We start from the raw sequence: 72089 nt of genomic DNA, 5'->3' as shown, positions 1-72089 counted from the left end.
TTTTTCTCCTTACAAAAAAAAAATTAATAATACATTAATGAAGAAATTAATTTTAAGGACAGTAATATATTAATACATTTTTTTAATATTTTCACACAACATACGTTATTTTTTCATTTAATTTAAAATACATCAATACACTAACAAATAAACAAGGAATCGGTAAAAAAGTGACACGTGTTATGTGTCAAAATATTGTAAGAAATATATGTCAAATATTTTTTTTCTAATTTTATATGACTAACAATCCCTCCCTTGTTTACTAAAATCGTGCCTAGGGTTCAAGAGTAAAGATGTTTGATAAAGGTGATATACCCAAGGTAAGAGATAATATATTATTATGTTCTGGTTCTGTGGATATATTAGGGTAAATATATTTTTTTAAAAGCTCATTGATTTTGGTGTTTTGTGATATGTTTATCAGTGGAAGCCTTCAAAAATAGAGCTGGTTAGTGAAGAAATGGTGGATCAATACTTTGGCAATGTGAATGATGAAGAATGGGAATGTCTAAGATTTCCTGATAGATCCAATTCCCAGATTCAAAGCAGATTGTAGATTAAGGTTGAGGCTAATCTTAATAAGTGGTTAATTTAACAATAATTAATCAAGTGAAAAAAAAATTGTCTTTTACAATATTAGTCTTTTATCCTTAATATAAGATTACAGAAATATTCCCTGCATTTCTTTATGTTTGTCACTATTGTAAGAAAAAAAAATTATGTTCCTATTCATTCATCCTTTTTATAATTACAAGAAATTAATTATTTTTAAACAGTTATATATACCCTTAATTACTTTATTATCCTTTTTATTTTCAAACGTTATATGTATATATATTCTCAATATTATTTATAATCATTAAAAAATACTTAGTCATTTCAAGAAATAATAATTTCTAGGGTTTGAGATTCTTAACCATCTGAATTCCCCACTCGCTCCTATTTTTGAACGTTATTTAAGTTACTCATAGTAGGGTTAAGACGTATTATTACTATCTTTCTTTGTATGTCCGACACAACCCTAATGACAATTTGTTAAATCATAGTAGTTTTTGCAATCTAAATATAAATTCAAAGTGGTTCGATATTTACAAGTTTTTACTATATTTGTAAAGTATTTTTCCTCTAAACATTTCCAAAAATAATAAATGGGATAGTTATCATAAAATTGTGATTACGTATAACTATTTATTTTTTCTATAATTACATGACATTCATAAAAAAAATATTTGATTATATTTTAAAGTATTTATACAATTAATACGTGTCCGTCTAATATTAAATATTTAATAATTGATTTTATTTTATTTTCTAAAAATTATTTGTAAGATAATATGAAATAGAGATGCAAGATAAATATTAATATCTATTTTTATTTAGAAGATGAGAACATCTACCGTCCAACTCTCTCTGTCCATTTTTGTTCATATTTATATTATAATTAACGAAAACCTAAATCAACTCGTATGTCTACGAATAATGATTTCAATTTAATTAAATAGTGTTGTATTCCAACCTTAGCGATAAATGTTTATACTTACTAATTAATTCATGTTGTTACAAAATTTAGCTTTAACGTTACCACTAACATAATAGATAATTATGAAGTTTAAACATAAATTTCCTTCAAACTTTAGTCAAAATACAATTATAAGTAGAAAGTGTGTTAATGAATTGCTTCAAGTGAAATTATATAAAAAAATAGTCTTTAGCTTCTTAGTTTTTTTTTTTATTAACAAAGTGATACAATATATAAATGGTATCTACTAAGAGACACCTAAACATGTATATTTTATTATATTATAAATTTGAAATCTCATGACCTCAAAGAAGGAAAACGAAAAATAAGGGTACAATGTAGATGCAATCTTCTTATTGTTAGGTTAATTATTCGAGATTTATTTTTCTGTTGGGTTTTGTTCTTAAAAAAAACGTATCAGTGAAAAAAGAAAAAAAGTATTTAAACTGTTTTTCACATTAACTTTTAAATGATACACAGCTATTAAGTGTGATAAATACAATTATCGAATCATTACAAAAGAATAACGTATCTTCCTTTATTATCATCTCACATCTTTCTTTCAACATTTATAGTATTTGAGTAAGGGAGTTGTATTCCAGAAAAGGAAAAGAAATTAAATTATTTTATTATTGTATGATAAGATATCTGAATCGATGCAACCCAAGCGATCATCAAGGATAAAATAACGAGCTGTCATATGACTGTTCTCGAACCATCGTTCACCCGCCAGAGCGAGCGATCGTTATATCCCATTTACCGATTGTCTTTTAACGATAGTTTGTTAAACCCAGTCAAAGATAAAAGTCATGTTCGGTCAATTTTAGTCAAAACGGTTAGAAACAAGTGGCCATAAATCACGGAACCAACTAACCCAATATCCAGTACGACCAAACGGTTATATTTTCCAAGCAGTTAAGTTCTCTAACCAACCGGATTTTCAAGTAAACGGTTTACTGCTAGGTTAAATATGAAAAACCAGAAGGAAAAAAGGTACGAAAGAGTTCTACGATTCCCTTTTCTAACTTGAGTGTCGGAGTGCATTCGCAGGTACCCACCCCATTCTCCCTAGAGCATTCTGAATAGGAAGAAGACGTGAAAATAACGTCATTCTAGGAAGAAAGGATGTGACTCACCAAGTTCATATCTTGGTCTCAATTATTATACCGAAACAATTGCTAAGTAATATTGGATGATTCAATGTATAAAAAAAATTAAATACACTAAATTAATTGTCCACCTAACTTCTCTGTACAATCCATTTCCTTTGATAAGAAATGAAAAGCACTATACACGTGAAGCGTGTGAGAACTTGAAGAATTAGCATACAACACGTAACGTATCTCTTCTGAAACTCACGTTGAATATTTGCATTAAACTATTCACAGTATGATTCACATGCATATATGTGATTAACGAGAACATATTCTTATTAATTATATTATATATATATATATAGAAAGTAGTGCCTGTGTTAAGGCATGCATCTCTTTCCTTATAAACCTTTTTCATCACAGAACTATCAGCAACACATAATGCCTCTCAGTTTCAACTTCGACAAAGAACCACACCAGGTTTTCTATATTCTGCTAATCTTTTCTTTATAAGCCTTATATTTATCTTTAGAACCACTAAAATAATTTCATAAGTATATATAAATATTGCTTTATAAAATCCATTTTGTAAAGTTGTGAATTTGAGTTTATTTTAATAATATTATTATTTGTTGAATATAAATGACTAATCTTATATTCAAAAATATAAATGTAAGTTTGAAATTCCATATTCACCAAAAAAAAATCGAGTTAGTTTAAATTTTTAATAAAATAATATGTTTTTTTATTTATTTTTTTACCTTGAAGATAATACTATTAGTTAAGAAGTAATATTAACTAGTCCTTTTATTTTTCGTATATACTATTAGTTAAGAGATAATTTTGTTTGACAGTTATGTTTTAATTATGTAATGAAAAGCAGTTAAAACTTGCAACTTTTATTTAGCTTTATTTTGCAAAAGATGTCTTTAACAGGTTAAAAATGGATTTGGAAAGTAATGGAAAAAGGGAAAACCTTAGGTATAATTTTATTGAAATTCAAACTTGAGTTAAAATTTTCATATTAAATAGAAGTACAAAAGTTAAATAACATATATTTTATTTAATATATCAATTTTTATTATGTTATTATAAATATTAGGGTTAAATAATGAGTGGTCGATCGACCACCAGACTGAGTGATCGATCACCAGACCGAGTAACCGACCGAGTGGCTGACCAACCACCAAACATTTACTGTCACTTCACACGATAATTAGGGAAGGTGACATCACACGTTGTTTGTTGTTTGCCACCCCATAGAAAACTTAAGGTTGTTGGTTTTTAAGGACTAAAATTACAAGTTCTCAAACTAAGAGAATGAAAATGAACAAACCTTTAGAAGAAGGACGAAACCCAAAATAGCTTGATAGTTAAACCCTAAACTTTTCAAATGAGTCAACCTAGCATTGTTCCAATGAGAAAAAGAAATTTTAACGTATAGAATTTTAAGATTTTACGTTAAAAATGTTAAGAAATTTTATAGAATCTTCCTGAATCTCGGAGAACAAATTCTATAATTACGGTATGTTGTCTTTATGTTTGACTATATATTCCACCTTTTTTTAAGGTACTTTTCGCTGGAAATTCTTGTGTAAAGACGGTGACTCTGAACAGAACCCAGAAGCTCAATACCTTAAGTTTTGATATGGTAAATTTCTATGCAATAAATAGTATATTTAATAAACTTTCGTTTTGTTCTTTAATATGAAACAAAATTCCTTCCACTCTGGTCTGAAAATTGTATTAAATTGATAATATTTTCTTTCACTGGACGCAGATTCGTCAAATAAAAAGGTATTTACAAATGTATGAAAAAAACCCTTCCGTGAAACTTGTAATATTAAAGGTAACTATTTTACTTTTATACCAGTGGTTTTTTCTTTCTATTTTACGTTTAAATTACATGACTATATATGTGTATAATTATTTTCACCTAATTGACCAATTAATCAATAAAATAAAATTTCTGCTTCATGTAGGCTAATGGAAAAGCCTTTTGTGTTGGTGGTGATATTGTGTCAGCAACCGTTTGTTCACTTGCAGGTACAATTTTTTATGGTCAAAACTACTTTAATTTTTGCAATGAGATTTTGATACTAATAATAAAATTATATTGATTACTTTATATTCATCATTTAAAAAATTGGTAAGAAATTTATATGGCATGGATGAGTTGATCTTGTACATGAAAGCAGGACACTGGACTTGTAGTTTGTTCTTTTACAAGAAACTGCTTACTTTGGAGTATTTAATAGCAACCTATGCAAAGCCCACGGTGAGTTCATTCAAATTATAAATATTAATTATTTATTATCTAAAACTAGAAATTTCATTTGAGTATTTAAAATTATTATATATTTTAATCTTTTACTTTCATAATTTTAATGTTTAAAATAATTATGAATTAGTAATGTGGAAAGCTAAAATTAAAGTTGTCAAAACGGGTAACCCGATTTGATCTGGCTCGGTCCACCACAGGTTGCTCACTTAGTGAGTTAACCTAATCCAGCTCACTTATTAGTTGAAACAATTCGAACCCCGACCTGACCCACCATGAGTTGGTAAGTTAAACGGGTTGACTCACTTAATTATAAATAATTTCACTCTAAATGATGTTAAATGGACAATTCAAAATAAAAAATATTATACAATTCAAACATAATCTAAAAACAAACACAAAAGGCGAACAAATCAGTTTTGAATATTAATAATTTTTGTATCATTTGTCTATTTATAATATTAGAGTCTTGAATAGATAAATCTATAATATTTTTTTTGAAACATTTTTTTTATTCACATCTACAATATAATAAAAAAAAAATACTCACTAATAATATTAAAACACAAAATAATTAATAATTAAATTAAATTATGTGGGTTGGGGAGCCAACCCGGCTCACCACGGGTTTAACCGGGTGAGCCGGGTTTTAAGTGTGCCGGGTTCTAAGTGAGTCGGGTTCAAAACTAACCCACATAAAAAAATTACATTGTTTTCAAACCCAACCCGGCTCATATCCGTGGTGGACTAGGTTAGCTCGTGAATTATAACTCATTTTGACAAGACTAGCTAAAATGTTCACTGAATAAAATGATAATATTATAATGTCAGACACTTATAATATGAATTTAAGTCTCACATTAAGAAAAATGACAATGTTGAATATTTTATAAAAATAAAATTTACAAATTTAATATTTTAAAGTTTTTAGTTGAAAATAATTAATATTCTAAACTCAATACATTAGGTTTATGGTTTTCAGTATTAGATTTCTACATTAATCTCTTTCGAAATACTTGCGAATGGTATCTTGTTCACTCGACACTGATTTTTTTTTTCTAAAAAAGAGTTTAGAGAAAATACAGTTTAAAAAGTATATAATTAATATAAAACTGAAATGAAGAGTAAGAAAGATTATGAGTTTAATTTCTTTTACTAATAATTTAAAGATATAAGATTAATTTAATAAATTTAGGAGAAAAAAAAAATATTATAGATTCAACCCTTTTCATTAATAACTAACATTTTCGATAAAAAAAAATACAAATCTACACATTTGATTGAATATGTATTAACGATTTTTGAAATCAGGTCTCTCTCATCAATGGAATAGTCATGGGAGCTGGAGCAGGTCTATCCATGAATACGAAGTTTAGGGTTGTCACTGAAAAAGCTGTATGGCTTCACTTCTTAAAATTATATTTGGTTTTTGAAATAATATTTTTTACATATTATTAAATTTCTCAGTATTTATATATATATATATATATATATATATATATATATATATATATATATATATATATATATATATATATATATATATCCAGAAAATTGACCTTACATATGTATATTCGAATAAAAGGTGTAACCTAAATCATTATATGTTTGTAGATATTTGCGATGCCAGAAGCATCCATTGGACATGTTCCAGATGTTGGTGCATCTTACTTTCTTTCTAGACTACCAGGCTATTTTGGTAATTAAATATGTTGTTCTTTAATTTTTCCTTCCAAATAAAAAAAAATTAACATGGAATTAATTATATTAATTTTGGTTGGATTTTTAGGTGAGTTCATTGGGCTGACTGGTGCAAGGCTAGATGGAGCAGAAATGGTAGCATGTGGCTTAGCTACTCATTTTGTCCATTCAGTGGTAAAACTATATTTAATAATTAATACCTTTTTATTTTACCTATACAAGCAATAAATTCTCATGCAATTAAATAATTATTGTTCCCTAAAATCGAATTCCTTGTGAATAAATTTGTAATTTTATTTTATTATTTTCTGTGTAACAGAAGCTAAATACACTAGAAAGTGTTCTACAAAATGTTACTTCGGATGTAACAATGGCGAAACTTATAGAAACATGCACAGATAAAGCAGTTCTGAAGGAAGATAGTTCATTTAAAAGGTAAATTATGATAATTAAATTATAATTAATCGTCTTCTTAAGATTAAATTCGTGCACATATAATATAATTGACAAATAATCAATGCTGAATTGTCACCGAAAAATAGATTGGAGACTATAAACAATTGTTTCTCAAAAGAGACTGTGGAAGAAATCATTACGTGTTTGGTAAGTAAAAATATTAAGATGTGAAATTTTGTTTATTTTTATTTTTTTTTCTAATTTGTGGCTTTTTATAATATCATTTGAATCAAGGAAAAGGAATTAGAAAATGGAGCAGAAGAGTGGATAAAAAATGCATTAAGTTCAATGAGTTCGTCTTGTCCTTTAAGCCTCAAAATATTTCTTAAATCGGTAAGTATATGATTAGAAGAAAAAATGAAATTAATTTGCTTAATTATGATATCTTTATGAAAATAACTATTAATTATGTATGATTAATCGATTAAATACCTTTTATTATTTTCTTTGTCTAATTAGATCAGATTGGGCCGTGTTCAAAACTTTAAACAATGCCTTTACCGGGATTACATAATCGGTGCTCACCTGCTAAGAAGAACTGTTAGCAATAATTTCTATGAGGTAATTATTTTTTAGCATCTCCATTTACTGATTTAACAACTTTTTATTTTTTATTTTCAGTGTATAAAGTAGGGTTTATATTTAAAATTATTAGAATTTTTTTTTCTGGATTTTATTTAACTCAAACACAATTTAGGGTTCAAGAGCAAAGCTGTTTAGCAAAGACAACAAACCAAAGGTAAGAGTATTCTTTTTTAATTATATACATTTATTTTTTATTATTATGTGTGTTAATGAATAATTTTACCTTCCTGTTTTATTAATTAGTGGGAACCATCGAAGTTAGAATTGGTTAGCGATGAAATGGTTGATCAGTGTTTGAGAAATATCGACGACGAGGATTTGGAGTGTTTGGAACTTCCTGATCATAGAATTGAAAGCAGATTGTAGACACAAGATTTTAGCTCCTTTTAGAATTTCAATAAATAATTACAGAAGCATTAAACTTTTTAATTCTATACTTGTACCCACCTTCATATGTATTTTTGTGTTATCCTAAATATGGATTAAATAATTATTTTTAAAAACTATAATAATCAAAATATGACATGTATAAATATTGTAAGGATTTCTGTAAATTTGGTGGACATTCAACGAGTTAAGGAGAAAATAAAAAGTTATTGATAAAATTAAGGGTTTACGTATTTAACATTCTCAAAATTAATAGTAAGATATTTTCACATAACAAGAAATAAAAATATTAAAAAACATAAATAGCCATGTCATAGCAATTGTTTATTTAGATAAATAATGAAAATTACATTAAAAATAATGGCAATTAGCATGAGCATTTATTTACTCCAACTACTTAAACTTCCGTTCATCAATGTTTCTTGTAGATTATATGAATTTGGACTTCGAATGCTATTTTCAAATTATGCTCATCTCTTGGTCAACATATAGAAAGTAACATTAGATAATATATTTTCATAGACTTATTAGACTTATAAGTCAAATCAATTCACTTTCTTTATTCGTCTCATTTTTATAGTCTTTGGTTTTCTTAACTAAAAATATAAGAAAAATTGGTAAGAAAATCCAAATTATCTTAATCTCTTTATATCATATTATTTTCTCTTTCTTTAACTACATTTGTTATTAAATGTCATGAGCACACTATCTTCAAGAGAAGCATGATATTTAGATTAAATGCCATCATTTTATTAGTTTTCCATCCCAGAACTAAAGTTCTTATATAAACACGGTTTTAATTGATTGATAACAAATGAGGTGTTATTGGGACGTGAAAAACTCTTGTTTAATTATTGAAATAGATAAAATATCAATATTTACACTATCATAACACACATTTTTATTATTATTTTATCTTTTCTCCTTGATGATTACCTTTTTTTTCTCATTTTCTTTCTTTTTTTTTTCTTGAATTTCATTTTCTATTAGTTCCTTTTCTTTATTTATTTTCTCTCAACTCCCACTAGTAAAAAAATATATTTTAACTCGCGCATTAGATATTGATTTAGTTGTAACCGAAGCAAAAAATGACACGGTGGCATTTTTGTAATTATCTCAAACATATATGTCTCAGTTAAAAAAGAACCGAAAATGCCTAAAACTGACACGGTGACATTTCTCTAATTATCAGAAACGTATATGTCTCGGTTTAAAAAGAACCGATGCCTAAAACTGACGTAATGACATTTTTTGTAATTATCGCAAAGGTGTATTACCTCGGTTGTTTAAAGAACCGAGGCATAAAATAGCTGAAATTTTTTATTTTATTTTTTTGAGAGGGTTTAGGCATCGGTTCTTTATAGAACCGAGGTCGTAGACTCTTATTGTCTCGGTTAAAAAAAAACCAAGGTAATAACATTTGTTTAGGGTTAAATTTCGCGAACAGGTATGGTGTTACGTCGCTCCTCTTGTTCGTGGTGTTGTGCCGCTCCTCTTGTTCTTCCATTTTCTTTCATGTTGCCAAGAGGGAGGCTTCGTTCCTCTTCTTTGTTCCTTCCTCCTCTTGTTCCGATCCAACCTAGCCTAGGGTTCTTCGTCTCGCGCGGACAACCAACCTAGAGGGATCATCAATGGCATGACGGAGACGCGATGGGGGCGTAGCCAGGGCGCAAGGGCGCGGTGGCCACTCTTCTTCTTCTTCTCTCCGTTCTGATTCGTAGCGAAGGAGGAAGTCTCCTTCCCTCCCCTTTTTCTGATTTCGAATGGGTTATTTTCTGTTTGATTGATTCTCTGCAGGAGTGACGGTGTTTGATTGATTCTCTACAAGTGGTGGTGGGAGCGCGTCGTCCTTGTTCTTGTAGTGATTTGGAGGTTGCATTTCGGTGGGCATTGATGGACTGCGGCCATGGACTAATGCCTGACCTAGCGAATCGCGAAAAAAAAACACAAAAAAAATGAAAAGAAAAAACCACTCTACTGCTTCGATTGGATTTGAACCGAAGCAAAAACACACACATTTTTGTCTCGATTCAGAACCGAGGCAAAAAGCCTACCCTTTTTATCTCGCCTGTATATGCCTCGGTTGCGGAACCGCTACGTATAAGCAAAAATAACCGTTGTCGTTTCTCTTTATTGTACTAGTGTCCATATATTTAATTTCCTTTTTTTTCTCACTTTCTCTTTAATTTTGTTTTCTATCTACTTCTCTTTTATTTCTTTTTTTCTCTCATCTTCTTTCAATATTTTTCTTTTTCTCCATCTCTCTCACTCGTCATAAGCACAATAACGCCTGTACTTTTCAATATGAAGCTTAAGAATACTAAAAAAATTAACCAAAACATCTTAAAATGCATATGAAATATTTAAATAAAAATAAATATAAAAATTATATTACAAGCACACTAGTACAAGAAAGAAAGATGGCGATTATTTTCGACAATCAATAGCAATTTTCTAATCGATACATATTAAGATGAGGTAAAAAAGAAATATTTTTTCCTTGATTATAAATCAAAGCAAAAAGGTGCAGATTCTATTTCGATTAAAAAAATTGAAACACTAAATCGAAAAAATAAATTAGGTCTATGGCAACAATCGTGAGAAGAATCACTGTCATAGACTCTTTTTTTTCTCGATTCCACAAACAACCGAAGTAATAGACTATAATAGTGATTGTGAGAAGAACCACTATCATAGACCCTTTTTTGCTTCAGTTATAAAAATAACCAAGGCTAAAAGTCCTTTTTTTTAAATATTTCTATATTGACTCTCAAACAGAAAGCATTTGAACCAAACCTATCTTTCCCAGTGTGGTTGAGGGTAGCATGGTCCAAAAACAAATGAGTAAATGTAGAGTGTGTTTTGTTCATCTCATGTTTACATGTTATTATTAAACACCACATAGCTCCCAAAACCTGCATTTACCATAACATTTTAAAATATAAACAAAAGTATTAAGTTTTATCTTTGTAAAGGAAAAATATGAAACAACTTAGGAATGAATTAAATGAGCACAATCAAAGACAGAGTTTGGCTTATATGAGCCACCATAGAATTATGAACTAGACTACCATCTGCAATTGCATATAAGAACCAAAGCATATTACACAAGTTAATATGTCAAATTTGCACTATTGTACAAAGACAAAATCGCAAAAAAAAAAACAATGAAAATTACGCTCACCATGATGGCAGAGACAAACGAAGCGACGATGACAACGACAATGAGGTGCAAAGCAGTGATGCCGATCGAGAGTGAGGGTGACCTTCAAAATTAGAGATGGAGTGAGTCGATGAGTGGACGACGATACTCATTCACGAAGAAAGAAAGAATAGAAATGTGAAATGGTAACGATTATTCATAATAAGTGAGGCCATATGTCATTCTCATAAAACAAAAAACAAGTGACAATTTTAAAATTTTGATTAACCTTTAAATCTTAATTATTTAGGAAATCGATGTTGAAAAAGTAGATATGACAACAATTATTCAAATAATTGAGATTGTATGTTTTTCATTTGACAATTTTAAAATTTTGATTATTCTTTTATCTAAGTTATTTAGAACATTGTTATAAAAATTAGATACGACTTGTTCAAATAACCAAAATTATGTGTTATTCAGATAAAAGAAATAAAAAATTAAAAAATTGAAAATTTTGTGACTCATGATTAATAATACCTCGAAAATTGTCCGCAGACGAGGATAAAAGATAACAATGAATTGTTTGTCTTCACAAAGGAGGTTCATGAAAGTCTCTTAATTTGCATTGAATAGGAACAAACTGTGTCTGTTTGGTAGTACGATAAGACAGAGGACGAAGTGAACGTGCAATGGGACCAATATGGGGATGGATGCGGTGACACAACTTTATTTAATTTTGATGTGTTAAATGATTAATTTTAATTTTTAAAAATAAAAAATCAGTAAGAAATTAAATAAAATAAAGTAAAAAAAAAAGTGACTGAATTTGTCCACACCAATATAAATATAAAGGTGTTCTTAAAAAAATTTGAAACTGCATTTCGATAAATGTAGATAGAATTCTAACGCCCAGAAAACACATTTTAAATTGCATGAAAGATTTCACAGCTACACATTTTTCTCGATGACTTAATGAATGTGAGAGAGTTTTGAGTGATGTCAGTTTCTTTGCTCATAAATTTTTAGATGTGCATTAAAATAATAGAAATTCGCATAAGCAATTATTTAGTCCAACTACTTAAACTTCCGTTCATCAATTTTCTTCTAGATTATGTGAATTTGGACTTCAAATGCTATTTTCAAATTATGCTCATCTCTTGGTCAACGTATAGAAAATGCCTTTAGATAATGTATTTTCGTAGACTTATTAGTCAAATCAATTCACTTTCTTTATTCTTCTCATTTTTATAGTCTTTGGTTTTCTTAACTAAAAATATAAGAAAAATTGGTAAGAAAATCCGAAATTATCTTAATCTCTTTATATCATATTATTTTCTCTTTTTATAACGATATTTGTCATGTCATGAGCACACTATCTTCAAGAAAAGCCTGAAACTTAGATTAAATGTCATCATTTTATTAGTTTTCCATCTCAGAAATAAAGTTCTTATAAACAGGTTAATTATTAAATGATTTGATATTGGGACATATCCTTAAAAACTCTTATTTAATTATTGAAATAGATAAAACATCAATATTTATACTATTATAACACACTTTTTTTTTATCTTTTCTCTTTGATAATCACATTTTTTTTCTAATTTTCTTTTTTTTCTAATTTTCTTTTTTTTTCTAATTTTCTTTTTTTTTCTAATTTTCTTTTTTTTTCTATAATTTCATTTTTCTATATTTTTTTTCTCTCTCAACTTCATATCTTTATTTTCCTTTTTTTCTTTCTCATTTTCTCTTTAATTTTTTTCCTATCATCTACTTCTCTTTTATTTCTTTTTTTCTCTCAACTTCTTTGAATTCTTTCTCCTTAATATTCTTCTTTCTTTTCTCCATCTCTCTCACTCATCATAATTAGAAGCATTATAACGCCTGTATTTTTCAATATGAAGCTTGAGAATATAAAAAAATTATCCAAAACATCTAAAAATGTATATGAAATATTTAAATAAAAAGAAATACAAAAATTATACTACAAGTGCAACAAGGTTGTTTTCAACATCGATAGCAATTTTATAACCAATACATATTAAAATGGATTAAAATGAATAAAAATAGAAGATTTTTTACTTGGTTATAAATTGAAGTAAAAAAGTTCAGATTATGCTTCGGCTAAAAAAATCAAAATACTAAATCGTTAGAAAAAAAATTAGGTCTATGACAACAATTGTAAGAAGAATCACTATCATAAACTTTTTTTGTTTCTATTCCACAAACAATTGAGATAATAGATTATATCTGATTTAATATAATTATTTAATTTTAAGGGTCTATGACAACGATTATGAGAAAAATTATTGTCATAAACCCTTTTTTGCTTCGGTTATAAAAATAATTGAGGCTAAAAGTTTATTTTAAAAAAAATATCTTTTAAAATATTTTTATATTGACTCTCGAACAAAAGACTTTTGAAATAAGCTTATCTTTTCCGGTGGTCGAGAATAGCATGATCCAGAAACAAAGGAGTAAAAATATTCAAATTTTATTTAAAAATAAAAAATTTAAAATTATTTTATTTTTATATTAATATATTATTTCTATTTGTATTTTTTCTTCGACTCGATTTTAGTACATTTAAATTATTTTACAACATAATATAATGACCCCAATTGATTGAAAATAATTCTACATAATTATTTTATATATTGTTATAAATTTGTGAGTCAAACACAATTTGGGTTATTTTGGACTTAAATTTAAATTGTATATTATATCCATCTAATTAACTATTGGTTAGAAGATTAATCTAAGGTTAGTATTCACATCTCACTTGGCTATAACGTTCTCTTCTGACCATTGCTTTTCAGCTACGCATCCCTTTTCAAGCTCTTATCATCTTCTCAGTTATAACGTCTGTAATGTCTCCTTAGTTTTACATGTTATATATATTCCTTTCGAACGACTTGTTGGTCCTTTATACTAAGGATACCATAACATGACTTTTACTATAAATATTTATTGGATAAGTTGAAAAGAGTTATGATGTTTTCACATTAAATTTATTTTATATAATTATTATACAATTTATTTAAGTTTTAAATAAAAAAAAATTCTTCCATTAGTTTCTGAAGAAGAAAAAAAAAAAAAAGAATTGTCGATATAATGGTTGTGACAGAACTTTGTTTTTCTGCATAAATTTAAACATACTTTAACACGTTAACTTCTTTGACGTTAATTCTTTGTGCTTCATGGTCCAACTTTCGTGTAAAAGAGATTATACAAAGTTTGTATAATTAATATTAAAAAATATATTTTAAGTATAATTTAATTTTACAAAATTCAATATTTAAGATAAAATTAGACTCATTTGTATATTTTAAATTGATGTTTTACTTCTTTAAATATTTTTAGATGCCAATCTGCATTTTTTTTAAAGTGATAAATAACTCACAATCAAAGGTAAATTTTAGCCATATTAAGTTTTACGTCCATAATAAACATGATATAATATTTCTATATTTTAAACTCTCATTTCAGAAAGTGATATTTGGTGACCCAAAATGTAGCTCATTTATTTAATTAACATAGTTTTGTATAACTTCAACACATTTTTTTTTATGAATCAAGTTTATTAAACAATAGACAACCCAAACTAATTGAGTTTGTTCAGTCAACTTCCAATCATAGTTAAGGAAAACTTTCTTTTAATAACTTTTTATAACAACATTTTGACAATTGTTTAAGTGACCGTTTTTCATTGTTGAATTTAAAATATTTTTTAAAAAATATTTAAAATAAATCAATAAATTTTTGACATATGTTATTGTAAAAAGTTGTTAACTTTTAGTCGTTAAAATATCATGGGATTGTAATTTGCGAAAATCTCGGACATCTAGAGTATAATAAGAAAAATAAAATATAAAGATTCAGATATGTTAACTTTTTAAAAAACCTTTTTTTAAGGTGTTATTTTATTGGTTTGTATATTTAAACGTATCAATCATAAACTACTATATAGAATAGACTGTTGAAAAAAAAATTGTCAAAAAAGTTGTAAAAAAAATGGTAAAAAAAGTTGTTAAAAGAAATTTTTTTTAAATATAAATCATATAATAGATGGTTTCAGTTGCATAACTAATCAATACAACATCGATCGAATGAAAGTATAACTTAAACTGTACTTAATTTTACAGAAACATTATACACCCGAAACCATAACAGATGGTTTCAATTGGGTAACACATCAAACATACATTATAACATTCTATGAAGGTCTTACTTAAGCTGTACTTTTTATTTTACAGAAACATGATACACTCCCAGCCATGCTCTAGCAAAAGTAGAAAAGAAAATGACAACATCATTGGGGTGCAAAATACCTATGACAATCATAAGCTGCGCAAAACGTTTCAATAGCCGTCATGGCCAAGAGAACAAAGGTGGCAAGAAGTGTGAAGAACTTCCATGATCTGTAAACATAATCTGTTGAGGCCTTGAAGAGGTTGGTCTTCCTCTTATCATGGTAGTACTTGTTCACTTTCTTAATAGTCTCATCTAACTTGTGTGCTTTGGTGGGTCCAATGGATTTGCTCATTCCGTTGAATAGTTCCTCAGTTTCTTCCATACTCAGACTGCTACTTGACTCTATGATCCCTGCCTTCATCAGCAGCTTCACATCCTTCACAGTGTCTACGATTGCCCTCATAAGTTCTGTGTACCTCGTGAAGATGAGAAAGTCTGGTTGGGTCAAGGCCTCGTAAGCCACAAGGTTTCTCATTATCACTTCAGAGTTCACGTCCAGTTTCACCACAGGGAGGTAAAATATGCCCTTTGTTTCGTCAAATTCAATGGCCATGTTGCCACCTTCCACAGGTTTGAAACAGACCCCGACTGAATGAAGTTCACGCACACAAGGAATGTTGATAATCATCGGAGCTACATCTTCTTCTTCTTCTTCTTCAGAAAGTTTTGGATGAGATGAAAGAGTATCAAGTTGACAGGACACTTTTATTACTCGATCTAGTTGTCGTTTAAAGGGTTTCCCTAGAGGAATATTCACGTCCTTCAGCTTCTTCAAAGAGCCTACTGTCCATGTTAATACACCTTTAACTTTCTTAAAGGAAATTGCTATGGCTTCATAATTTGAGCTTTTCTGGACTGCTGCAGAAGTACCTGTGGTAGTGTCAATATTACCACGAAAATAATTAGCTAGGTAGTCCAACATCACTATGATGTCTCCATGATTCTATTAAAATGCATTGCACAAAGAAGAAACTTAATCTGGTTGCACTATCAATTCATTGAATGTGAAGGCTATTAAATAGTCGTGTATAGACGCAATAGTACTAGACCGAATGAAAACAGAAACGAAAATAAAACCAATCAATTATCGTGGTCGAGTTGCTAGAACCGACCTACTACAGTAAAATAATAACAATTAAGATTTTAACCTAGCTGCTACAGTATGTAATATAAACTATCCAGATCAGTGGAAGAAACGTGAATGTAGAAATAAAAGATTCCTACGAGTTGCTTCTTTCATTATTTACTGGGTTCTTTATTAGCTCGATCACTGATCTATTGTCCTCTCGAATCAATACCTTCTCTTCTTGCATAATCTCCAAATTTTGTAACAAGTTTTTAAGCCAGATCGCATGCCTAACAACACTCTCATACTCAGCTTCACACGTTGATAGTGTTACAATAGGTTGTTTCTTTAAGAGCCAAGTAAATATTGTAGTTCTCATGAAGAAAACGTAACCAATCGTACTCTTTTAGTCATCCACATCTATGTGCTCTTCTAGTCAATCACATCTCCACACCAGACACTGTTCAAGTACCCACTAAGTCGATAAATGTCCGACTTAATGTACATTAATTCAAAAGATAGAGTTTCCTTTACATGCCATAGTATTTGCTTTTATGCTTTCCAATGAGAATACCTTGGCTCCTCCATAAAATGGCTTGTATCTCTCACTCATCATAAGGTCTAACATTATGTTTGTCAAGTACCTAAGACTCCCAATTAAGCTTTGATATCTATTTGCATCAACAAGATTCCCTTCTTCATTTTTTGATAGCTTCGTGTCAAGTTCTATTGGAATGAAAACTAGATTGTCCTTCATCATCTTTGTCTTTTTTCAGTATATCCTCAATATACATCCTTTAAGACACAAAGATCTCTGCCGAGCTTTGATCCACGTCCAAACCAAATATCTCATGATGCCCAGATCAATCATTTCAAATACCTTCATCACTTCTTTAAATTCTTCAACTAGCTCGGCTTTACTTTTCAAAAAAATCAAATCATGTACATACAAGACAACAAACAACATACCCGATATGTCCTTCTTTAGGTATAGAGCACGTTCATATAGACATTGCTCATAACCATTTTTCTTGAAATAGGCGTTAATTCTTTCACATTCCATGTTCGCAGAGATTGCTTTAATCCATACAACGCCTTCTTAGCTTTAGCACATTCTTTTCTTTGCCTTTTTTCATCTAACTGAGAGGTTGTTCTACATACACTTCCTCTTCCAGAACTTCATTCAGAAATGTAGACTTTACATTCATCTGATGTATCTTCCAACTTTGTGTTGCTACTAATGAAAATAATAGTTGAAGTGTTTCCATCCTCGTTACTAGAGCAAATACCTCATCGTAGTCAATTCTTTTTTGTTGTTTGTAGTCCTTCATCACAAGTTAGCCTTTGTAGCACCCCACCTCTCCTTTTACATTGATTTTCTTCTTGTATACCCATTTAACACCAATTGGCCGAGCTCATGTTGGTAAATGTATCAACTTCCATGTTTCATCTTTTTTCAATTGAGTTAATCTCCTCATCTATAGTTTTCTTCCATCTTTCATTAAGCATGACTTCTTCAAATTTTACATCTTCTGCACCTGTCATTAGACATACCATGTACCTCATGAATGGAGTTATAAATGTCATTTACACTTCAAGATCTAGCCTGCATAGGTTCATCTTCTTCATCATCATGCTCATTCACTCTTTCAAATGTGATTATTTGCACCTAGTAGTGTATTCAAACTCTTATTAACGAATGTCGAGGTCTCTCCCCCAAAAATCATGCTTTCTAAAGACTTTTCCTTCGAGTCAGTCCAATTCCATTCACTATTTTCATCTGACTAGACATCCTTGCATACTAGAGTCTTGCTTGAAAATGGATTGGGCAACTTGTAGGCTTTTGCTTGTTCATCATAACTAATGAAAACGTACCTCTTGCTTTTGCTTGTTCATCATAACCAATGAACTAAGAGAAATTGGTCCACACAGATCGGTGTGTACTAGATCGAGTTGCTCTTCTACCCTATACATAGCCAAATTTGGAAACTTTGTTCTTGACTATTTTCTAAGCATGCATTGTTCACAAAATTTTGTCTCAAATTCTATATTGGGTAGTCCGAGTACTAGTTCTCTCCTTAACATTTAGTCAAGCTTCCATAGTTAAGGTGTCCAAACCGAAAGTGTCATATCACAGTTTCCTCTTTCATGTCTAGCCAAACATGTCTCCTACAAGGGCTTCAACTCCATTTTATAAATTCAAATTTTCTTCATTTCTACTCGGACGCGAGACAACCATACTTATCCTTCAAATACAACACCTAGTCCTTTATTAAAACTGCTTACCTTTTTCAATCAACTGACCCATGCTTAAAATATTGTTCTTAAGCTAAAAAATATAGGAAATGTCCCTGATTTCTCTAACTCCCCCATCCTTATGTATGTGACGAATTATTCCACACCTTTTTATTCCCACTTTGAAATAATCTCCAAATGACATGAACCTGGCCTCTACCTAAGAAATCCTTAGTTCTACACATATGATTGATAGTTCTAGTATACATGTACCACACAAAATTGGTAGAATTCTCCTCACCCTGATATCAAGCACGACACTACATTGGAGTTCGCCACCTTCATTTTCAAGTTCTCCTATTTCATTGCCAAGCTATTTAAATACGTTGCTAAGCTCTTCAACGATATCGCCAGACTTTTTTTTACCCAATTTGGGGCTTTGTACTGTTGGTTTCTTCAATAACTCAGCATCCCCTAGCATACGCTCGTCACAACTTGGCCTAGCAAATCCATAGCTCGGTAATACTTCGTTCGAGCTCTCCACCTTTATTACCAGGTTTCCCATTTCCTTTGCTAGGATATTTGGCAACTCGACACTCAATAGATCGGCCTCCACCTGCTCGACTTTATCCAACCTATGGTTCATCTTCTCGTCCTCAAATTACCTGGCCTTCAATATCTCAACTCCAAATAACCCAGCCTTCATCTGCTTGGCCTTAAACACCATGGTTTACATTTCTCATCCTCAAGCAACTTGGTTTGTATCTGTTTGGCATCAAACAACTCGGTCTCTTCATCAAACAACTCGATCTCCTTTTGCACTACCTCGAACAACTTGGTCATGGACTTGTTCGAGCTTTCTGATAACAATAAAATTCCTATCTCTTCTGCATTTTGTAAGAAGGATTTTTTACCTTTCTTTCCAACTCGGAAAAATTTTGCTATGTGGTTGACCTTCCCACAATTATAATAGCTTCCTGATATGCATTAATTCGTTTGCATAGTGGTCGAGTTTTTCACATTCGAAGCACTATACACGTCTTTAAACTGATCTCCACGGCCTCTTCCTCGATAGTGGCCATGCCAATTTTGCTGCCAGGTTATATTTGTGCAGACTTCCTTGTTCTCTGCCTCCATAACCTCAGCGTTAAGTGTTGCGAGTTTCGTTCATAATGAATTTCATCTATAGTGTTTGATCATCAGGTTCCTTCTCTTTCTTCTTCCTTTGTGAGAACTGACAAGTCCTTTGATTCTTCGATTATGCAGTTAACGCCCTCGAAGTTATCCGCCAAAGATCTCAACATTTTTTCTATAACCTAGTTAGGTGGCATCTCTTCTCCATTCCTACCTAGTTTATTAGCAACCTTCTGTACCCGAGTGATGTACTCGATAACCAGCTTTGTTTCTTCCATCTCTAAATGTTCAAACTCTCTCCTAAGAGCATGTTCAAACCCGTCTCACACAATATTCACTTTTGTAGGCAACCTCTAGAGTCTCCCAGGCTTTATTTGCTAACGATGCATTCAGTATCTTTTCGAACCCTGACTCGTCTACTACATTGTTGAGAAAATACAATGTTGACTTTCACTTGCATTTTCTTCAACATGGCAACATGTGTTACTGTCTGATGTTCTTCCTCATCAAATTCATCGTACCAGCCTTCATTATATCTCATACGTCTTGAAATCCCAACAACACCTTTATATGTAAGCACTAATTATTATATGTGTTACTGTCTTGGATCGCTAGTTGTGACTAAGTCACACCGTTAACAACTTTTGTCATCTTTTTCACTTTTTTTAAACACTCATGGATTCACTAGCTCTCATTTTGTTTTTTGTTTTTTCACACTCAACACTCAAAGCATAGAGCTTTAATCTTTAATACCACATTATTTAATGAATGTGATGGAAATTAAACAGCCATGTTCAGACGTAAAAACATTGGACATAATTAAAGCAAAAACCAAAATAACATCGGCCAAATATCTTGGTCGAATTGCTACAGTCCAACCGAAAACGTAACAAAAACAACTAACAGAACTGAGCTGCTACCTAAAATAATAACAAGCAAGATTTTAACCAAGCTGCTACAGTACAAAATATAAACTACCCGTATGTGTGGAAAAACGCGAATTTGAGAAGACTCCTACAAAACTACAAAAGCACCTTTTTTCTAATTTAAGTTTATCTAACATATTCTCGCATATTTTTACAAGAAAATAATAACAATAATAACACTGATGTGAAGATTAATAGAGACCTAGTTTTGAATCATCTTATAAAATTTCTCTATCCACACATACCTTCGCTTGGATCAGGTATCGGTGTTTCAGAGTTTACGGCATTAGAGACGACCAAATGGTACATGAGATCCAAGACATGGCAATGCTTTGATACAGCTTCAGAACATGTGGGGCTGTGAATTAACTTAAGTGGAGAGTGTTGTTTACAGAATGACAAGAGCATCGAACCCAAGTACTCTTGAACAGAATGAGTAGGTTCGGAGCTTTCAAACTGCAAGATCTTCAACAAAGAGAACATTGGAATTTGATTCTCCACCATGAGGATGTCCCTTACGATGGCATCCTTGGTTAGTGTCAGACCACGAAACTCAGTTTGGTCTCCTAATCCTCTCATGAAAGAGCAAGATAGTCTGTCATTGAGATACTTGTGGAAGAAATTCAACAAGAAGAAAGCATCAATTGCAACGGTGTATAACAAGGTTTCATCTTTGAGGCACAAGTGTTTGTGGTAACTAGCACGGATGAAGGTTGCTGTGTCGCGGAATTCTTGGATTACTTGTTTGAGTTCATGTTTTTTGAAGTGGTCTAGAACCGCTTTGGCAGCAAAAATCTTGATCCTTTCCATGGGATAGAGCTCAGGGCGAAAGTGGGTGTATGGACCAATGGCTACAAATTGGGGAGTAAAGGCTTCTGGCTTGCCACAGCTCAGAGTTTTGGGAACATGGAATATGCAAACAGGTATTCTTTTCAAGACTGAGTGGTGGGTTTCACTTACGATTTCGTTTACTCGAATGATCCAACAGTCTTCATCAGATTCTGAACTGAAGATTGAAGGAGAGTCCATTGGGATTTACCTTAATTTTTCTGATGAATTGCTCTATGAAATACGTGTTACTGTGTAATTCTTGGATTTTCGAAACCAAGAAACTTTATGTACGGGCCACTTGCTTCTGTTTCTCTTCTCTGTAATGGCTTTTAATTTTTATTTCTTCATTTATAAGATGAATGTGAAATCATCTTACACCTCACTTCATTTATTTATTTATATTTTTAAAGATTTGCACGTAATTTCATATTATAAAGACTTTCATGTTCTTGTGTCTCTTCCACCGGTGGTTTCGACTAATAATTTTTGGAGAGTGAGAATAATATATTTAAAATTTATATATTAATCATTATTATTAATATAATAAAAATAAATGCATAATATAGTATAATTATAATTATACAAGAATCATACATGTTCAAAGGATTTTTTTTTCCTTTAAATTCTTAAACTTATAAAAATGATTGTATTTGATATGGGTTTCATTATAATTTTTTTTTATTTCATTTTTTTAATTTAATGGATGTCTAATGTTAAAGGATGAATTGAATGATTAATATTTGTTTGCAACTTGATTGATATGATTTGAACTTTTTTATGATGACTTTTTATGATTTAATGCGAATAGATGGTAGGAGAATTCTTTAAGTGAGGGTGTGTGTGAGAATGAACAAAATTTAAGTTTAAATATAAAAAATCTATAAGATCATGTGATACAAATATATTATAATTAGGAGAATTTTATTAATATGATCATTCTTAAGGAGAAATGTCATATTCAAAAAGGTACGTTTGTATTAAGTTTTAATCCAAAGAGTGAAGGGATCTTAATTTTACTAAACTCTTATACTTATGTAAAGAATGAAGTTTAGGTAGTGAGAGTCCAAGGAAGTTCCTAGCCTATAAAATTAGTAATGAAGAAAAGAAATAAACCCTATCATGATAGTGGTTTGGGATAAGAAAGGTGAGTTTCGTACAAAGGGAATGTTGTTGTTGATGTTAAACTTAATGTGGAGAAAATTCATAACAAGTATATGACTGACACAATTATTCAAATTAATGTATAACTATTCCTATAATTGAGTCTAAATCATGTTAAAGTTTTAATAGATAATTATGACTGTATAACTTATACATGTGATATATTGACTAATGAAAGACAATTATCCTTAATAGTTACTACAAAATATTATTTAAATCTTTATAAAAAATTATGATATAAATAAGCATATCCTTAGTTTTTTTTGTGATGTTTTAATGTTCGCCTGTAATGATTATATATATATATATATATATATATATATATATATATATATATATATATATATATATATATATATATATATATATATTCAAATTATATACTTAATCATGGCATCATGTAAATGTCTTTGTAGAAAATCTCAGTAAATAATGATAATGAGTCTATGGAAGACTTCAAATACAAGTACGAGAGATTAATATATATTTATATAAAAAATCCTTTATATTTCTTCAAAAGATATATAATTTTTGGATGATTGATTATACATTATATTTATATTAATTAAACGATAATAACAAGATTAATATTTATGGGTCAGTAATTAGATGCTCCACTTTTAATTTTTGTTCAGCAGGATATATGTGGCCTGTTTTTTTAAAATGAAATCTAATATTCAAAGGTTTCGTATTCACATTCTATACTTATTTATTGATATCTTTACACATGGTGTGTGAGACACCCCTAATGTCTTATTCAATAAAAATGAGAAGACGCAGTCCCCTAATATAGAGTATTGTGAAGTGGGTGACCACTTAAAAAATGTCATTTTACGAAACCCTCAAAATTTTGCTCCCACTTCTGACTCATTGGTGCACATGACAGTAGCCAATTTGTACACGTGACAATAACCTTTCCTCCAAAATTGTCCGCAAGATTAAAATGAGGACAAAAGATATAACGATGAGTTGTTTTCCTTCACAAAGGAGGTTCTTGAAGGTCTCTTAATTTGCATCGAATGGGAACAAATTGTGTCTAATTGTTAGTACCATAGACATAATACGAGGTGGACGTGCAACGGGACCAACATGGAGCTGTTCTTTCAAAATTTTCGAAACTGCAGTTTGATCAATGTAGAATCAAAAAAACACATTTTAAACAGTCTTTAAATTATGAATTACTTCACAGTTCTTAATATTATTCATAATTGGTGACTTCTACTAAAATTCTGGGTTTCACTGTGTTCAAGAGTTTTTTTTTTTTCTTTATATTCTATGCTTAATTTGATATTGGTCAAGGCGGCATCAATTTGACTAAAACAAACACATTGATATATAGTTTAGTTGAAGTTTTAATGTTAATTAACAATAAATATGACTGTTTCGGCAGGATTTAGAATCCTAATCCAAAACATTCAAAGTTCTCTATTCCGATGTCCAGTTGTGATGTCTTCTCTCTTCTTCTTGTCCAAGCCGCGGGGTAGTGTGTCTGCAAAAGACACTCCAACGCTCAAGTCAATGACCTCGCGTAGTAATCTTGTAATCAAGATCAGTTATCAGAGCTCTACGTTCAATTCAAGTTCAAGTTTTTCGTACCCTTTGCCAGACAAATATTTATAAATTATAATGAGCTTACCGTTAGGTCTGACTCATTAACCACTAATGAATGACAATATTAATTGTCAATAAATGACAATTATTTTCATTAACTCCCCGACAGTTATTACTATTAATTACCTTAACGACTCTTTTTACCGATCGGTTCCTTGACCTGAGAGGTATCATCGGTCGGCCGACTCTTCTGCACCTTTACCGTTCGGTCGGTAGATGATACCCAACATCATAAGCCCCAAAGCCCTAGCAAAATTTTTGATATGATGTTGGGTTTGTAAAGTTATATCGATCGGTAGAGGATTTTACCTGAGTTTCAATTCATACTAGCATGCGTTCTTTATCATCCAAGCGGGTTTTGCGCTAAGAGTCCCTTTGAAGTGTTCCTAGACCAAGGCGAGAGTTCACGAAACAGTTTACTTTGCCGCTTGATTTAGGTCTTAGGAGCTCTCTAGAAGCGTGCCCTAAGACCAAGGTGAGAGTTCATGAAAGAAATCTACCTCACCCGCTCGGTTTAGGTCTTAGGAGCTCTCTAGAAGCGTGCCCTAAGACCAAGATGAGAGTTCACAAAAGAAATCTGCCTCACCCGCTCGGTTTAGGTCTTAGGAGCTCTCTAGAAGCGTGCCCTAAGACCAAGGTGAGAGTTCACGAAAGAAATCTGCCTCACCCGCTCGGTTTAGGTCTTAGGAGCTCTCTATAAGCGTGCCCTAAGACCAAGGTCAGAGTTCACGAAAGAAATCTGCCTCACCCACTCGGTTTAGGTCTTAGGAGCACTCTAGAAGCGTGCCCTAAGACCAAGGTGAGAGCTCACGGAGAGTCTGCCTCACCGAGTTGAAAAATGTTCCTTGCCGATGGGTTGCTCAAAGTTGGCTAAGTAGTTTGTATACAGAGTCCTGTCATCTGCACCGAAGAAAAACAACACTAGAATTTTGAACATCAAAAAAATGTAGCTGATAAAATTTAGTTTGAGTTGAGGCCAGACGACCGAGCGAGTGAGACCGTTTGGTCTAAAATCCATATTAGGAAATGCTTGGGTTGTTTAAGAGTTCTGAGCATCTTCACCCTCGCGCTGGAAGGGACCGAACGATTTCACCGTCGGGTTTGTGGCCTAGCTCTCGGGTGAGTTAGGAGATCCGGGCCATTCTTGGACATCCACAGTCGCATTAGATCAAGCCACTTCAAGAATTAAACAATTATTAGAAAAATTAATAAAATAAACAGAACAATTGGTCACCCTCCTTCCGTTCAACAAATCGTCGTCCGCCCACAAGGGAAAGGACCCACCCCTCTTCGTCATGGGAAAAGCTTAGAAAAGCGAAAAAAAAACGATAACCATTATTGTTTAAGGTGAGGCAAACAGTAGGGTGGAGAGGCGGTAGAGAGGCATCTCGCGAAAAGGGACGTCGCAATGATCGGGCACGGCGGAGATTTTTTCCGTGAGTCACTCGTGAGTGAGGGAGTCAGACATTAAAATTCCTTGCTTTTTTAGAGTTTAAGGATGAAAGGGTCCTCTCCCTTCATTGCCCAAACCAACATTAAAACATTCTGCGTGTCCAAGCGGTGTCTGTGGTGGCTCACAATGGCGTCTCTTCGTGGCGGTAGGTGTGACCACGACAACATCAGGATCGTGGAAGCGGGCTCCTTCAGAACAAACCACAATGGTGATCGTGGCGGGTCGAGCAAATCACGTGGTCCTCCTGCAAGCTTAAGGTTTTCGATTTGGGGTTGCAATTAGGGTCGTTGGGGATTTTGGGGTCCTTCTGTTCTCATTCTCGATTCTGATCTTGGGGGTTTCAATTCCGGTGTGAAGAGCTCGCAATTTTGAATGCATGAAGATGGCGAGGGCAACGATGTCGTGATTGGCGAAAGCGGCGGCGACATTGAGCTTTGGGTTTAGGGTTCCAATTGTTCTCCGATTTTGGGGATTGGGGTTTGTGGAAATTGGGAAATTATGGATTTTTGTTGTAATTGGATTTTCATTGATTGGAATTGTGGTTTTGATCTTGTTTTGTTTTTGCGAGTAGAGATTGTGAAGTTTTCGAATTGGGGTTGGTTTTGATTGCGCGTTTTGGGATCTGAGGAGTGGCGCCAATGAAGGTGCTGGCGCTGGTGGGGCGGTCGAGACACTACAAGAAAATAGCTAGTTACCCGCGGATCATTATATACGGATTAAATCCGTATGTAATAAACGTATTATATACGGATTTTACATACGGATATTGGGAAATCCATTATATACGGACAAATCCGTATATAATTAAAAAAAAATTTATATACGGAGGATCCGTATGTAATTGGCGTACGTAATAAAAAAAACAAGTAAAAATGAAAGTGAAAGCTCCAAAATTTCCCACACTCTGAAAAAAAACATATCTTCTCCCTCTTCTGTCCTCGAACCTTCAGTCCAGTTCTGCCTCTTCTCCCTCTTGTCGAAGCTGCAGTCCACTTCTTCACTGCACTCTCTTCTCCGCTGTGAGTCCACCTCGCCTGCAGGGAGGCTCTTGTTCAGTGAAACCCGCACTCGACGTCACTGCTCGTAGATTCGGATTTCATTTGTCGAACACGGTGAGTAATCGAAGCTTTGAGGATTATTTTTGTTTTCGTTTTCTCTTTTTGTTCTTTGGAGGTTTGAAATTGCGACTTTGGAAACCCTAGGTTGGTTTCTTCGAAGTGGTAGAGATAAGCTGGAGTTGTAGTTGCGTTTTGGTCCTGGTAAGTTTGAATCGTTTAGATTTGAGGTTTATTTGAGTTATCTTTTCTCTCGGTGTTGTTACATTGTCCTATTTTTGCTCGTTGTTGTTTCGAGATTTGAAATCGCGAATTTAGAAACCCTAGGTGATGGGGTCTTCGAAGTGGAAGAGATAAGATCGAGCTGCTATTGCCTTCTGCATTTAGTAAGTTTGAATTGCTTATATTTTGGTTTCGTTTTATTGGTTGTTATTGAAAATGGGTCTTGACGAAAACTAGTCACTGAAAATGGTTTGCTTCGTTTTGGGTGCTTTTATTGCTTTCAGATATTATTCATCATGGTTTTGACAATCATGTTAGTGGATCTTATTTTGTCAAAAAAGTGGTAACATGGTTTAAGTTTGTCATCCTCTGTTTGAAGTTGTTTCCTGGTTAGGTCATGTAATCATTAATTAGATGTTTGTGATTTTATTCTGCTATAATATCTGTTTATTTTTTTGTTGAAATTTTATTTTGACTTTGATACAGGAGCTGAAGTGGTTGAGAAGTGTGGGGTACCTCATTGGGAAGGCTTAAAGTGTTGTACAGTGAAGCAAAAGAGCTAGGTACTGAAGCAAGGTATGTTTACTCCTGAGTTTTGCTGTGTTGTTTCCCCCTCTTTTATGTTTAAAGTCCTTACTTGACTTCTTATGCAGTTTAGCATTAAATTGTATAAAGTTCATTTGAACTTCCTGGGAGAATTTTAATAGAACAATAGAGGAAGCTGCTGGATCAATCTCAAGGTTAGGAGAATTCTGGTGGTGTAGAGAAAAGAAACTAAGAAGAGCCAAAGTAAGTGGCGCTAAACATTATCTTTGATTCTGTGAAATATGGTGTTATGATTATATAATGGGTGAATGATTCTTTCTAATATGATGAATGCAAATTAACATGTACTTTGATTAGAATAAGGTTTTAGTTATGTTTAGCAATATTTGTATGTGACGTTGTGAAATTGGTCCGAATAGGGGTTTCAAGCAGAATAGGAAGAGTTTGATAGGTTCTCTAGGAACATTCAATTAATTGATTGATTAAGGTGCAATGTTGTATGATTGCTGGAGAATTTCACCTGATATAGTTTATAATCCAGAAAACCACACCATTAACTGACATTTTGGTTAAGAAATGAATATTTAGTAACCAAGGTAAGTAGTTCAATGCGCTTGGAATTGGTTAAGTGCAGGTTTGTTTAACGTGATAGCAGATATTGCGGTGTTACCTCTGGTTGCAAGTTTAATATATAGGTTTGTTAAGTGCAGGTTTGTTAAGAAATATGACATAACCTCTTTTTTAAATCCAACACCCATATAGGAAATATTAGAAGACCGCTCCAACTGCTCCTCTGATATTCCAAAAGGTATTCTCATAGTAGTGTTAAGAAACTAGAAGGCATGAATATTAAAAACTACTAAAATATATAAACTGACTGGTAAAGAAATGCACAACTAGCTAAAACTTGGAGCACTCAACTTTCATACTGAAGAACCACTTTTCAGAAGGTAACAACTCTCTAACTTGTGGCTTATGACAGTAGAAATCATAACTTTCTATAGAGATTTCACCCAGTTTACTATTTCAACTTCCTTCATTTCCCATAGTCACATTGAAACCTATTTCTACCAAGAGAAAACGAGAGAGCACCTCTGTATAAAAACTCATCCCTCTACATTTTCCCTTTATACTTCCTAAAGAAAGTAAACAAATTAAATAAACATATCAATGTATATATATATATATATATATATATATATATATATATATATATATATATATAGAGAGAGAGAGAGAGAGAGAGAGAGAGATATATATAGAGTGAGAGTAAAGATGTTACAAAAGAGGAGTTGAATTGATTTATTGGTTAGGTTTAGAATGAGAAGTAGTGGGAAGGAAAATATTGGTAGAAAAGAGGTAAACAGGAAGTGATATGGATTTGGATTGAAAATGATGAGTTAGGTATAATGGAGATAGTTATTACAGTTAGAGTAGTGTTAAGATAAAGATACGTTGGTGTGTTTAGTTCCCATCTTTATCTTCTTTTTCTCTCATCCCATCAAACTATAAAAAATAAATAAATAAAAATTAATACAATGTATTATATGATATCTGAAAGCAAAGAAAAGAGCCTGAGTAATGATTCCTCAAGATAATGCATCCATCTTAAAGTCAAAGAAGTCCTCTGGTTCAGAAGATTATGCAAGATCGTTGGCCCTGACAATTTTTCTTATTGCTGCTCCTGTTGCAGTTTTCTGTGTCTATGTTGCCAGAAAACTAATAAATGATTTTTCTGATCACTTGGGGATGACCATAATGGCCATTGCATTATATTCACAATTTATGTGAGATTCTCTTTCTTTGCTTGTTATATGCATACAAACGTACACCAAGCATACAATTTTGTTCTTTGACCCTATATTGTTCAGCTGTATTGATTTGGCACTTTATTTATAATCTTGAGAAACATTTCTTTATGTTGCCACTCACACATGCTTGTTTGAAGTAAGCTATAAGTCGGGATTAGTTAATGATAGGTTCAGTATAGTTTACAATAGAAGGAAAAGACAAGGTAGTTGGTACAGTTGTAATTAAATAGGTGTAACAAACTATTATAAATAGTCTTATTAATGAGGAGAGTGGACAGTTTTATGGGTTTAGCGAGAAGGATTGTGAAGATCTTGGCAGGAGATTGTTAGCTGTATTCGGTACTCCTACAGGTATTACTCAATCTTGTATGTCAATGACGGTTGTGTTTTAGTAACTTATCTCTCATAATCATCTTTCTGAATACAGAAAAGGACTGTATTGCATGTTTTTATAATTTAAGATATATTATCTTGTAAGATCTTGTAATATTATGTTCATTTTTCAGTAATAAATTTATGTGTTGTTCTGGTGTTTATAAAAAATGGCAGCTCTTGTTTCTTGATTGCCCCAGACCTTACATTTTAACCTTGATTCTTTTCCCAATTATATTTACAACCCTTTAGAAATTACACAGTTAAAGAGGACCTATCAAATATCCTATACATACACTGTATAAGAAATCAAAGAATGATCTTGTGTTGTATTTTATTGTGTATTGAATAAGGCTATTATAAGTCCTTAGACTAGGGAAAGCCTATAAGAGGGTGGTATAAACCTTAAGCATTTCAAAATATGAGCTTAATTAGATAAAGGGAGCTATATGTGGATGCATATAAAATTGAATACATATATTGACTGATTAGTTCCAATCATAGGAGAAGAATTTGTGTCACCATTAGATAAAGGGAGCTATATGTCACCATTAGATAATTACCCTCAGTTCCAATCATATTAAACCAGCACTATAGATGTCGAATTTGTGTGACGAATTCAAGTGTTTAAAACATGAAACCATATTACATGTATTTACATATAATACTTTTATTCAATTTCAGTTTTGTCCAGTCATGTGCAAAAGTGTTGCAGTGTTATTCTGTCATTAATATTTTGATTCTGTTCAGCTGTATTTTTTTTTCTTTTTCGATTTGGTTGTGCCTTAAGTAGTTGCTAGCTCTCTGATTGATCATATAAAGAAACGGCATCATGTCCAGCTTTGATCAGTTAAGCCAAGTAGCATTGCACATTTTGGTTCCAGTAGCAAACTGTCCATAAACTGTACTTTCTGCATTGAGTTGTTATAATCTGCTTTGGTCCAGTTTTCTGGTGTTTCAAGCTTTGACCAAATCTGCTTTATGAGTCTAAATGTGTTTAAACTGATTGCAAACTCATATTAATCTCAGAAAAGCAAAATGACTGGTTGAATTCCTCACACTCTGATTTCAAAAATCTGCATCAATATTCTTCACTGGTTTGAAGTTGTGCTCACTGTTGTTGGTCAGATTTTGTGGTTTTGAATCTTGGTACAAGTGTGTTTACTATTGTTATACATGTTTCAAGTAGTAGCAACTCTTGTTAATCACTAAAATGCAAAATGCATACCTGAGTTCCCTACTTTCAGTAGCTTGTCTTGTCTTTGTTTCACAATTCTCCAATTCAATTTCTGGTCTGCTTTGGTCAATACTGTTTCTGCTCAGTTTTGTTGTGTATAAAGCTTGAGACAAGTTTCTTTTATGATTTTAAGCATGTCTCAAGGGATAGCAACTCCAATCAATCACAGAATTGAAAAATGAATGGTTGAGTTGATTAAATTCTGGATTTCAAAACTGTCACAGTTTTAAATAAAGTGTTTGCACCGTGCTTGCTGTCTTTGTGTGGTTTTAGGTCACTTTAAATCTTCTAGCTGATATCCTGTAGTTAGATCTAGTGTTTAGGCATTCTTTGAGTCTTTATTTGAACCAGCCAGCTTTGAATGTACTGTTTTATTAAATCTGCAAAAGTTTTCAATGCATTTTTCGGCATTTTAAGCAACTGCTGCTGTCATATGAAGCCACTGGCTGTGTCTATGTATTCTAACCAATTGAGCAAGTCTATGTTGTCATTTCAAAGTTGTGTGCAATGTTCAAATGGTCCTTGAGAAGCCTATATGCACAATTCACCTTTAAACCATCACATTTTGCTGCATTTTAAGCTACAACTGTTGTGAATTATAGAATCTGATTGTTTCAGTGGAGTTTAAACATTTGTGCATGTGTCTTTTACCGTTTGAAAGTTGTAGTTACTGTTCATTTGGTAAATTTGACACCAGTAACATGTGTTCATTAATTTGTTCTTTTTACTGTTTATTGTGTGATTTACAGGAGGTAGTGTACGGAGGTGTGATTAGGGAAAAGCCAAGAAGCAAAGAAGATTGTCCACAATTCCTGAAAGGTATGCTTAATGTTATAGTCCTAGCATTTTTGAAGTAATAAGTAGTGTTCTTTGTCTTGACTCTGATTTATGTTAATCATCAGGTCAAAATTTCCCCCAACGTTGTAGTAAAACAGTGAAATCAAAACTCAAGTAAGTGGTTCTAACCTTTTATTTGGATCTTTTTGCCCAAAATAATGTTGGAGTTGTGATGTTTTCTTGGATTTTAGTCAATGAGTTTGTTTTCTTTAATCTATTTATTTATCTTCTATTCTATTTTATATATTTAGCATTTATAGATATATTTATTAATTTGGTTTCTACTATTGGCTATCATGCCTTCTGCCATATTTTTATTTTGTTTTCTTCTACATTATAAATAATGAGTGGTGCAAGCAGCACCATTGCTTGCTTTGGAATCCTTACTTATTTCTTTGGTTCTTTAGTAAACAATACCCCAAACATTTCTTTTCCAATTTATAAATGTAGAGTAGAAGCCTAGTTTTTGAATAATGTCATATAGGAAACAATGACCTTAAAGTCCAATTTCCCATCTTACAAACTTCCTTTCCCTAACAAACAGTTTAATCTATTTGCAATAGGATCCTCTGTGAAACATGCAAAAGAAGTTAGAGTTTAGGATGGCACTTTTAGCCTCTGAACAGTTAGGTTCTTGTTACCCTTTTCATCTAAGGTTGAAAGGTTTCAGCTTTCTAATAAAACATCTCCATTAAAAAAAGAACATTTATAGAGAGGAAGATTCTGGATTGAGTATTAAATCACAGTACAAGAAAATAGAAAGTTCAAAGAATAGAATATTCCTTCCATTCAACTTAAAAACAGTACTCCAAGAAAGAACTCATTGGCAAACAAATAAAAAAATTAATTACCCTCTTTTCAGTGAAAATATCTACAATTGAAAAAGGAGTATTTGACAACAAAAGCAATAGAGTTGTAGATCATGATAGAACAATGAATACCTTGAGGGACTAACCAGCATGGATCACCATAAGTCGTTTTCCCATCAAAACCACCAATTAGCAAATTCCTTGGATAAACAGGTTAACTTCATAAAATTAGACTTCTGAACAGGAACCATAATCTTTGATTTCCACGGACACAAAATGAAAATAACAAAGACTCCCTCATGCAACTAACATACATAATCTGTTTTTCTCCCTCAACATTTAGCCAAATCCCCAACCGTATTTTGCAAGTCAGAAATGTATTTGCAAGGATGCCAGAGATCATTAACAAGTTAGCTTTAACAAAATAGATTGACAGACAACAGTTATAATGGTTAATGCCTTGCTAGCTCATTTGTAACGTGTCCATCTCCTCACTCCACTAACACTATTATTCTTTCATGATCTTTTTCCACAGCATTGACACCAAAAAGTTCTACTTTCTTCATTATTTGTATCAACCCATGTACCCCAACTCACTCAAACCTCACTTCCACTCCTCTCATACTTAAAACTCGTTCTTTTCTCTTTAAACAATGGAAGAGAATACTCAATACTCTCTTACCCGCACTCTTGGTCAAAGAGTATAGATAAGTGCCCCACCAATGTATACTTAATGCAAGAGGCTAAAAACAAGATATCCACAATATACATGGTTTTAAAGTGTATCCATGACACTTTTTCATACACAAACAACACCCCAAAGTATCCAACCATGTGTACTAATTATAACAACATCACTTTTCAAGGAGCAGTGATGGAAATTCAATTACTGATTGTTTAGTGTTGAACTTTCTTATTACTTTTCCTTGAAGGAAAACTTGTAATACATAATTAATTTAGCCTTGGATTAAGTAATGGCTAATTTGTCGTTAATTGATATGTATACAGAACATGGATCAAGTTCCACCAAATCGTTCATGGATGTACGATAGGTGTTATAGAGGAAGAGGTGCGTTGAAAGAGTCATTTGTATTGGGTGTTGAAGAGTTTATAATTAAGGCTTGTGAACAAGACCGTTATCAAAGAGATGGGGGGCTTCGATGTCCATGTTCAAAGTGCGATTGTACAAAGATTTTGAACGAAAGAGTTGTGAAGGTTCACTGTATAAAAACGGTTTCAAGCCTAATTATTTCATTTGGGAGGATCACGGGGAAACCATGCAAGAAGCTGATTTAGATAATGATGTCACTTTCAGGGGTGTGGAGACAGAAGGTGAACCAAATGAACAAGTTATGACGATGGAAGACATGGTCCATGATGCTCTTATACAAAGACAACCCTTCCAAGCATCAAATTCTTCTAACATAGAAGAGGCTCCAAATGAAGAAACTCAAAGGTTTTATAACCTTTTGTTGGAGGCAAATACGCCTTTGTATCAAGGAGCATCAGACTCCAAATTATCAATGTGTGTGAGGCTTTTAGCTTGCAAGTCCAATTGGAATATTCCTAACCAATGCATAGATTTTTTTGCAAAAATGCTTTTGGATGTAACACCACACAAATGTGGTTTACCAAAAACTTACTACGATGCAAAAAAGATAGTGTCGAAGCTGGGATTACAATCGCAGAGGATTGATTGTTGTGTGGATGGTTGCATGCTATTCTATGATAATGAATATGGTAAGATGGATGGAGCGTTAGTTGAATGCAAATTTTGTGGGAAGCCAAGGTATCAACAACACAAGACAGGAGCAAGTTCAAAAAAAAAAGTTCCCGTTAAATCCATGTTCTATTTGCCAATAATTCCAAGACTTCAAAGACTGTATGCCTCAAAAGAAACTGCAACAGAAATGACATGGCACCATCACAACAGGTCGTCAAATGGTGTTTTGCGTCATCCGTGTGATGGAGAGGCGTGGAGGCACTTTGATAGAGTACATCGTGATTTTTCCATTGAGCCACGCAATGTTCGACTTGGTTTATGCTCCGATGGTTTTAATCCATATGTGCAGGCGTCATCTATACCATATTCGTGTTGGCCAGTAATTGTCACGCCGTACAACCTACCTCCAGAAATGTGCATGTCTAAACCCTACATGTTTTTGACTTGTCTCATTCCGGGGCCATTCAATCCAAAAGTACGCATTGATGTATACCTAGAGCCCTTGATAGATGACTTGAAAAAGTTGTGGAGTGGTGTCATAACATACGATATTTCAAGGCGACAAAACTTTATCATGAGGGCGATGCTAATGTGGACAATTAATGATTTTCCTGCTTATGGTATGCTGTCTGGATGGAGCACCCATGGTAAATTGGCTTGTCCACATTGCATGGAGCATTCAAAGGCTTTTAGATTATATAATGGGCGAAAAAATTCGTGGTTTGACTCTCATCGGAGGTTTTTACCAAATGACCATGCCTTTAGGAGAAATAAGAATGCTTTCAAAAAGGGGGAAGTGGACATGGAAGACGCGCCACCATATTTGACGGGAACAGAAGTTTGGAATAGAGTTAATGGTTATCCTAAAGTAACTGAAAATGGTGCACCAAGAATAGATGGATACGGTGAGTGGCATAATTGGACGAAAAAAAACATCTTTTGGGATCTACCATATTGGAAGGATAATTTGTTAAGGCATAATCTTGATTTCATGCATATTGAGAAGAATTTTTTTGACAACATTTTTAATACTGTGATGAATAATCAGAAAAATATCATAGAATATCATAGAAAAATACTGTGATCACATTTTTAATACTGTGATCATTTGGGATGGAGTTTTGATTGTGTAGATTTGTTGGTTGAATAATCAGAAAAATATCAAGCTGATGTGGTACAAATGGATGAGATGATTGGACACATGGAAGAGAACCGTCTCTTTGAGATGTAAAGGCTGTTAGGGAAGAGAACCACGGTGGAAGATGTGAGTTGCAATCATAAGTAAATATCCTTTAAGCCAGGACTCGAATTTGAATATCCAAGGTGTGGAGAAGTACTGTATGGCTATTAAGATAGTGGAACTGCCGTCCTTTACTGAGAAGAGCCTGTGGGATGGATGACTAGGGCAGAAACATACTTTGGAGCAGTGCAAAATACTTTAGAAGTGCAGATCAAATTGATTATGAAGGGATTAACTATTAGTTGCTTAAATATTTTGAGAGAAACAGATGTTGTCACTTGGTGGAAATTAAGGATTCTAATTGCTATGTTTGGAGGAAGAAGGTTTGAGAACCCATATATGAGGAATTAGCAACCTTGAGATAATTAGAACCCATATATGCCACTTACCACCCCAATAGAAACCAACAAATCCCATAGCAGAAGCACCTTTCCTTTTCAAGGCTTCAATAATAGGTTTTGCAATTTCAATACATTTTCCCTGCACATTTAATAGGTAATATCATAATAACACAAAATGTTCTTTTCTTACTTTTCCTTTCCATTCAATTGTAAAAATAAATTGACCCCACAATTTGATTTTTGTTCAAGAATATGGCATCAGATGGTTGTGACCCTCCTATTCCACCTTCAGCAAAATCAGATAAGGAGAAGGGCAAGAAGAAATCTTATATGGTCAAGTTGTTAAACCGTTTCAATAACGTAAATGCTTCAAGTAGTCAGCCATCTACACCTACCTCTACCTCCACTGCTAGATTTGTTCCACCACCATTACAAGTTCCTGGTTTGACACCTACTCCACCACCAATTCCACCTTCGTTGGAAGTTCCTCCTTTCACACCTAGTTCACAACAATTTGCTGCTGATCAATGGAGATCACCCTCCCCCCATGTTGGTTCTAACCCAACAACTCCCACAAATATGCCATCACCATCTCCTATAGGGGATAACCCTCCACGTTCAAGTTCAGCAGCCAATGACTTTGAAGATGTTTCCAACAATCGTCCAATCATTACACCTATTGGAGGAGGGTAAGAAAACATCAATTTAATGTTCCAAGCATATACTGTATTATTCTAATATTTGACTTTTATTTTGGTATAGCTTTTATCCAACAAAAACAGCATCCAAAGCAATCACAGCCACCATCAAGGCACAGTTTGATGAGCCATGGGTGACATGGGGACAAATACCTCAGACACGAAGAGATGTTTTCTTTGAGCGTTTTAAGGTACACTTGTGTTCATTTACATTATGTACTACAGTTCATTTTAAATGTTAAGGTCCTCAATTATCTTATCCAATATTCATCTTTTTTGTCAACAGAGAAAGGTTTCATGGAGGTCTAACCATGAAGAAAAGGTGAAAAAAAATTTCCACACAAAAGCATCTCATAGATTATCTGAGATGTTTAAAAAAGCTCGAACAGAAGGAAAAAAACCTGATTGGATGGGGGATATTGTTTGGAATGGTCTTTTGGAGAAGTGGAACATGCCACTTTATAGACAAAAATGTGAAACGGCCAAAAAGAACAGGACATCTGACAAGGGTGGTTGTTTGCACACTGGGGGATCCATTAGCGTGCATGAGCATGCAATTCGTCTGGTACATATAAATTTATTTTTACATTTCTATACGGATAAACTTTAAAAATATTTGATGTTAACAACTTACATCTTCTTTGCTTGCAGTCACAGGAGCTTGGTCGGTCAGTGCATGTTGATGAAATATTTCAGCAGACACATATTCGAGCATCAACAGGAGAATTTGTCGATGAAAGGTCTAGGCGGACACATGTTAGTTTCTACTAACTTATTCTTTATTAGGTTATATAATTCTTAGGTCTATCTATTTAACGATAATCATGTATTCATTTAACAGGAAGAGTTTGAAGCCAGATTTTCTCAAATAAGATCTGAGACAGCATCCGTTGGGGCTTCAACATGTGCTCCCCTAGACCTTGCAGATGAGGAAAGATTGAGGAACCAATGTTGGTTGGATGTTGCTGGTGGAAGGTACAAGGGACGCGTATACGGCATTGGAAATGTCAGTGCTCAAGATGACTGTGTCGATAGTTACATACAACAGACACAGGCATCTTCTTCTCAGCAACCGATTGCAGAGGACATTCTTAACCTCCACACACGAGTATCAACCCATGATGACCAACTTCGACAGATGAACTCTCAATTGCAAGGCTTTATTGGTGTCATGATGCAGTATCTTCCACCTCCTGCAGCCGCAATTGCACAACAATTTCTTCAATCCCAGAATCAGCCACAAGCTAATGTTCAACCACAACAACCACAACAACCACAACAACCACAGCAACCAACAACAGATCAACCACAAGATGATACTGTTTATGGAGATTACTAGTTATGTTTTTAGAAGTAGGACATGTGTATGACTCACACTTATTCCCTCAATGACTTTTTTCATGTTATTTGAACTTATTATGATTAACAATTATGTAAACTTTCTTGTTATGATTAATGTGAAATGCATGTTTGTAGGTTTTAAAGACTTAATTTATTTATCAAATTTGTGAATGGATATAATATCCAGGTCTTGTGAATTGTCTGTGTGGTATGGGCAGGTCTTGTAAATTGTCTCTTTTTGGATGTTGGATGACCAGGTCTGCTATTCAAGTCCAGCTGTATGTAATTTATATACGGAATATCCGTATATAAATTATATACGGATAATCCGTATATAAGTTATATACGGATATTCCGTATATAAGTTATATACGGATATTCCGTATATAATTTACATACGGATAATCCGTATATAATTTATATACGGATATTCCGTATATAAGTTACATACGGATTATCCGTATGTAATCTTATCTACGCCCTTTTTATATACGGATTTTTGACCGTATATAATCCGTATATAACACCACTTTTTATACGGATTTTCGATGTTATATACTGATTTCGGCCGTATATAAATGCGATTTTTCTTGTAGTGAGAGTCCAGGCTTGACAATATCACCCCGTGAGGAGGAGAGGAAAGAATCGCGGCGGACGGGGTTGGAAGTGGTTTCATTGCTGTCAGAAAATTCGGCCGCAGCGGCGAAGATGAAGGCGGAAGCCCTCTCCGATGAGGATTTCCCGTGTTTACCAACAAAAGAGACGGTGAAACTGGATATTGTTCCGAAGCGTCACGGTCCCTGCAACAATCTTCAACACGTTCTTGAATAATTGGATCGTGACATTGTTGTTTCCTCCAAATGGAAGGAATAACTGGGACGATGTCGAGATTAAAAGAGGCAGTGAAAGAAGTTTTCTCTCATGGCCTTTTTCATCATGTGCTTATTTTGGAGTTTTTAAGTCGTTCGTCTTAACTGAAATGTCCTCGTAAGCATCCAAGTTTAGTCCATCATTAATAGAAAAAGGTGAAGCTTTGTCTTCTAAATTATGCAGAAAATTGTATGGATAATTTTGGTGAATATCCCTGATCTTGGACCAATATGAGATCTCTGGTGACTGGAATGATATAAAAACTTTAGAGGAAGGATACTCTGGAATAGTATAAACAAAACAATTATAAATAGATATACTGAACAGGAGACGCAATTAAGGGCCGAACGGTATGATTAGATGTAAGGAACAATAGATGTAATTAAAGGCCGAACTGTCCAAATTAATATCGAACGATAGGGAGTTAGTAAAATATGTATGTGATGTGTAGAGTTTGTATGACTCAGATGAATGGTTTTAAGCATATGATGAATCTGTGATTTTGTTAATGAATTGAAGTTATGGATTTTTTTATAATCTGAAAATGACCATTAACTCACAGAAGGAAACACGTGATGAGATGTTTAACTTCTATGGAAAAACATAAGTAACGTTATGCGACGAAAAGTTTTTTCTTTTCATTCACAGTGATACGCATTAATCTAAAAAGAATAAATTCAATATAATATATATTTTATAACGAAAATCTTATTCATAGTTTGAGAAGAAAGTGTTTATCTTTTCAAGGGCTTTCCTCCAAAAACTGAGGGGACCTCTGACACGTGTCTCATTGGCGGAATTTGACAAGTGCTCATCGTTTAACGAAATTTCCTAGTGTTGATCCGAAGTAATGATATTGAGACCGAGGGCACGTTTGGTTTCTCGTGGTTTCATGGGAATGCTGCTCGGTCCCACGGTGTGCGCACTAATGCCGAAATGACCTTTAACGTCACCCCATAGACATCCGTCCTCAACAGTCCCAACGTAAATAATTGACCGGTGGCATATCTGTAAATAAGTGAAATTATCGACGTCTGTTGTGGGGGGGACGAACGTCTATAATATTATAGACGTCCGGGCCCCAACCAAGGACGTCTAAGAGGTTGGACAATCACCTCTTCAACTCCCCTCTATCAGCCCCTTAAACGTCCGTTGTGGAGGGGACGGACGTCTATAATTATATAGACGTCTGTCCCCCATATCGGACGTTTCGGGTGCTGACGGGGGTTGAAGAGTTAATTGTCTTCAGCACCTTAAACGTCCGTTGGGGGGTGACAGACGTTTATATAATTATAGACGTCCGTCCCCCCATATCGGACGTTTCGGGTGCTAACAAGGTGGTTGAAGAATTAATTGTCTTCAGCCCCTTAAACGTCTGTTGTAGAGGGGGCCAGACGTCTATAATACTATATACGTCTAGCCCCCTCCACAACGGACGTTTAAGGGGCTGATAGAGGGGAGTTGAAGAGATGATTGTCCAGCCTCTTAGACGTCCCCCCCCCCACAAAGGACGTCGAGAGTTTCACTTATTTAGATGACAGCACCCTTTTCCTCTCTTCCTTACCGGGAGGGCAATCTTATGGCTAGATTTACCGAGAGGCTTCGAGTTAGCGAAGCGCTGTAGTAGCGCTGGCCGAAGCCCTATGTGCTAAAATGCTGAGCCAAGGACGCTCCGCCTTATCTATAGAAGCAGTCAACCGAGTGCACAAACGGACGTCTTGCAGTGCACAAACGAACGTCCAACCCCAGCCCTACCACAAAACAATTCAGGAGGTGGTCGTCGAGGGACGTCTGACGGGCACGCGGGACGTCTACGTGGACGTCCGAGGTGTACACCGGACGTCTGGATAGGCGTCGGGCCTGACACATCGGACGTCTATATACACGTTCGATGTGGACCCTCGACGTCTATATACAGGTCCGATGTGGACCCTCGACGTCTGAGTAACGTCACCCACAAAGACGTCGGGAGAAGGTCGGACGTCAAAAGGCCAAAAGAACGGACATCTAAAGCCCTTTCTGCACTAGTGGCGCCAAAATGTTTCGGCAGGATTTAGAACCCTAATCCAAAACATTCAAAGTTGTCCATTCCGATGTTCAGTTGTATTTTCTTCTCTCTTCTCCTTGTCCAAGTCGCGAGGGAGGGTGCCTGCAAAAGACACTCCGACGCTCAAGTCAGTGACCTCGCGTAGTAATCTTGTAATCAAGATCAGTTATCATAGCTCTAAGTTCAGCTCAAGTTTTTCGTACCCTTTGCTAGACAAATATTTATAAATTATAATGAGCTTACCGTTAGGTGTGACTCGTTAACCACTATGACAATATTAATTGTCAATAAATGACAATTATTTTCATTAACTTCCCGACAGTTATTACTATTAATTACTTTAACGGCTTTTTTTACCGATCGATTCCTTGACCTAGGAGGTATCATCGGTCGGCCGATTCTTCTACACTTTTATCGTTCGATCGACTATGAGCCTAGAATAACAATGAGAATGTTAGATCAAATATATTAGGGAATTTAAATGGAATGACTTTAATCAACAATAACTTACATTTTCTATAACTACAAAAATTATGAAATGTTATTTTTTTTAACAATTAATAATTTTGTTTAACCTTATATAATTTTCTTTAATGGTAATTAAAATACTTTATTATAAGAATAAAACTGAATACATTTAAATTATTTTATAAAATAATAAAATGAAACCAATTGAATAAAATTTATCGTATGATAGGGTTTATCCGGTCGTCATAAATTGAACGGTCTACAACACACGAAAAATCTAATCAATTTAAAAGTCATTATATATAAAATATCAGTCCAAGTCAAATTAGTATTCCGAAAACAAAGTTCACATGTGTCATTGGCATTGGCATGTGTATGTGCTGCCACTGTTTTGTTTTCTTGACATATTTTTCTTTTATATATTTACCCTAAAAGAAATTATAATTATTGAAAAATGAAGTGTCAAACTAAATACAATATTGTTACTTTGAATACTATCTCATAAAAATGTAAATAAGAAACATCTTGTGATGATGTTTTACATCGATACATCATCGTGTCTATATACAAATAGAAAGAATATTTATAAATATTATATTTAAGGTTTAGCATTGTATAAAACAATTTTTATTTTAATCAATTAAAATTCTCAAAGTACCAAATTTTATATATTTTTCTATTTTAAAATTAAATGACACAAAATTAAAATTATTCTTTCTGAAAATATTTTTTTTATTGATGGAGATTCTGGGATTAAAAATGCTTTTTTTTTTAACTTTATTTTTTTATTCTTTGATTCAAACCTTTAGTTTTAGAAACTCATAATAATCGCTTTTTGTAATTCTTTTCTAAGTTGTATTTAAAATTTTCGAGTTAACTTGTTCATCTTTTGTAATTTTTCTAATGTTTTAATCTTTGACTAGGGTGTCAAGAGTTTTGGTTGTGATACATGATTTAATAAGTGGTGGTAGAAGATTTTATAGAATAATCTTGTAGAGTGCATTATATTTTTCAAAATTTTTGTAAAATTAAAATATATAAAGGATTTGTCTAATCAAAGAACTTAAGTAAATGGGTGTATCTCTTATGAGAGTGAGTGAGTATAAATTTATGTGCATCATTCTCTCTCATTCTCTTTTTCTATTCATTTTACCTCTAATAATGCATATTATACATGTCATAAACAATATATTCTAAAATATCTTTTAATTAATTTGTTGTGGTAGTCATCAATCAATTCAATTATATGACTGTTCAATTCATCCACTTTTCTCGAATTTAGTCTTATAATTCAAACAATTGATAAAAAAAAATAAGTGTTTGAAAGTTATTCAAGTTGATGATTGAAAATCTTATATAGATAAAAGATAAGGTGAATTTAGAGTATACGTAAGTATAAACTTTATCTTTCAAGTTAATTTTAGAGTTAAAAATTTAAAATTTATTTCTTAATATTGATAAATATTTTCAAAAATAAAATACAACTTTATTGAAGGTGCCTGGACATCTATATTTTGTAAGGTCAATTATTAGTTTTTAAAATTAGGCTTAATAGTCTATTTTATTTTCAGTTTTTCTAAATATTATAAAAATTTAAAAAGTTTATTGCAGAGTATATTTTATTCATTTAAAAATATTATAAAAACCACCCCAAAAGGTATTCCTCACTATTTCTGAAAACAAAAACTTATGAGTAGCTTTATTGGGTTCCCATAAGGGTTAAGCGGGGAAGGATGAAGAACTTATACTAGTTTAAAGAAATTTGATCTCTTCGGGGAAAGCCATAGAGGGAGCGGCTGAAGAAGAATGGAGTGATGATCTGTTTCAGTTGTTCATTGGGTCGTCCAAGTTTGTGTAACAGATGGAACAGTGAAAGAGACTGTTGCATGGAACAGTGAAAGAGACTGTTGCACCGAACAGTAAAGGACACTTAAACCGAACGATCGAGGACCTCTGCACCGAACGGTAGAATACTGATGCACCAAACGATAGAGTAACGGGTGAAGAAACGGCTGCACCGAAAGGTAGAAGACGCAAAGGTACACCTTGTTGATATAAAAAATAGTAAATTCTAAAAGTTAATTCGTATTCACACCTATCTTATCTAAATTAATGTTTATAACTCATACATAAATTACTTTTTCTTTTAAAAATAAATAATAAGAAAATCTTGAAAATTCTGTTCACCATGCAAAATATGTGGTGTAGTCAAATACTATTATCTGGCACATAATTAATGCTATGAACAGTGTCAATCACACAGTAGCATATATTACACGAAAGTATTAATACAGTTTGATACTGCCATTAATAAATCTAGTGACAGATTCAGTACTCCTATTATGAGTTTGTTGAATTAGTTTTTTTATTTCTTTAAAATGTCATTATCCTGTAAAATATAATATATTGCTTTCTTGTCTGTGTTTTTTGACTAACCTTAAAGTAAGTTTCTTAGACATTGTTTCCAAATTGGTGTTGCATATGAGGCATGAAAATTTTGGTCTTTTATTGATTTATTTAAAGATTGTTCTTACTCTCAAAATATTCATGTTCTTATGTTTTTGTTATTACTTCCAAAATCTGTGTTTTTCTTTATTCAATCACGCAATTTTTGAATTACATTTTAGTGTTTTTTTTTCAGGACACAAAAACAAGGTTTGTGTACTGGAATAGTATAATTAAAAGTTAAGGGTTTTTTGTTTGAATTTTAGTTTGATTAATTTGTTCGGTTGATAAAGATAAAGTGTTTTGTGGTTCTTATGCTTATGTTCTTACTCCCAAAATTTGTGTTTATTTTTTATTATGTAATTTTTGGATTATATTTCAGTGTTATCTTTCTTACCAGATAGAAAAATGAGAAAAATGGTAAATATTATTGTTAAGTTAATTTATTAAAAGTTTTATATCCACTAGAAATAAACTCAATTTATAATATATATATATATATATATATATATATATATATATATATAAAAGTAGGTGTAATTCTCACTTTATAAATTACTTTTATAATTGTAAGATTGAATTAAACTTAAAATTTATTTCTTAATACAATTCTATATTTTTGTTTGTGTATTTCATAAATGACTTTTATTTTTTTTATGTTTTATTCATTTTTATTTTTATTTTTATTTGTTTTCTCAGGTTACGTATGAATAATAAAAGGGTGAGGTTTGTGTCCAAAACTTTAGGAATATGAAACTTAAAGTATATGATAACATTTAAATTTCTTTGTACTCATTATTCTGAAATTTAAAGGATATGATAACACTTATATTTCTTTGTACTCATTATTTAATTCATTTAAATTTGTATGTATTTTAGTTTATTTTATCTAAAATTTGTATGCATTTAAACTTTTGGGAGCTATTTGGTTTTTAAATTATTTTTAGTTGTGTTATTATTACATTTTTAATCGTTTGGTACATTGTTATGTTTCATGAATTTTGATGATTTCTTAATAATCATTGGACCCTTTGAAACAAATTCGATGATGATTGTGATTAAATACAATGAAGTATTATTCTTATTTATATATATATATATATATATATATATATATATATATAAAGATAAAAATATAATAAATGTATAAACGAAAAGTGTACACGTATATTGTCTTAAGTGAAGTCAATTTATAATTTGTCTTTTCTCCCACCCACATGAAATTCTTATCGCCCACTTGTTTCACACTTTTATCACCCAAACCTAACACAATGTTAATTTTCTTTCTCTCATATTTTCTCTATTGCCTTTATCTTGTTATACCTAACTCCCTTTCCATCCCAATCATATCCACCCATCTCCTACACCATTCTTATCACAACAAATTTAAAAGTTTTTTTTTTATATTTTTGTCATTACAGACAATTTAAAATCTCAAACTACACTCCATCAATTCAATTTCAAAATCAATTTAAAAACAATTGTCATATTAATTTACAAAACTAAAACCGCTTTATCTATTTACAAATTTCACACACAACTTCGTGAGATCATCTTATAGCCCAAAAGTTTGATTACAGTTTTTTTATTTTAACTATTTTTTTTTTTAATTTATGTACTAGAAAGAGAGGTAAAACTGTATCGGTATATATTAACTATTTAATTATAATGTCATATCAATCTGATTCTTTATATTTACTTTTCTGAAAATTTAATTACATATGATAACATAATATATATGTTAGTATATTTTAAGAACCCTAAATACTTATCTTTTAGTTGTATACACGCATATCAGTTATAAATTGTCTACATAACATAATCTTTAACATAAATTCTTAGCGTAATAGCTAAACTCAGACTTGAGGAGTATACGAAAGAGAGAAATATATATCATATAATTGATGGTTTCAGTTGGATAACTCATCAAACATTCATAATAACATCCTAAGAAAAAAATATTTGAACACAGATGTTTTAACAACAATTTAATATAAAATATATGTCATTTTGGTTATTAATTTATTATATTTGTTGTTATAATATATCTAAACTTAATGAAAAATTAATAGGTGTGCTGTATTAAAATATTATGAAAAAAACTGTGTTAAAACGTACATTGTCAATATTCTATGAAGGTATTGTCCAACATTCTATGAAGGTCTTACTTGAGCTGTACTTTTTATTTTGCAGAAACATGATACACTCCCAGCAAGCTCTAGCAAAAGTAGAAAAGAAAATGACAACATCATTGGGGTGCAAAATACCTATGACAATCATAAGCTACGCAAAACGTTTCAATGGCCGTCATGGCCAAGAGAACAAAGGTGGCAAAAAGTGTGAAGAACTTCCACGATCTGTACACATAATCCGTTGAGGCCTTGAAGAAGTTGACCTTCCTCTTATCATGGTAGTACTTGTTCACTTTATTGATAGTCTCATCTAACTTGTGTGTTTTGGTGGGTCCAATGGATTTGCTCATTCCGTTGAATAGTTCCTCAGTTTCTTCCACAGTGAGAGTGCTACCTGACTCTATGATTCCTGCCTTCATCAGCAGCTTCACATCCTCCACAGTGTCTACGATTCCTCTCATAAGTTCTGTGTACCTCGTGAAGATGAGAAAGTCTGGTTGGGTCAAGGCCTCGTAAGCCACAAGGTTTCTCATTATCACTTCAGAGTTCACGTCCAGTTTCACCACAGGGAGGTAAAATATGCCCTTAGTTTCGTCAAATTCAATGGCCATGTTGCCACCTTCCACAGGTTTGAAACAGACCCCGACTGAATGAAGTTCACGCACACAAGGAATGTTGATAATCATAGGAGCTACATCTTCTTCTTCTTCTTCTTCAGAAAGTTTTGGATGAGATGAAAGAGTATCAAGTTGAGAGGAAACTTTTAGCACTGGATCTAGGTGTCGTTTAACGGGTTTCACAAAAGGAATATTCACGTCCTTCAGCTTGTTCAAAGAGTCTACTGTCCATGTTAATACACCTTTAACTTTCTTAAAGGAAATTGCTATGGCTTCATAATTTGAGCTTTTCTGGACTGCAGCAGAAGTACCTGTGGTAGAGTCAATATTACCACGAAGGTTATTAATAGAGACCACGATAATTTTGAATCGTCTTATATTTTCTCTATTATCCCACACATACCTTCGCCTTGTTCAGGTATCGGTGTTTCAGCCTTTACGGCGTGAGAGACAACCAAATGGAACATGAGATCCAAGACATGGTGATGCTTTGATACAGCTTCAGAGCAAGTGATGGTGTGAGTAAACTTAAGAGGAGAGTGTTGATGACAGAATGACAAGAGCATCGAACCCAAGTACTCTTGAACAGAATGAGCAGGTTCGGAGCTTTCAAACTGCAAGATCTTCAACAACGAGTAGGTTGGAATTTGGTTCTCCACCATGAGGATGTCCCTTATGGTGGCATCCCTAGCTAGCTTCACACCAGATAACTGAAGTGGGTCTTCTATTCCCATCATGAAAGAGCCAGATAGTTTCTCATTGAGATAGTTGTGGTAGAAATTCAACAAGAACAAAGCATCAATGGCCATGGAGTATAACAAGTTTTCATCTTTGAGGTCCAAGTATTTGTGGTAACTAGCACGGATGAAGGTTGCTGTGTGGCGGAATTCTTCGACTACTTGTTTAAGGTCGTGTTTGTTGAAGTGGTCCAGAACCGCTTTGGCAGCAAAAAGCTTGAACCTTTCCATGGGATAGAGCTCAGGGCGAAAGTGGGTGTATGGACCAATGGCTATAAGTTGGGGAGAAAATGCTTCTGGTTTGGCAGAGCTCAAAGATTTGGGAACATGGTATATGCAAACAGGTATTTTTTTCAAGATTGAGTTGTGGGTTTCACTCACCATTTGATTGATTCGGATGACCCAATGGTCTTGGTCGGATTCTGAACTGAAGATTGATTGAGAGGCCATCTGGGATTTTGCTTAATTTGGGTGATGATATGCAATACGTTTTGGTGTGTATCATTGCTTAATTCTTCTCGGCTTCTTCTTTATGAAATGGTATTTATACAGTTTCTTCATAACTATTATGAAGTAGAAAGATGATAAAGAAAAAGAAAGAAGTTTGTGAAAGAATGATTATTGAAGGTGATATCAGAAAATACTAAAATTATGAAAAAGTGTAGTTTGAATAATTTAGAACTAGTTTTATACAAAAGTTAACTCATTCTAAATATCTGGTAATGGATGAACAACACACTTGTTTCTACTCTTACTCTCCCTCCCACTCTTTTATTTTACAATCTATGCCAAATAAATATATTCTCAGCCCAATATTTTTAATAATTACAAGGAAACTTTTGGTATTTTTACCTTGTTATTGCTTGCTTTTTTTTTTCTTATTTCCACGTTATTTTTCAACATAAAATACTAAGAAGGAAGGGACCTTTAAAAAATGTTAAAATACTAAGTATAAAAAAGAATCAGATATTATAGTGGCAATAAATATGTTGGATCAAACTAATATGTCAATAATACATACCATATGACATATTTTATGTTTTTCTTTTGAAATAAATGTCTGATTTAAGTTGCAAGTATCTCTCATAAATTTAAGCATTTTTTTGATGTTATTGTTTTATTTTTATTAAATTATTATGTGTCTTGCTCTTTGATATTACCTTCAATAAAATAATGTGACCATCATTTTTATTTTTTCATTTTCAATTAATTGTCCAACTTGTTTTTTTTAATATTTTTAAATACATCAGTCAACTTACTATTGGAAGTTGATCGACAAATTTAAGAAGATTGACTACTATCACTACGTATAAGATTGAGTCTAAATGAGAAGTTATATTCAATATCCAATGTCAAATAGGTACCAGTCAAAATATTAATATTTATAAAAAAATAATAAATGTATAGCGAAGATGACTAATACATTGTAAATTGAAATATCAATAAATAAAAGTATTCTTATTGAAAACAAAGCAAAACCTACTGCTTTAATGAGTATAGTAAGTTATAAAATATCCATTGTTAGGACATGTCTTTTATTACTATTCAATTGAAGTAAATAATGGTGGAGTTATCATTATTTTTTTTTTGATAATGAATATATGTAAGTTGTTAAAAAAACAATCTGTTTATTTTTGCGGGATCTCAAAGAGAGTATGAAAATATAAAAACTCTTGATTTGAAATGAAAAAATAGATAGAAAAGTATAAACATTTGAAATATAATATTTAATTATATATATATATATATATATATATATATATATATATATATATATATATATATATATATAAATACGCAGATACCATAAAATATATAAATACATATACAGAAATATAAATATACAAATGGATACACACAAACAAGGTTTAGGGTATAATTTTCTTCGGCTTCTCAGTATCTGATATTTCTGTTCATGTTGCTTAAAAGTAATATATTACAATATAGTTATTTACTTAATAGAATATTTATCATGATAAAATCTTCCTAGATATGTATTTTATACATAAACATGTGTCATTCACATTCACATTTGTGTATAAATTACAATTCGCTTTAATGGAAACAATAATTCATTCCGATATACAATTCTATGAAATTTGCATATAACATACATATGCAAATCCAAAAAGTTAGGAAAAACTACAATAATTTAGACATTAAAGGATATATTTGTTTAGCCAAAAACAATACAAAATATCAGTTTATTAATAAGAAACCTATTAAAATCAGTATCAAATAATAAAACCAAAATTCAATTCATGAATGAGTTAGGAATCACAATTTTTAAAAAATATAATATAATAACTATAAATATATGCATGTGATTTCAATAACTACAGATTTATATGTTTCGAATCTGAGATATTAATTTTTTTTTATCTTCAGTAAACATACATATTTATTCAAAAGCTTGCTAATTATGAGAAGGGAAAAGAAATTAGTAGTATACAAGTAAAAAAATTAACTAAATAATAATTAAGGTAAGAATGCATTTATAATATTTTCTAATAAAACTCTTGTCCTTTACACCTCTTTAGAAATTTATATATATTTAATTTCAATTAAAATAAAAGGTTATTTGATTTGACCCGATATTAAACCAATCATTGTTACATACCTGTCATAAAGAATTTTTAATTTTGGATTATTTGAGTTACATTGGACCACAAAGTAAATGGTAATTAATTCAACTTTTTGAAAAAGAATTGTACCTATCATCACGTGGATGTGTTTGTGTACATACATTTTAATAAGCAATAAATAGCAATAGATATTTCCTATTTCCTTTGCACATCAAAAGGTCCATCAAATTAAACTGAAAATAAACATTATAACTTATAATGGCCATAGGATTACTTTTGCATGATCTTATCTAAAATGAATTACTTACCAGGAATTCAATTCATACATAGGAATTCCATTAATAAACAAAATTTACTGTGTAATTAATGAAATTTATTCATACCATCAATGGCTGTCTTAGTGTAATGATATTTGAATTATAGTTATAATTACGTATCTTTAATTAAATTACGCATTTTAAATTACATTTTAAAATTATATAATTCCGAATATATTTTGAAGTTTAACGACATTTATAAATATATTCTAAAGTACGCAATATAAAATTAGGAATTTTAAACTGTGCGATCGAGAATACAATTTCAGATGATGAAATGTAAATGTATTTTATGATCTAAATATTGATTCCAAATTACAAAGTAAAAAATTACCAAAAAAACAGGTATTCCGGATTTAATAATTATATGTATTACAGTTCAACAACTTATCCGATAATTAATAATTAATGGGTTTTAGAATAACTATACCATAACGTGGTCCACAAATATATGCAATTCATGTGAAAGTTATTTGCCTGTATTATTCGAACCACTGGAAGCTGGAGAATATTTCACGCTTGAAAAAAAAACTTCTTTGCAAATACATTTGTGATGCTTGTATTATTTGAATTTATCATAACTTTTTCTTTGGAGAATATTTATATATTGGTTGGATATAAGTTTGATTAATTTTTTTTTTATAAAATTGAGTATGAAGATGAGAATCACTATATATATATATATATATATATATATATATATATCATCCTCTTTTTTAAATATTTATTTTCATTTTATATGGATAAAATATTAATAATTAATTAATTATAAATGAGTCAGCTTATCCTATATAAGAAATGTGGGTTGATTATATTATAAGCTTTTCCATTGTTTATGCTGTTTTCAATCAATTCTAAAAAAGGTTACGGCATAGCAATTATAATATGTGGAAATAAAGATAAACGAAAAGAAAGTAGTATGAACAAGAAGAAAGCAAAGTTAAAAATAATTTGACTTTTAAAAGAAACCCTTATATGATCAAATGAACGCACGAAACAAAAGCCAAAGCATTTTGCGAGTTTCGCTATCATAAAGAACATTCTTCTGCTTCTTTTATTTTCTTTTATTAGAATGATATATGCAATTGTTAAAATGACCCATTTCAAGGCAAATGCAATATAATTCATGATGAAAAAGATGTAGATTATTGATGAAGAAGAAAAAAGAAAAGAGAGATTCAGATACTTACACGATACTTACACGCAGAAGAAGAAGAATAGTGTATTGATGTAGGGAAAAAAAATCCCTTTTGTGTTTGTCGTGAATTACAAAAAGGAAGTAGAAAAGTATTGATTGTGTATTGTGTTAACAAGAAAGAAAACTAAAGATAATAAAAGGCTAAAGGAAGTGGGTCGAGCTTCCAAAACAAGCCCAATAAGATAACTTTCATCCCCTCAAGCTGAGAATAGATATCAGTCATACCCAGCTTGGATTTGAGATATTTGAAGGTAAATGGAGCGAGAGGCTTAGTGAAAAGGTCAGCAGCTTGCTCATTTGTTGAGATGAGAAGCAACTTTAAAAGACCATTGTTGATCTTTTCCCTTACAATGTGATAGTCGATCTTTATATGTTTGGTACGTTCATGGAACACTTGATTGGTGGTAATTTGAATAGCTGAACGATTATCGCAATAGACAATAGTAGGTTGAACAATGGATATGCAGGGGTCTTGAAGGATGTAAGTCAACCATTATAGCTCACAAGTGATATTAGCTAAAGCCCGATACTCAGCTTCAGAAGAACTTCTAGAGACAGTTGTTGCTTTTTGGATTTCTAAGAGATTATAGAATTACCAAAGTAGACGGAATAACCAGTTATGGATTTTCTGGATTCGGGACAGGTAGCCCAGTCGGAATCACTATAAGCTTTGAGCTGATTGGTGTTATTATTTTGGAGGAAGATGTCATTACCAGGACTACCTTTTAGATAACGAAGGATGCGGTTGGCTGCTTGTTGGTGTACGGTGGTAGGGACGGAGACAAATTGGCTGAGATTGTTGACAGAAAAAGTGATGTCAGGTCTGGTGTTGGTGAGATATATAAGGCGTCCAATGAGTCTACGGTAGGAGGAGGCGTTTTCATCATTGAGGAGGTCTCCTTGACTCGTTAACCGAGAGGAGTGTGCCATAGGAGAGGGCATAGGGCACAATTAAGCATTCCAACTTCTGTAAGGAGATCAAGGGTGTATTTTCATTGACTAAGGTGAATGCCAGAACTATTCCGAGCGACTTCCAAACCGAGAAAGTAAGTAAGATCACCCAAATTTTTGATATGGAAGAGATTGTCAAGTGAAATGGTGATGTGATGTATCTCAGTGGCATTGTTGCCCGAAAGAACAATGTCATCCATGTAGATTAAGATGACAGTAGTATGACAAGTATCATGTTTCAGAAAAAGAGAGTGATCAACATTGGAACGTATGTAATTATTTGACAAAAGAAAAGTAGAAAGTTTGGCAAACCATTGTCGACCAGCTTGTTTCAACCCGTATAGAGATCTTTGAAGTTTGCACACTTGATTTGGCTTGTGAATAGGGAGGCCAAGAGGAGGTTGCATGTAGACTTCTTCATGTAAATCACCATGCAAAAAGGCATTGTTGACATCAAGTTGCTTTAAGATCCATTGGTTAGAGGCAGCAATGGTAAGGAGAAGGCGTAAAGTAGTTAATTTGGCAACATGGGCAAAGGTTTTAAGGTAGTTAAGGCCTTCAAGCTGAATGTAGCCCTTAGTAACAAGGCAGACTTTGAATCTGTCAATTGACCCATCAGACTTATGTTTTATTTTGTATATCCAATGGCATCCAATAGCAGTTGTTCCTGGGATAAGATCAACAATGATCCAAGTTTTATTGACTTCTAAGGCTTTGAGTTCATCATGCATAGCTTAGGTCCACTGAGGTATTTTAGACACTTCCTTGTAAGTGTGAGGTTCAGTTGTGGAGGAAATAGATAGAATGGTGTGCCTGAAATCAGAAGAAAGCTTGTTGTAAGAAATAAAATCAGTAATGGGATATCTATTCATGTTGTGAGTTTGGAAATCTGTGAGGTATGTTGGAGGACGTTTGGACTAGGTTGAACGTTTGAGAGTATCATTGTGGTCATGAACAATGGTGAGAGGATCAGAATCAGCAGTATGTTGATCATCATCACTAGAGGAAGTAGGTTGATCAGAATCAACAGTATGTTGGACATCCATGTTTTCCTGATTAATGGTGATGACAGGTCAGTGGAAGTTGGCACAAAAATACGATTATTAAGAAAATTAACATTGTCATAATCATGTTGATAATTGTGAGGAATAGGTAGAGAAAGAGAGTTAGAGTCATGAATATTATTGTGAGAAGAAGTATATGGAAAGCAATCTTCATGAAACAACACATTACGAGAAATATCTATCTTATGATTTTGTAAATTAAGAAACTAATAACCTTTTGTATTTTGTTTGAAGCCAATAAAAACACCAGGAACAACCCTTACATCAAGTTTCTTCCTGTTGGCAGCTAAGGTGGAGACATAATAGAGACAACCAAACACACGTAAAGCAGATATATCATAAAGTTTACCATTTAATTTTTCATAAGGTGTAGCATTGTTAAGTAAAGGAGTAGGCATGCAATTTATTAATAATGTAGCATATTCAGCAGCAAAACACCAAAATATAGGTAAATTAGCTTGAAAAAGGAGGGAACTAGTGACATTCAACAAATGCTGGTGTTTTCGCTCAACAATACCATTTTGTTGTGGGGAAACAAGTGGTTTGATGGTTAATGCCTTTAAGATAAAAGAAATTATGCATAGTAAATTCAATTCCATTATCAGTACGAATAGTTTTTATGGTGGTTAAAAACTGGTTTTCTATATTTGTAATAAAATCAGTAATGGATTTTCTAACAGATTTATTAGGCATGGGTATCAACCAAGTATATAAGGAGAAATCATCCACAATAGTCAGAAAATACTTAAAACCACGCATGGAAAGAATATTACAAGGGCCCCATATATCAACATGAATAAGATAAAAAATGTTCATTGTATTAGAGTTGCTATCAGGAAAGAGTAACTTGTTTTGTTTAGCACGATGACAAGTATCACACATGTATGTAGGATGAGGGTATTTAAGTTTGAGATTATGCAATATGATATCAGAAGGATGTCCTAATCTTAGATGACATAGGCCAATATCATTTACAATATTGTTAGCATAACAGACAGTAGGCATATTTGAGGAAAAATCTGAAACATACAGTCCACCAGTGAGTTTAACTATAGAAATCTTCTCTTTGGTCTGAATGTCCTATATAGTTCAGTCATGTAAAGAAAATGTCAGTTCACAATTATTAGAATGGATTAGTTTAGATATTGAGATAAGGTTAAAAGAGAATTGTAGGACATAAAGAACATCAAAGAGTTGGATCTTATGGTTGAGGTTAACAATTCCAGAATACTCTGAATAGATAATAGTACCATTGGGTAAAGCAATTTGAATAGGTTTAATTTTTTTATAAGAAGAAAAGCTTTTTAAAGAAACACTTATATGGTTTGTAGCTCTAGAATCAAGAATCTATTTATTTTTAAGGGATTTAGAGGTAAAAGTAGGACTGATATTACGTAAAAAGGTTTGATTTGCTGAAACAGAACCGATGTGGTGAACTTGGGCCGAAGTAGAGGAGTCTTTCAGATTATGGGTTTTAAAGAGATTAGCCAATATTTGAAATTGTTGTGATGTAAGACGAATGTGTTCGGTATTGTCAGAATTGTTGTCTTGGTATTTCCATTGTCTTCTTGAACAGAGTTATGGTGAATCTGAGCACTCTTGTTGTAGAGTTTATGTCTTGGAGGGTACCCATACTTTTTATAGCAGACTTCCACGGTATGCCCACTTTTATTGCAATGAGTGCAGCGTCTTCTACTATATGTTTCTGAAACTTCTGTCTTGAGATGGCTAGTAGTGAGGCTGAGTGATTGAAAAACTACTTAGCAAACATTCCACTAGGAATGAAACCAATCCCATCGGTGTCAATACACTGTGATTGCCAATCGGCAATAGCTATAGCTAAAAACAAGAATTACAATGGAAAGAATAGACATATTCAATTGAGACATAATTTGGTGAAGCAGCTGCTAAAGAGTGGAACTATTTTCATTGACTATGTGAAGTCAGAACAGAATCTAGTAGATCCTCTGACAAAACCCTTGGGAAGAAATATGATTTTAGAAACATCGAAGGGAATGGGACTTAAGTCACTGGCTAACAAACAAGTGATGGTAACCCAACCTTTGTGATTGGAGATCCCATGAATAAGGTTCATATGGGTAAAAACAAGTCACTTGTTAATTCTGATAGCACTAATTTGATTTTAAATCAAATATGTCCATTCCTATGGTGTGTGTGAAAGTGCTACAGACTGCTATATTGAGAGGTTAAACTTTGTAATTAAACAAAGTTTTTAATGATCTTCATATCCCTTATGGGTGGTGTATGATTTACAGCATACACTTGATGAAATATCCTATGTGAGTGTCAAGTGGGGCCGCTTGCATGAGATCTTGGCATGATCTCTATAGCACTCATGAATACCGGGCACGCGCATGGCCTAGTAAGCACATCACATCGATAACAGCAAGGATTGTGGGGGTATATTGTGATTGATAAACCTCTAATACACTCAAGTATCTTTGGTTCATATAGCTTGTTATACCATCTATACTGTGTGTTAAGTTTCTTGATCTAGGACTGGTTCATATAGCCTGCTATACCAGCTCTGATGCATTACATCTTATAAAACCCAGGATTTTCTTCTTTTCTTTCTTTCAATCATTGTTTCTTATCTTTTGCAATATGTGGGGGATTGTTATAAATATGAATATTATATTGTAAAATATTTTTGTTTCTAAACGTTAGTACTTTAAATTTAATATTATATTGCAAAAGATAATGATTCAGAACATTGGTGCATTCCGCAAATTCCTCGGGCAGTTTCTTCAGTTTTTTAATGCCAGCGTTGAATGCTTATTCTTTTCCCGCAAGGCTAGGGATTGAGTTTGAACTCTTCCTTAAGCTACGGGATTTGTGGGCACCGCATCTCCTTTCTAGCTCTATAAATAGAGCTTTTCATCCATTCCAAATACACACATTTACACACTCTTTTTTTTTCTCTCATTCTCTTATCTTTTTGTCTTCTTTCTTTTCTTCTAAAATATTTAATTTATTCTCTACTTAAGAGATCCTTACTAGTTCTGAGATCCTCAGAAATTCTAAGAAGTTCCTGTTGTATTTTGGAGGCTTGCGCAATACACCGCAGATAAGTCCTTAAGGACAGTGATCTACACGTCTCACGAAGTCTTTTGTTCGTTATCTTTATTCTATTATTGTCAGCTTCTACAACAATATATAAATGGAGTGCAAATCTAACTTTACAAGTTGATTGAGTTAGGCTTAAAGTCCACTTCTAACATGGTATCAGAGCCATGATTAGCCCTATCGGACTGCGCTTAAAGTCCACTTCTAACAAAAACAAGTTACAAGTCCAATTCCTTTTCTTTTCTTTTATTACATCATGAGTTGAATCTGTACACATTTCATGATTCTTAACTCTCGTTAAAAAGAGCCAATAAAGAATTTACATTTTATGAACTATAAATTTTATGGCTCCTTTTCTGCTTTTGGTCTGAAAGGAAAATGATAAAATTGAAGCGATGATGTTGGAGATGCCAGAACACCAAGAAGAAATGCAATGCAATTTAGAGTTTGGAAAAATAAAAAGCTTACAGATCCTTCTTGTAGAAAAGAAGGTTGGCTTTCTTAGAAGCCCTGCTACTCTGCCAAACAGTTTGAGAGTGCTGGAATGGCCTGGATGTCCTGCAACTTCTTTACCGCATGATTTTCATTTGAAGAATCTTGTCATACTCGACTTGTCATACAGTTACTTTGGATGGGACAAACCACTAGAGGCATGTACAATTTATTTCGTAATTAAAATTAATTTAGCTTTTGGTTGAACACTTAATTCTTCAAAAGAACCAAACTAACAACTGTAGATTTATTGTTTTTCAGAATTCAAAGGTTTTGAGACACTTGATTGTCGTAGGTTGTAAGAATATTAGACGAATACCTGACATCTCTGGTTTCCACAATTTGACAAAACTTTGTGTTGGTGAATGCACAAATCTGATTGAGATTCATGATTCAGTTGGATCTTTACTTCATCTTAAAGTGTTTTGTGCTGAAGGATGTACCAAGCTCACAATTGGTCTAAGTCGCATAGAGTTGAAATCTTTGGAGCATCTGTGCTTTCCGGGCTGCAGCAGTCTTGTTATGTTTCCAGAAGTATTGGCACCAATGCACAAACTAAACCACGTTGACTTGGGAGGAACTGGCATAAGAAATCTGCCACCATCAATGCAAAATCTTAAGGGTATTAAAGTATTGTCCATGGGGAAAGGCCAAATGCTTGAAATTAATGAATCGTCCAATTTCTTTCAAAACCTGCCAATGTTCTTTCCTAATTTAGAAACATTATATTTACAAAACTTAGACATTACAATCCTTCCTGCCAGCATTGAAGAATGTCACTCTTTGAAATTTCTGCACGTCACCAACTGCAAGAAGCTTCAAGAAATTAGAGGACTTCCATTGAATATTAATCAGTTCTACGCAGCAAACTGTTCTGTTAAAGCCAACTCTTTGATATTAAAACTCAGGCAGGTGGGTGTGTCTATCTTCTTTGAGTGATTCCATTAACTAGCTATGACTTTCTTTTTCCAAACTCACGATGCATATAACATGACCCGTTTCACAGGCCATTGATTCTGCTGCAATGAGAATCTGTTTTCTTCCAGGTCGGGAAATCCCAGAATTGTTTGACCACTCTAGCGGGGGAAATTCTGTAAGTTTTTGGTTTTGTAAAGAATTGCCCTCTCTCAGACATTAAAGTATATTTCTGCAGACTGATAAGAGGTACAACAATCGAAATAGAATTTCTACGCAGCTACCATGTGATGGATGAAAATAATATTATTTCCAATTTTTCTCAGATTCTAAAATTTCAAGGTTGGATGTGAGTTTTGGATGCATCTAAGTATAATAAAGATGTTATTTTGACAATGGAATATCGAAATGCTTATGGTACAGGCACGATGATGATATACTTGATTCAGTGGCTTTTTTAAGTGTGTTAAAAAATGGAAAGGTAGTTAATGTTAGGAAAAACTGAAACACAGAATAATTACAGCAACAAATATAAATGTAGATATAATCATCAACATAGATCATAAATATAAAGGTAAAAGAAGTTTAGTGTAGATTGAAAAACGCGAATTGCTATTTTAAAATAATATGATGTGATAATCTTTTGATTTACATCTAACATGTAAATCAAAACCTTGATAACTAAAATCGAACTCACCACTCATAAATTTTATGAAGAACACCTTGATAATTATTTTTAACAAACGCCCATTGGAAACTATTGGTCTAAAAATCTAAATATTTAATGAAGATAATTATTTTTAACAAACATCCTAACGAAGATAGTACTCAGAAAGTTAAATTAAATTTAAAGTGAATTCGTAATATTTAAACATTGAAGTTATATTGGTAAACTATTTTTTAGTTAATAAACAGCTTTTATAAAAAACAAAGCTCCTCAATGAATAAATTTAACTGTTTCCGAATAGCAGTGAAGAATACGAGTACAAGATGATTCAAAAAATCACAGAAGAGGTATCTGGAAAGCTTGCATATTGCCAACTATCTTGTTGAATCGAAAGCTCATAACAAAATCAACTCTAGCACGTGCTATCTACAATTTGATAGCAGATCAATTTCAAGAGACAATGCTTTCTGAATTAGCCAAGGTCACAGATATCAAATTTGGAGAAAAACAAGGTAAGAGTCCTAAGTTACCATGATTTTTGTCCCTTATTAATGACAACTAAGATACTATGATCATCATTTATACTTTCTAAATGATGAAATTTAAGCCATGATGCCATGGTGGGGTCTTCTGCAGCTTCTTTACCATTTAATTTCATTCAAACAATCTTGTCACACTCGATTTGGGCAATATCCGTCAAATAAAGTTTTACAACGATATATTATTAAGAAATAAATTTTAAATCTAGTTTACAAAATCCATTTATAAATGAGATTTAGATCTATATATATTTTAAATTAATTTTATTTTTAATAAATAAAAAATTTCAACGGATATATATATATATATATATATATATATATATATATATAACATCTTAAATACATCTTCAAAGTTTTATTTATATTTTCAATTTGGCTATATGTTTGGGAATGGCGAAGAATTCATTTTTAGTATAGTTCCTTGAGACTTAAAAAGTTGTTGCCTAGAAGAATTTATAAACACACGTTTTCTATCGGAAACTATAAATTTTGGAAAACCATAAATTTTGCCTACATTATTAATTAATGAAAGCATCAGCTACTATTTTACTTGTAAAACCAATTTTCAAAGAAAATGTGTAAATTTAGAAAGCCTATCTACGACAAACATAATGCTAGTATAGCCATATGATAAAGGTAAATGAAGTCCAAAACAATATCATCCCAGACCTTATCAGGAATTGCTAAAGGATTCAACAAACCATCTGGAAGAACATTTGATTGGTTTGGTTTAGGCAGCATTATCATTATAACAACATTGGATAAGCATCTGTCAGATTTCATGAAGTTGAAAGAATTGTGTTTGTGAATGCTCAAATTTGATCCAGCTTCATGATTATGTTTGATCTTTACATAATCTTCTCAACGAGTCGTGACATGTTTAACTGATTCTAATACAACACAGCATATATGAATTCTGATTCAAAGGTTTCGTTTGCCTTCTGCAATTGTCTCCACAATCAATTGCTTAAAAATGCTAACAACACATTCTAATATTACTAGCAAGAAGTTGTTTTTTCCAATCTGACAATGACAGATTATTAGTTCTTCTGCATTACAGTTCTATCCTCTGCAAGGTCAACGGACCCATAATGGTTTGATCACTCTACTTGGGGAAACTCCATGTTTCAGGTTTTGTAATAAATTGCCATCTTTCACTGTGTGTGCAGTTTCAGAAGTTTGTGATAATATCAAGGTTCCTTTGTGAATGAAATTAATGATGTTGACACATGTGTTTCTTCTCTCCCTTTTAGGGAATAATGTAAACCGGTGGCTTCCTCAGAAACACCATATATTTATGATCAATCTTCAATGTCATTTTCAGCATCCAATGCAGAATCAATCTAGAACAGTCCTTAACAAGAATGAGTGGAATTAATCAAGTGAAGTTCTGTAATGGATCCTTATCCTTCTAATAACACAAATTATGTGGAAAAAAATCTTCTGTTTGTAAAGCTCTTTGTTATAAAATAATCATTACATTACATTAATCAACCTTTCATTAGACTATGAAATTGATGAACAAACTTTGAGTTGTGTCTAGCAATTTAGATTCAAAGTTTTTACTCAATTTAGTTTTGCTTCTATCAATCTATCAATGTTATTTAAAGCTGTCATGGATCAGCAATATAGCCCAAAAAGAAAGCCTCTGTATTTTGGGTCCTCTCTCAAGTTATTCAACCCACAAATAAAAAGGATATATACATAATTGAAAAAATGTGTCTACTATCCTTTCTTTTTTGTTTGGGATGAAGTGAATTTGTGTGTATTTAATGAATTTTGGAGAATTTTAATGAAAGTCTTTTATGTATAGAGATGTGTAGTTAAATACTTAAGTTAAAAGTAATACATAATTGACCAAATAAGAACCGGTTAATGTTAAACTTTTAAAATGATAACTAAATTTTAAAAAAAAAAAACTTCAAAAGATTCAACTGTTTAAAAAACAATATGATGCAGAATTTCTGAAAATAGATTTGAGTTAATTTTCCTGAAACAAATATTTAAAAGGAGACAATAAACATTAAATGTGATTGATTTTCAGACTAAACTAATTCAAATAATTTGAAGTGTAGATAAAACTAAGATCTTTGTCATATACAGTAAAACAACTATCTGTTCCAACGCAGTCTTTATTTTAAAAAGTTAATTCTTCTTCAGACACAACGTAATTTAAAATCCATTAATTAGTTAATTCAGACACACATTTTGAACAGTTAAAAACTAATTATATTAACTTTAATAAACTTCTAAACGAAATCTAATATTTTAGTCACTTCAACCTCTTTCTCGATTTTGCCGATGTCATTTACAGTTCATGCAGTTTTTATTCAGGTGGATTTCAGGGTGTGAAGAATCACATAAATTATCTGAGTTCACTGAATTATTAATCCTTAAATTTGCAATCAAATTATCTCAATGGTTAAACATTAGAATTGATTATATTTTAATTAGCAAAACAAATAAAAAAAGACTTTGTTATCGTTATCTCCTTCGTTCTGTCCCCTCTCACCGCCCATAACACCTTTTGCCGGAAATTGGAAAATGGTTTAAGGAAAAATAAATAAAAAAATTTCATACCAAAATTGCACTGCAACTTCAACATCTCAAACATGCAAAACTATGAAATCGCTTTAGCCAAATTTTACAGTACATATATACAATATGAATATCATAAGAAGATTTTTCACTCTTGTTTGCTTAACTAGTGTCTCCGACAGGCTCTTTCTCGGAAGATGTCTGTCATTTTATCTTCTGTCTGTGTATTTTCGTTCATGATAGGCTTCGAATACCCTTTTATGTCTATCTGTTTATTCCCTTGTAAGGTTTGAGTTTCTAACAGTGATCTGAGAAATCTGTGAAAAACATGAACAGAGAAATGTGAAGGAGAAGTCCCACATCCAGTAAAACGTTGAAAGGAACTTTCTCCTCTTATTATAAAATGGAGGCTAAGGCCCTTTCTTCGTGGATCTAAAATTCAATTCTCTTCTGGGAAAAAAGTTTAAGAAAGAATATCAGTGTTTTTGTTAAAGATCTTTTTAATGTTATTCCTTGGTACAACAGAGAGGAAATGGTAAATTATTTCATTTTGTCTACTATCCATAGTTTTAAGAAAATGACAGTGATGAAAATCATTATAATGTGAAGGGAGTTTTCGAAGAAGAAAATTGTTGTAACGGAAACGCTTAAACAAAAGAGTAAGACAAAACCCTAGATTAAGTAAAGAAAAAAAAAGATTTTGAGTGGTCCACTCTTATGAAAATTACACCTTCATAAATGCTATCCGCAACTCAATGATGATGAAACATCATAGACACATGAATATTGCAGATAACTTTTAAAGTATTTTTTGAGTAAAAATATACATATAATATAGAGATGTGAAAAGAAAAATAAATTTTGCTTACGTACCAATGACACATAACTGCTGCACATGATGCATTTCAGAAATTTTGGGAGACTCAAAATGTACAAAAGAAGCAGAGATATAATTGTTTGGTCCACTTTGGATGGCCCCACGTACAGAAAAGCTCAGCATGTGCATGCAATTAAGCATTTTTCTTGCACATGGACATGGACAGTGCACAGATAAACGTGCCTTTACAACATATATTTCACTTTCATGCCGTGATGTACATTGTCACCTTACTAAACTATCACTGTTGGGAGCTAATAATTAAAATCTCAATAAATGTGATCCACAGTGTTATGTAATAAAGAGAAAGAAGAAGAAATTGAAGTAGAAACACAAAAGGACTAAATATATGTTTGTTTTTAAAATTTTGTTTACTCAGTCACATCACCTTCATAAATATGTGGTTGTTTTGGGTGCCATGTTCAATTGGTCAAAGAAAATGACCATAATGTATGGCATGAATGGACTACCTGTTCAAGATTTTCAATTCTCTGTTTCTTGGCCTGGCTGTACGCTGACATATTATCTTGATCTCTACACACCTACATGCACAAGCACAACCTCTCTGTCAAACAACATACTAAAAAAACTATTGTTTCACTCTGAAAACCAATTTATAAAAAACAACGAAAGGAGAAACAAATATCAAATCCTATGTTAAGATTAAAGCATAAAGAACTAATAGTATATAAACCTTCATCTTTACCAAAACATCTCACAAACACCTTTCAGTTTTCCAATAATGTTTTCTATTTTTGTTCCGCATCTGTCAAATAGCTTTCAAGTCTCCATTGTATATACTGCAACACAAAGCTTTTACACCGTTTATCTTTCTCAACGAAATAAACAAAAAACTTGTGAGTTCAGCTTCAAGGAAACAAACATGACCAAAAAGAAAGGGACATTTATCATATTCAAACTCTTCACAAGCACAAGCTCATCTACTTACCAGAAAAACATACACAATCTTGTAGCAGTGTATGCAAGTGAAGGAGTTTCTGATGCAGTAATTGATCCTAGCCAGCACTTACATGATAAGAAAAGAGCCAAACGTAGCCAAGAACCACTTGCCGACAAAGTTACCGTGAAGAGCATGCAGTGTAACGCCGGCAAGTCATCCTTGGCTGCATCACTCTCTCTTCCTCTTCATGTAAGTTGCTCTTAGGAAGAGACTCACACAAGTGCTGCATGATTTGCTGCATCATCTATGTCTATATTTATAATAAGGTGGTGCAGGGTATGGTAATTTCATGGAATTTATAATTCAATATATATTATATAAAATAAGGGTTTTGAATAATATATGTGTATATACATATTTTTGTGGCGCATTCACCAAAATGCCAAAAGTGGGAAGTGGCTTTAGATAGCAACCGAAAGCCACACTGTGAAAGTCACACCGCCGGACTGCCACATTGCCAAACACATCCCAAAGATCTTACTTGATAGGGTATGCCACAGAGGGGACCAATCCTTGAAGTTTTAGGCCCACTTTCTTTTCTTCTCTTTTTTTGTGTATAGGGTGGTCATGGAGGAGAGAATGGGAAACACAAAAATAAATTAAACCTTTTTAAGATAATTTTTTATTTTTATTTTACTTTTACTTTCATCTGTTTTTGGTTTTCATTAAATAAATATGTTTTGGTTTTGGGTAGTAATTCTTTCTTTTTCTCTAAAATTGTGAAATATTTTAATTCTTGTAAAATAAATAAACTTTAGTTTTAGTTTTATCTGCTGCTCCATAAAATTTATAAATACTATTCTTTTTATAAATTACGTAGCTGAGTTGGTGGTTCGGAGAAAAAAATATATTAAAGTATACTTAATGTACCACAGGCATTAATTGTATTTAATTGTATTAAATATATGAATACTCAATGACAAAATAATAAATATTAGAAATGGTTTTTAAAGATAAACATATAAGGCAAAAAAAAATGTTTTTATAAATAATGTTCGAATATTTTACTGAAAAGTTATACTATTTTCTATTATTGAAATTTTATTTTGTTAGAAATATCATTTTTTTTTAAATATTAATCTTTCTTTGCTTTCGTTATAGATCTTTAACTTTTCTTTTCTTTTATTTTATTTTTAATGAAATTTGTTGCATATAAAGATTGTGAAACTTGTATGTGAAGTTTAAAAGACTGAAAAATAATCTTTGTTCGGTTAAGAGAAACTGGTAAATTAAGAGAAACTGGTTAATCTTTGTGTAAATAGGTTTTTGGAGACAGTGAAACTTTCTTTTCATTAAGAGAAACTGGTAAATTATAATGGTATCAATTAAATATGTGATTATTGTTTGAACGAGAATAGATTAGTTTTGTAATGTTTGATTTAGTATGTTAACATTTTGAATTTATGAGTCAAAATATTTGATTTTAAATTAATATGTAATGAATATAAATTTTTGAATTGTTGTTACAATTTGAAACTAGTTTAACCAAGTTACTATCATATTCTCATTCAAACAAACACATTTTCGCTTTAAGTTGAAATATTATAATTCAAACATTTTTGTGTGAGTAAAAAGAACAGAAAAAGAAGAAATGTGAAATAAAAAGTTTGTTATGAAATATTGAAATAAAAAATATTATTTTCTAATATTAATAACAATGTTTTAACACCTTAATTATTTCTTAGAGAAGGTAATGATGACGAACTTAAATAATTCAAAATTGCCAAGGTATATGGCAACTTTGTTAGCATCTCCATGTAAGAGTATGGCTTTAATTTTTTCTTCATAAAAAAATTATGTGAAAATAGTGAGCAAACGATATGAATGAATGACTACACAAAAAGGTTGGGAATCTAAATTGAAAATGTCGAGGAAAAACAGTGATGCTTTTTTGAAATGAGGAAACTTCAATTATTTTCTAAAATTTGATGCCACGTATACCATCATTTTTCAAAACAATTTATTGTAATTAAATTATAAAAAAAATATAGTATTTCATTTTTTTCTTGTTTGAGGATTCTGATTACGACTTTAATCTCAGGAACATTAAAACATCACCCTGTTTATTTTTATAAAGACTCGCAAACCCTAACTCCCAAATTAAGCATGCATAATGGTTATTTATACATGCAACATAGGTTTAGATTTATAATGTGTTAAAAATTCATTATCAAAATTATCTAAGTAGAGACAGACAAGAAAGAAAAAAACGATGGGGAAAATTTACTAAGTGAGAATAAGAAAACAATTTAATATTTTGGAGTAATATTGTAGGGACAAAAATTTATTTGAACTTTAATGAGAGGGTACTTTCTTTGGGACCAACTGCCTCTACATACTCTATCCCAGTTCTGTCCATCTGTAAGTTTTTGATACCATTTGCAAGAGAGTATTCAATTCTCTTCTTTAATAATGCCCTCGAATTTAGCGAAACGATAATTCAATTATTTTGTCAATAAATGAATCAATTTCTGAACTTTTATGTATATAATATGATAAATGTTAGATAAGGTGTTTCATAAACACGTATGAATAATTAAAGAAGGTTATTTAACAAGTTAAAATTAAGTTATGTATAAGTTTGTTAATTATTGTAATTTTTCTTTCAAATTTTCAAGACGTCCTTTAAAAAATGGTAAGAAATTTTAAATTGAAAATTAAAAATAGATAATACTAAAGAATAACCTTAAAGATAATATATATATATATATATATATATATATATATATATATATATATATATATATATATATATATATATATATATATATATAATTATGATGATCGTGTGAATCTTACACATTCATGTACTTTACTTTGCATGTATTGAATTGGGGAGAAAGGAAGTGAATATCAGTGTGACATATGAGAGACACTACATGTGTATCATGGAGTTAATTAATAATCGATTAAAAATATCATATAAGACAAAGACGTATTTGTAAATGCAAAGGAAGATAAAAAGATAACACCAAATTTATTTCTAGTCATTCAAATCAATCATATCAACTTACAATTTTTTTACTTTTCTTTTTTACTCCCTTTTATCAAATTCAAAAATCTCATATTTTGTTTGATTTGGAGTGTGTGGGATGACATTCAGATTTGCTTGAAACTCCAAAAAATTAAGATTGCATAGTGTGTATCACCGTCGAGATAGATTGATGGTCAATCATAACATGCTAAACATTACTATGATGGAGGATAGAATGATCATGTGTAAATATGACAATGGATTTGATTCGACAGAGATAATATTTATCTATTATTTAATTTATAATAAGAAAATTTATTTGTTATTAGTTATATTACTTGTCGGATATTTGTTGAAAAAAAAGTTTGTAGGTATTTATAGATATTTAAAAAAGTATTTTATAAAAATTTTAAAATAAAATCATAAAATATAATATAACTTAATAAAACATAAATTAAATTTTAATTTTAATTTTTTACTGGATATTTATGCGTGTGAAATATGATATTTGTATGATATTCGTACCTATTTGTTTATAAGCAGGTATTAAAATACCTATTACACATAGATATCAATTATTCGCTGTGAATTTTATCTAAAAATATCTATAATCACGAGTATTTTTGTCATCTTTAATATTGAACAACTTAACGTGATTACTACTAATTGACCATAATTAAATTGTTATTAACAAAGACTCACACCACAATCTATAAATATAAGTATGAGTAAAAAAGTAAGTAATTTTGTATTTATTATATCATTAATGTTTGAACGGTCAAATCTTTATTGATTTTAATATCAAAATACAGATAATGTCAAAAAATAAAAAACAAATTTAGCATAAAAATTGAAATTAAACTTAACATTTAGACCATTTCACATAAAACATAAAACTTGAACTCAATCACAGTCTAAAATACTTATGTATTTTACTTATGTACTTTTAGAATTGATATATTGAGAAACTGATTAAATCAATTAATTATGAAAATCACTACATATACAAAATAATAAATTAATACCAAAATTTAATTTTATCATAGCCTACTACACTTAATTTCTTTATATAATCAAAATGAATAATAATATTTGGAATAATAATCATTTTGTATTTTTTTCTTTTTCACTTCTTAATTATGGTGTGCCGTGAGTTTCTCAATCATCACATTAACTAACAAAAAACACTATTAATTTATCATTACTTTTCTGTCTTTCTTTTACCAGATTCAAACAATCCCATCACCCTCTTCCTCTTTCTTCTTTCCTTTTGTTTTCTCATTTCTATTCTTCATTACTTCCCCTCTACTGATGCTTATAAGTGTTTATAATTTGTACTAACATCCATCAAATTTGATTTTAAATACATGATTTCTCTATTTAAGATTTATATCACTTTGTCTTTTTAGTTTCAGTTATGCATGTTTTGGCGTGCCAATTTTTTTAGATAATAATAACATATTTAAAATTTAAAAATGCTATTAGTTTCTTTATATATATATATATATATAATATAATGTGATAACCTAGTTCTGTCCATGGGTAAGTTGGACACAATTTGCAAGATAGTATTAAATTTTGTATTTAATAAGACCCTCGAATATAGCAAACGATCATTGAATTTCTGAATAAATTTATACCACAGAAGAACCACCTTTCTGCACTATTTATACGTTTATATTATATTATATTATATTATATATATATATATATATATATATATATATATATATATATATAATATTAAATTTTAGATAACATGTTCCATAAACACGTATAAAAAATAAAATAAGGTTATTTCATAAGCTATAATTTACATATAAGCTTGCGAAAGTTTTTTCAAATTTTTATTTTCATTTATTTCGATATAAATAGACTACGATTATGAAAGAAACCATAACCTATTATATGTAGACTAATATTATAAACTAAAATATTTTTTTAGAATGATATATATTATGATTAGTTAATTGTGGCCTAGATATAGTATTACACCTTTAACGCAAAATATAATTATATAAAAATTTAGAAAATAGAGGATTAGAGTTGATAAATATTTTAAAAAAATGACACCGAGTATTTTTAATGTTAAAATAATTTAATAATATAAACAGAATTTCTTAAATATGTCTCATTATTTAAAACACGTATTATCTTTCTAAAACTCATTCTCTAAGTTCTCTCTCCTTTCTCTCTAAGATTTCTAATTCCTAAGACATCTATTTGATGATCAGAAGGTGTTTAGGAGATCATTTTTATTGAGTACTTTTAAAATTCTTTGAGCTAAGACAGGAGTAGTGTGCTTCATGAAGTCGTGGTAGATTTTTAAACAGGGAAGGGAGTCTAACCTTGTCTTTAATTTTAATCTAGAAACTATGAGTTTATGTCATTATTTATCTGTAATGAAATTTTGTTTAATTTGATGAGTTGTTATGATGTGAACTGGTTTTGATTATTGAATGAGCTATTGATAAAATTTTGGTATTTTGTGTGATAACATGCTTGTTGATCCATGGTGATTTTGCTGAATGATGATATAAAAGACTTCAAATTGGTTGTATTGTTTGGATCATGTGAGGTTGTGGTGTTGGAGTATAATTTTAGTAATGAAAAAATGATATGGTTTTGAGGTTAGTGAATAAATAGATCTTATGGTTGGTTTTGGATCAAATAAGAGGCTTTGACAGGTCAAACTTTAAATTACAGGTTGAATGGGAAAAACTGAGGTTTAAAGCATGTTTTATGGTTAATTTAAACTTGTTTAGATCTATAATTAAGCTAAATTTGAGGTAGAATGGGTCAATGGTTGATAGGTTAACGATGTTGTTTTTGGGTCATAGTTAGAGGTTTTAACAAGTGAAAATCTAAAATAGAGAGTCTATAATGAAAGTGAGAGTTTGAGATCTGTGTTTAAAATAAGTTTAATAAAGTTTAAATTGGATCATACACACATGGATAGGTAAATTGAGGTTTAGAATACCAAATGGGAGTTGTAAATGTTGTGGAGGTGTATGAATTAGGACATGTGAGGTTTGGGGAGTGTAGGTTCTACATCATTGATGTTCTGCAAAATTCTACAGTCTCACTAAGTGAGCAAAAGCTCTCTGTTTCTGCATTCGCAGAGTGAACCATGGGATTAGGCGAGTTAATCTAGGGAGAAAATTTTGGTTATAACAGTGGATGAGCAAGAATGTTTTCGCTATTCGCAGAGCGAGTGGTGGCTCGTTGAGCGAGATGAGTGTTTTCACTGGACCAAGTCATGCGCTGAGCAATTTGTTTAGAGTTTGATAGATTGCTTTCTTTCTTTTAATTTCTTGTAACTATGAACTATATTAAGAACTGAAGTTTGTTTAAAGGTAATTATTGAATTAAATGATGCTTTATACATGATGTTAAGTATGTAATTGAGGTGTGATTGGATAAGAATTTTTAGGGTGAAATTCTTGATGGTGGTTTCAAATATTGTGATTTATTAGGGACTTAGCCTTGAAAGTTATCTTGATACTCCAATAATCATTCCATCTCAAATAGAGAAGATGATTATGTTGTGAGAAGTAGTAGAAAGTCCTCATCTATGGTATGATGTTATTTGTCCATAGGTGGTAAACGGACTAGACTTATGTGATAGCTTGGGGTGGACTAGCTCTTCCACCACACTAAAACTTGTTATAGTCCAAATCAATACATATATCAGGATTGGTCGAGTCTATAAATAATATGTATGTTGAGATTGATTTTATTTGGAAATTAGTATTATTGTATGATGTTTTATAAATTGACGACTGAATTTCTTTTATAATGTTAGTTTAGCTTTCTTGTGTTGTGTTTGTTTATACTTGATGTCTGTTTTGAAATTATCACCTTATGAATGTGAATAGAGAAAAATGAAACTTTCTTGGAGCACTTTGAGCAGTGAAGGAACAAATATTTAGTTTGACCTATTTATTTAGTTCTTGTTTTAGTTAATCCGTATATATAAAACTTTAGTTATAGTTATGCTTTAGAATAACTGTAATGAACTTTTATATACTTTAAGTTTTATTGAATATCTTGTTTATTGGATGTGTGATTGTTAACACTATTTAAATAGGATGTTACATGCAATATTTCATTCTCATCAAAATATAAATTTTATTTTAGTTGTATTACACTTATGTTTTGGCGTGCTAGTTTTTTTAGATATTACAATATTTTTTAAATTAAAAATATATTTAACTTATTTGCAAAGAGAGTATTGAATTTTTTTTCTTTAATAGACTCTCGTATTTAGCAAAATCACCATTGACTTTCTAAATAAAATTTATACCAATAAGATGAGTCCCTCCCAATCTGCACTTATTTATATATTTATATATTATAAACAATAAAGTTAACTCACAAGTTAAAATTAATTTATATAATTATGTTAATTTATTTATAAATTACTTTTAGGCTATAAAAATTATTTTATTTTATTTTCTTTGTTTACCAGAGGTTTCTATGTCTTTAGTTATTTGATCATGGTTTTGTATATAAAGTAGGGAGAGAATGGATTTTGAGCATAACATTGTACATAGTATTTGGTTTGATACATGTTTATTCTATGTTTTACTTGAAAAAGTTTATGCGAGTGAGGCTTACATATTCATTTTGAGTATTATGAGCATAACACACATAGTATTTGGTTAAAAAAAAAATCTTACGTTTTACTCTTTTTTTTCCTTTCTTTCTCTTAAGCTTCTTTTCAATCTATGAATCATAAAAATGTTAAGTGTTTGTGATCTATAGCTCAAGTTGTATAGAATTTTACAGTAGTCACAAAATAATATGATAGAACAGATACTGAAAGTAAAGTTCAATTACAGTTATCTTAAAATAACCATAAATTTTAAATTTTACAAAAATTTTTACCCTAATACAAAACTATAAAACATGACCGATCAGTCCCTACAAAATTATCCACATAACCGATCGGTCCTAGTCTAAGTAGCTGGATCCTCTCTATCCAGCGTCTGCTCCACCGAACACTCGTCATCCTCTACTCACACCCACAGAATGAACATTGCAAGGAAGAAATACCGAACGGACAACATATACAAGACAGAAAAGAAGGGTAAGCTAATGTAATTTAATAGTCATGTGAGCATATGATTTAAACAGACAGATAAGATAATCATACTCATGTATAAAAATTATAAACACATATTGACCGACCACTTTAACTTGACTGTCCGGACTAGTATGAATATGTAGCTTTGACCATTCGTGCACTCGTGGGTGTAGTAACTAGAAACCACCAGTACAATAAAGAGTAAAGGCACCGGTTGTAAATGTTTATAGGCCTCGGTTGTAGAACCGAGGCATTCGGAGGCGAAGTAAAAAGATTAAGTTTTATGCTTCGGTTATTGACCGAGATAAATAGAAACAAAAATATGCCTCGGTTATCTAAGAACCGAGGCAATAGCGTGTGTGTATTTTTTTTCAGACTTTCCTCGTTCATTCATATGCCAACCAAACTCAATTTCCCATTCAGCTCCAAATCTAACACAACCAAGAAC

The 72089-nt window shown here is 31.8% G+C and overlaps 6 protein-coding genes, 2 long non-coding RNA genes and 1 pseudogene across 8 annotated transcripts in view; 6 read left to right on the top strand and 3 right to left on the bottom strand.

Annotated features, from left to right (window-relative positions):
* LOC124833561 (putative 3-hydroxyisobutyryl-CoA hydrolase 3) overlaps nt 1-695 on the top strand; it is an 8174-nt gene extending 7479 nt beyond the window's left edge. The window contains exons 13-14 of the mRNA XM_088113890.1: nt 279-320; nt 425-695. Coding sequence (XP_087970016.1) covers nt 279-320; nt 425-556 — 174 coding nt within the window. The 3' untranslated portion in view covers nt 557-695. The remainder of the gene's footprint in view (nt 1-278; nt 321-424) is intronic.
* A 2359-nt stretch (nt 696-3054) lies between these two features.
* Nucleotides 3055-8094, top strand: LOC148199768 (3-hydroxyisobutyryl-CoA hydrolase 1-like). The gene is made up of 14 exons (XM_088113889.1): nt 3055-3093; nt 4184-4264; nt 4394-4462; nt 4596-4659; nt 4812-4891; nt 6206-6289; nt 6509-6593; nt 6684-6769; nt 6915-7030; nt 7138-7198; nt 7286-7384; nt 7511-7612; nt 7749-7790; nt 7880-8094. Exons 1-14 carry the CDS (start codon nt 3055-3057, stop codon nt 8000-8002), a joined length of 1131 nt encoding a protein of 376 aa, XP_087970015.1. The 3' UTR covers nt 8003-8094.
* Nucleotides 8095-15272: 7178 nt separating this feature from the next.
* Nucleotides 15273-22016, bottom strand: LOC148199767 (putative UPF0481 protein At3g02645). The gene is made up of 2 exons (XM_088111613.1): nt 21026-22016; nt 15273-16289 (listed from the first exon to the last, which is right to left on the bottom strand). Exons 1-2 carry the CDS (start codon nt 21807-21809, stop codon nt 15478-15480), a joined length of 1596 nt encoding a protein of 531 aa, XP_087967739.1. The 5' UTR covers nt 21810-22016; the 3' UTR covers nt 15273-15477.
* Nucleotides 22017-33736: 11720 nt separating this feature from the next.
* Nucleotides 33737-35532, top strand: LOC148199766 (uncharacterized; annotated as a pseudogene).
* Nucleotides 35533-36281: 749 nt separating this feature from the next.
* Nucleotides 36282-38066, top strand: LOC148199765 (uncharacterized). The gene is made up of 5 exons (XM_088114465.1): nt 36282-36718; nt 36792-36918; nt 37014-37292; nt 37379-37483; nt 37569-38066. Exons 1-5 carry the CDS (start codon nt 36282-36284, stop codon nt 38064-38066), a joined length of 1446 nt encoding a protein of 481 aa, XP_087970591.1.
* Nucleotides 38067-43133: 5067 nt separating this feature from the next.
* LOC148199764 (uncharacterized) lies at nt 43134-44739 on the top strand. Its single transcript, XR_015785655.1, has 2 exons — nt 43134-43492; nt 44598-44739. It is a non-coding gene; the product is annotated as an uncharacterized LOC148199764 (long non-coding RNA).
* Nucleotides 44740-46124: 1385 nt separating this feature from the next.
* LOC148199763 (putative UPF0481 protein At3g02645) lies at nt 46125-48161 on the bottom strand. Its single transcript, XM_088111862.1, has 2 exons — nt 47051-48161; nt 46125-46958 (listed from the first exon to the last, which is right to left on the bottom strand). The coding sequence occupies exons 1-2, from the start codon at nt 47832-47834 to the stop codon at nt 46147-46149; spliced, it is 1596 nt and encodes a 531-aa protein (XP_087967988.1). The 5' UTR covers nt 47835-48161; the 3' UTR covers nt 46125-46146.
* Nucleotides 48162-52103: 3942 nt separating this feature from the next.
* On the top strand, nt 52104-58291 carry LOC148199762 (disease resistance protein RML1B-like). Its single transcript, XM_088112775.1, has 6 exons — nt 52104-52127; nt 52214-52348; nt 56961-57236; nt 57340-57990; nt 58085-58171; nt 58232-58291. The coding sequence occupies exons 1-6, from the start codon at nt 52104-52106 to the stop codon at nt 58289-58291; spliced, it is 1233 nt and encodes a 410-aa protein (XP_087968901.1).
* A 4361-nt stretch (nt 58292-62652) lies between these two features.
* Nucleotides 62653-63772, bottom strand: LOC148199761 (uncharacterized). Its single transcript, XR_015786280.1, has 2 exons — nt 63567-63772; nt 62653-63417 (listed from the first exon to the last, which is right to left on the bottom strand). It is a non-coding gene; the product is annotated as an uncharacterized LOC148199761 (long non-coding RNA).
* Nucleotides 63773-72089: the final 8317 nt, after the last annotated feature.

Source organism: Vigna umbellata, chromosome 4 (genome assembly GCF_029865625.1).
Source record: "Vigna umbellata cultivar VRB3 chromosome 4, Vumbellata_1.0, whole genome shotgun sequence".
Classification (NCBI taxonomy): domain Eukaryota; kingdom Viridiplantae; phylum Streptophyta; class Magnoliopsida; order Fabales; family Fabaceae; genus Vigna; species Vigna umbellata.
This window is presented reverse-complemented; position numbering and strand designations above follow the sequence as displayed.

What these genes read in the sequence shown, in the direction of transcription:
- LOC148199768 (XM_088113889.1), top strand. Translation starts at nt 3,055, where the DNA reads ATGCCTCTCAGTTTCAACTTCGACAAAGAACCACACCAG. An exon ending in TAGACTACCAGGCTATTTTG is followed by an intron (nt 6,594 to 6,683) that starts GTAATTAAATAT and finishes TTGGATTTTTAG; the next exon opens with GTGAGTTCATTGGGCTGACT. An exon ending in GAAGATAGTTCATTTAAAAG is followed by an intron (nt 7,031 to 7,137) that starts GTAAATTATGAT and finishes ACCGAAAAATAG; the next exon opens with ATTGGAGACTATAAACAATT.
- LOC148199767 (XM_088111613.1), bottom strand. Translation starts at nt 21,809, where the DNA reads ATGGACTCTCCTTCAATCTTCAGTTCAGAATCTGATGAAGACTGTTGG. An exon ending in GATACCTGATCCAAGCGAAG is followed by an intron (nt 16,290 to 21,025) that starts GTATGTGTGGAT and finishes ACACTACCACAG; the next exon opens with GTACTTCTGCAGCAGTCCAG.
- LOC148199765 (XM_088114465.1), top strand. Translation starts at nt 36,282, where the DNA reads ATGGCATCAGATGGTTGTGACCCTCCTATTCCACCTTCAGCAAAATCA. An exon ending in ATTACACCTATTGGAGGAGG is followed by an intron (nt 36,719 to 36,791) that starts GTAAGAAAACAT and finishes ATTTTGGTATAG; the next exon opens with CTTTTATCCAACAAAAACAG. An exon ending in ATGAGCATGCAATTCGTCTG is followed by an intron (nt 37,293 to 37,378) that starts GTACATATAAAT and finishes CTTTGCTTGCAG; the next exon opens with TCACAGGAGCTTGGTCGGTC.
- LOC148199763 (XM_088111862.1), bottom strand. Translation starts at nt 47,834, where the DNA reads ATGGCCTCTCAATCAATCTTCAGTTCAGAATCCGACCAAGACCATTGG. An exon ending in GATACCTGAACAAGGCGAAG is followed by an intron (nt 46,959 to 47,050) that starts GTATGTGTGGGA and finishes ACTCTACCACAG; the next exon opens with GTACTTCTGCTGCAGTCCAG.
- LOC148199762 (XM_088112775.1), top strand. Translation starts at nt 52,104, where the DNA reads ATGGATTTTCTGGATTCGGGACAG. An exon ending in ATTTTCTGGATTCGGGACAG is followed by an intron (nt 52,128 to 52,213) that starts GTAGCCCAGTCG and finishes ACTACCTTTTAG; the next exon opens with ATAACGAAGGATGCGGTTGG. An exon ending in GATGGGACAAACCACTAGAG is followed by an intron (nt 57,237 to 57,339) that starts GCATGTACAATT and finishes ATTGTTTTTCAG; the next exon opens with AATTCAAAGGTTTTGAGACA.